The sequence below is a fragment of the Phodopus roborovskii genome, unplaced genomic scaffold (genome assembly GCF_943737965.1).
Source record: "Phodopus roborovskii unplaced genomic scaffold, PHOROB, whole genome shotgun sequence".
NCBI classification, from domain to species: Eukaryota; Metazoa; Chordata; class Mammalia; order Rodentia; family Cricetidae; genus Phodopus; species Phodopus roborovskii.
The window spans coordinates 27,220,715-27,287,393 of NW_026126447.1; the positions used below are offsets into that span (position 1 = coordinate 27,220,715).

Sequence of the window (66,679 nt, forward strand, 5' to 3'; positions counted from 1 at the left end):
AATTTTGTAACCATGTGGTATTTAGTCTTTTGTTTTCTCCAGTGACTACAGCAGCAATCTGATAAACTAGTACACAGCCAAAACCTTTTTTATACAGGCTGCAGAATACGTAAGTATTCAGTTTACATATTTTAATGTTAAAAGCAAAACAGAACTATAAATAAGAAATTTGACAAGACAATGCAGTATTTTCACAGTTTAATTTGGCTGCAAATAAGGAAATAAAATAAATGCTTTTTTCCTCATTGTACACATTACAGACTTGTTGTGGAAATAAAAAAGGTCTATATAATAGTAAGTAAAGGTCCTCATAATCAAGTTGCAATTTGATATCATGTTATTGATATCATTTTCTTCCACATGTACTAATAGCAAAATCTTGCAAAAAAAAATTACACCAATGTTTAACACCAAAACAATCATTTTGAAGTTAAGCTATCTTTTTCACTAAGAGATAAACCTAAAACCTGAGTCATGCTTATGGATGCTTCCAGAATCTCTTTTTGGCAGAGATGTTTTTTGTTTGGATGGTTGTTAGGTTTCCTTCTAACTATATCATAATGGGGCAACTAACATGATAGGCATAAATATAAATTTATATTATTTTGGTGATTCTAGATATTACATAAGAAATGAAGCCTTATTTTAAAATCCTATACCAAATTGTTTACAAAGAGCAAATCTATTCACTTCTTGAACTTTTTTGAACTTTGATAAAAACATATTCTACAAAGATATGTGAAAACAATTAATAAAAAAATATAAAAATATAAAAAACAACTTACCTTTTACAGTGACAATGAATTTTAGTCTCTTACATTTTTTAAAAGAACATTAAAATATTGGTCCTTTTAAATCTATACAGTTGTAGGCTTTAAATCTGAAACACTTTCTACTTTATAATCAAAAGACCTATTTCCTGCCTAGCTAAAAGTCTATCTCAGCTCCTTCCCACATATATGCCACCTTTTCCTTCTCCTTCAGAGTCTCACTTTCCAGATAGGCTCTGCTACTCTGGATCCAAGGCCTTCCACACTATACATCCAGCTTCTGTGATCTCCTGGCTCCAATTGCCAACTGACTTGAAGAGCACACCAGAAGGCATCAGAATAGCAAGGAGTGTGCTGACTCTTGGACAGTGTCTGTTCATGCAGATAATAGTAGACTCTCATAAGAAAATTAGGAGTACAACTTGTAGCCTTCAATGCCAGTTCTATAAGAGAAAACAATAGCTCAGTCCTTTTACAACTTAATCCCTTTCATGAACATTATGTAGCCTGATGAAAGAAAAAGTGTTATTAAAGCAAAATGAAAGATGCATCTAACAAACTACTTCAGATATACAAATCCCAGGGCAGAAATAAAGTAACACAAAGCTGGATGTGGTGATGCACACCTTTAGTCCCAGCACTGGGGAGGCAGAGGCAAGCAGGCCTCTGAGTTCCAGGCCAGTCTGGTCTACAGAGTGAGTTCCAGGACAGCCAGAATTACACAGAGAAACCCTGTTTTGGGAAAAAAAAAAAAAAAAAAAAAAGTACAGAAAAAAAACACAACTATCTCTCCAAAAAGTTACTCATAAGTAATGAACCCTGGTGAAAATTATGTGAAAGACCTTCCAGAAACATACTTCAAAAGAATGATTTAAACTAAATTCAAACAAATCAGAGAGTATGTAAACAAAATTCAAGAGGACAAAAACAATAAGCTGAATGAAAATAGAATTCAGTAGAGGTAATTGGTGAAGAAAAGCCAAACTGAAATCATGCTGGAAATAAAATCATTTAGGTGAAAGCTTGAATGGAAAGCCTCACAACACACTGGGTCATGTGGAAAACAGTGCTCTGAAACAAAGTGATGGGATTGGATCATTCAGTTAAGCCCAATATAAATATTATTTTTAATATGAATGGGGCACAGTAGAGTTTTGGGACACCATGAAAAGACCTGACCTTCAAAGTAGGTGCACAGAAAAGAATAATACCATAATGAAGATGTAGAGAAACTTTCAGTAAAATCAAAAAAGAAAATGGAAAGATGTCTTTTTAGGTACAAGAAGCTAACAGAATGCCAAATAAGATAGGACCAGAAAAGAAATTCCCAACATATTACAGTTAGAGCATTAAAAGCACAGAATAAATAAGGGGTGTTGACAATGACCCCATATGTGCACCTCACATGACTCTATTGGCATACTCCTAGGAGGACCACAGGCTGCTCTAAGATGAGGGGTCAGTCAGAACGGCATGGCCAACCAAAATGCAAGTTCCATTCTGAACCACTACCTTACAGACACCAAAATTTCATGTCAGATTAAAAGGGAAATATATATTCATATACATACTGTTTTTTTTTTTTTTCGAACAGGGTTTCTCTGTATAGCTTTAACTATCCTAGAACTCACTCTGTAGACCAGACTGCTCTTGAACTCAGAAAAATTTGCTTGCTTCTGTGTTCCAAGTTCTGGGAGTAAAGGCATGTGTCACCACTGGCTGGTCTTAAAGGGGTAATTTTTAAAAGCTAACAGCAGCAAAATCTTCTTGTGGTTAAAAATGAGACTTTTTTATTACAGAAAACTGAGAAAGTAGAAGGAAAAAGATGAAAATTAAAAGTAACTAAAAGAATTTAAAATCAGATAACCCAGAAACACAGGTAAGACCAAAACAAAGAAAACACTTACCTGGGAAGTAATACTTTAAAAGCTTCCCAGAAATGAATGGATGAAAACCTCACTCTGACCACTTCATCAGGCAATTGAGAGCAGAGGATAAAAGATTAGGCTCAGAAAGCTTCCAAAGGAAAGAGACAACATACATTAAGGATCAAAAACCATCTGACAAATGGACTCTTGGGAGCTTGAGTAAGCTGATAGGCAGTGGTATGGTGCTTCTGATGAAATCATACCTACATTTCTTTCCTCATACAAAGTTTTGATAAGGTTGTGTAGAACTGAGTCATACTGAGTCACACCAATGAACCAAAACATAATGTTCATGTAGTCTCTGGAAGGAAGCTACCGGAATATCCATGTCATCAAAATGAAGAGCAAAAGCTAAAGAGGAAGACAGATTGTTCAGAAAAATGGAGATCCAATAAGAAGTAAAACCAATCAATCCAGATTATCACAGAACAACAGGTCAGTAGAAATGCAAAAAAAAGTAAAAAAAAGTAAAATCCAATGTGTCTCTGAATCTAGTTGAAACTTATATTTGGGTATAAATATTGAACCCTGAGTAAATGAAGCAATAAGGCAATCAAATTAAATCCAAAATAATTGCAAAACTGGACCAAAGAAGGAAATACCATATACACGCCACATTGTCCTGCTATAGAGTAATTACGCAGTCAAACTAATGTAAGTACCAAATGTTAACCTTAGCAGAAAAAGTGATGTTTGGTATGAGGAGAGTGAAGATGAGTGTTTAGGCAAACAGTATAGGAACTAAAATTTAATCCTCATAGCCCATAGTAGACCAACAGATAAAATCTAGAGGAGAAATATCATAGAACAGTATAAGAATTATAGTATCTGGGTGATACAAATACTACAAGATAGTAAAAGACTTGAAAGTATTTATCTCTGGCCCTCATCCAGTAGCTGATAAAAACAGAAGCAGAGACCCATAGCTAAACACTGAGCCAAACTCCTGGAATCCAGTTGCAGAGAGGGAAGAGTGATGAGCAAAAGGATCAAGACCAGGCTGGAGAAACCCACAGAAACAGTTGACCTGATCAAGGGGGAGTTCATGACCCCAGACTGATATCTGGGAAACCAGCATAGGACCAACCCAGACCCCCTGAAATTGAGTGTTAATTAGAAGGACTGGGCAAGTCTATGGCACCTCTGGTAGAGGATCAGTATTTATCCCTAGTATATGAAGACTTTGGGAGACCATTCCACATAGAGGGATACTCTCTCAGCCTAGACACATAGGGAAGGGCCTAGGCCCTGCTCCAAATGATGTGATAGACTTTGAAGATTCAACATGGAAGGCCTCATCCTTCCTGGGGAGCAGAAAAAGAATGGGATAGGGGTTGGGAGGGGGACAAGAAAGGAGGGTGTTGAGGGTACTGGGATTGATATGTAAAAAAGCTTGTTGCAAATTTAAATAAATAAAGATTATCTTCCAAAAAAGGGAAGGGAGGGAGGGAGGGAGGGAGGGAGGGAGGGAGGGAGGGAGGGAGGGAGGGAGGGAAGAAAGGTTATCTCTGTGTAGTGATGGCTGGGTATAAAAAGGACAAAACAAAATAAAACTGTTCTCTTTCATGGTAAGCTTTAGAAGGAAAAAAGTACATACATTGTAGTTCCAATTTTGTGTTTTTATGAGTTTTGTTTTGTGTGTGTGCATGTTTGTTTGATTTTTGGTTTTTTGGTTTTTTTTGTTTTGTTTTGTTTTGTTTTCTATATTATGGTTTGTTCAGTTTTGTTGTTTGTCTGTTTGTTTTCTTAAGGGAGAAAGAAGGGATTTGGTGTTTGCTGGATAGGAAAATGGGGAGGATCTGGGAGGAGTTGTGGGAGGGAAACCATGACCAAAACATATGAGAAAAAAAAATTCCAATTAAATAAAAACCTCAACTTGGAATTGCTTACATTAAATAACATGTTAAAAATAATCTAAGTTTAAGGTCAAAAGTAATTCTGAACCGTATGCATTCCAAGAGAGTCTGACAATGAATATATTAACTGGGCAAAGGAAAAACAAATCACAACTGGACTACAGTTCATACCAAGGAGTCATAAGGAAAGAAAGATAACAGCTGTTTTGTTTTTAACTGTAGGAGAAAGGGAATGGAGAAGCTAAAAAACACTTGAACTTAAAAGCTCTGTTTCATAAATCATGTGGTCTACTATATTAGAATTACATATTATTGTAGCTGTCAGAAACAGTATACATAGCAAACCATAGATTTCCCATTGTATGGCTATTTGGACAAGATTACACAACTGCTCAGTATAGAATCTGAACCCTCTGTTCTTTAGCCCTCATGTTCATTACATCACAAGGCATCTACTTTTTAAACCACATGTGTAATGTGCCTATATGTGTAGTCAAGTTCACTTAGGAGGCTACAAGTACACATTAGAAATCTCCATCCATTGTTCTCTAACGTGCTGAGGCAGGCCCTCTCAATTTGAACCCAGAGTTCCCTGTGCGTAGTCTAAGTAACTAGTTTATTCTGGTACGTAAGTGTCTCCAACTTAGAAGCTCTGGAATTGCAGATGGGATGTCACAGACACACAGTGTTTTTACATTTTTGAGGGACCCAAACTTAAGTCCTTATGTTTGTGTGATGGGTGCTTCATCCATAGACCTACATCCCAAATTAATAATGCAACTCAATTACCAAATATTAAATATACCCGAGTGCATATTGGTAATAATTAACACTTAATTTTAAAGAGGGATGCCAGTGACTGGAATCCACAGGTGAGCCTGTTATTCCAGTACTTAGGAAAATGAACAGAGGGACTACCATGAGTTTAAGGCCTTCCTAAGTTAATTTTAAGTTCAAAGGCAGCATGGAATACAGAGCAAAACCTTGTTGCTGGACAATAAGATGACTCAGTGGGCAAAATCAAAACCTACCACCCTAAAGGCCTAATTCAATTCCCAGAACCCACAGGGTAGATGGAGATAAGTGACTCCTCTCATACACACACACACACACACACACACACACACACAAAACTACCGTGCGTCCCAGACAAAAAATAATAAATTTTTAATTAAAAATGTTTGTTAAAAAGTTTACTTGGGACTGGAGAGGTGGTTGAGTGGTTAGAGTACACACTGCTCTTGAAATTATCTGAGCTGGACTCTGAGCATTCACATAAAGGTGCTCACAGCTGCCTGTAACTCTAGCTCCAGGGGCTCTGCAGACACCTGCACTTACATACACACAAATATAAAACTGAAAAAAAAAATCAATCTTTAAAAGTCTACTTGGTCATAAGATTAAAAAATGTAAAAATAGGAAGCTAGATGCCCATTTATTGTTCTGGGTGGTATTGCCTGCTACAACATAGTTTGAATAACACGAGACAACTTAGGATCAGTGGTATTGCCTATCTACTGCCTCTTCTTGAATACAGGGCTGGTCCCCGAGGAATTCTTCCAGTTCCTTTATCCTGAAACTGCTGTAACAAGGCCCTCCATACTTGGAAATGACTTATTTTGCATTTTCTATCCAAAGAAATAAATGTAATTAATCTAGAGATCTTCTCTAGCACATCAATTGTAGGGTTAATCGTCTATGTGATTAAAAATTATAGTGCCTCTCTTGGGAGAATTTATTGATAAATTGGGTAAGCAAAAATAATTGTTCAAGTAGAAGTAAAGCAAGTAACCATCAAAGGTATTCAGGATATAACAGGCATGGAGAAAGCACAGCAAACACTAATTCAGAAGCAGGACTGCCTCTGATATTCAGAAGAACATTACCATGGCCTTGGAGCTCACTTACCAGCAATGACTTTATAGAGTATAGGTACACAGCCACACAGTATAGAAGGTAAAGAATCATATTTCTGTACAGGACATGTTGTGGCAAAAGGACTAAGACCACATGATAAACTGGGTGAAAATATGATGCAGAACATCTCTACACATCAGGGAAAGGAGACAACTGTCAAATGCACTGTTCCTGTCTATCTTAATTGAGATAACCAGAAATAGTTCACTAAGTGGGAACTTGCCTATGTAACAAAAATCTTCCTGTATTTCTGGCTATTGAAATTACAGTGACAAATCTTGCCCAATAAGGTTCTTCAGATCCTTGATGTGCACATGAAGTTGTTTGGTCATGGCTTTTGAACAAGCAATTTGCAGCAATTTGTTGGCTGACTAAAATGACCAAGTTATAGTCTACACTTGTAACTTATTATACTATCTTGCAATAAACTGACAAGTAAAATGGAAAAAATATAAAAACAATGAAGGATGAAGTTTTAATTAAAGCACTGATCTTTTAGTTCATAAGACAAACAGGCATGGTCAAGGAAAAAAAGGTTTCTTTTCCAACATTTTATGAATAAATAGAACTGAGAAATTTCAATATCTTGAAGCTGTCTAAATTGCAGATTTATAAATGTGTGTCCAGCTTGCAAATGGAAATAAAAATGTGTACATTACTATAATTTGTATTAGTGTTCAAACAATGGAGAATTCCCTTATAAAGATAGGTGATCATGGCCTGGGATCTAATGTTTGACTCAAAACAAGTTTTGAGAAAAGACTTATAATATACAGCCTAGTAATCTTAAGCTAGCATTCTACAAAAAGGCACTTAGGATAACTACTCACTAATGCTAAGAACCCATCACCATCTGCCACACAGCATTCAAGATTTGAGTTAAAGCCAGACATAGTGGCACATACCATTAGGCCCCATCACTGGAGAACAGGAAGCAGAAGGACAGTAAGAGGGCCAGTCTTTCCTGTCATGTTAAAACTATTTGACATTAAATGGAAAACTTGGCATTTTTTAACTTATTTACAAGATAAATGTCATTTTATATAAGAATTATATATATATATATATATAAAGAGATAGTTCTCACATCTTCATTTATCAGTCTATTTCATGCTCAAAATCTCCTTAGAGATATTCAGTAACTGTCCCTGAGTTGAGGGTTATGTGATAGCAGAATTACATGTTATTTTTCCATTACAGCACATTTCTAATACAAAAGTTCTTATTTTTTACAGCCAATCATTTTCAGAAAGCTCTTAATACTTCAATGAAAACAAGTTTGTTTGGATTTTTTTAAAGTGGGCATCTAATAATCTTAAATATGTCTAGCTCATTCTTTCTTACACATATTCTACTTCAAATATCCTCTACATTGAATACACCAAATAAGACAGACACACAAAGCTTTATGAGCAGTATCAAGAGATTTTTCTGCTCTTGTATATTTAATCACACAGAATGAAAACTGCTGTTTTATAATTAGTTAAGCAATAATACTTTTTGTGTACTGCTTCATTATTTTAACATTTATGTTAGAATGAAATTACTTCACTCTAACCAAAGCGTGTTCATAAGAAGCACTGACATGAGAGCACACTACTGAGATCATACCCACGTTTCCTGACTACGAGAAATATTTCATGTAACAAAGATTTCTGGGATTCATTAAATTCAGAGGGGGGAAAATAAAAGGATTATTTAAAGATGTGTTCAGGAGCAATAAAACCATCAGTAACACTAATGCTTTATAAACTTGTCTTCTGTACACCTAAAACCTCTCAAAAAATCAACATATAATTAAGTCAGCTAATCAAAGACAATCCATGCAAATTGTGTGAAGAGGCTTTCTATATTACATCACTAGAGCATAGCTTACAAATAAAATATATCAAAACATTTGTTGGCAAATATAAAACAGCTCTAAATTTCTATTTTAGGAAAAAAAAAAAAAAAAAAAGAGGTCATTTATTTTAAGGTGCCTACCAAAATTTATTTTGGTATCAAACAAATGTAAGTAGTAATGAATCAAACGGTATCTTTAATTGTGGCAAGATGCTAATTTGTTTATTATAAAGTATACAAAATTAGCTTAATTACAACATCAACTTATCAAAGGTTCTTAAAGTCAATTTTGCTTTTGGAAAAGTATCAAGTCTTCATATCCAGAATAATAGCCTTTTATTATTTTGATTTATGGAGCTATACATCAGATCTTCAAACAATGACATCAAATGAAACCCTGTATTTTAATATAATATCCTTTTTCTGAAAGCTTGGAATGTAAATGAAAATTTGGTTTTTTTAATTGAAGAAAAAAACTGTGAATAAAATACTCCCAAAAGACCAAACATATGTCAGAATGGCTTGCTGCTGGAATTAAACATGAACAAATTAAGTTTACATTGCTAAAAAAATAATCTTCACTTGAGTTTTTTCTTTAATATAAAAAAAAAAAAGCTTTTAAAGCAAATTCAGATCTTTGAGCCTTACAACAAAACAGTTAATTAGTTTTAGCTAGAAACTCACATCCACAAAAGGCATCCTCAAACAGTACATATCTTAAAATTATATACACACAAAAGTAAAGTTCATAAATTGTTACCAAATCTAGGAGCAATAATTTAATATTCTATTGAAAAATACAGGTAGCCTTAAGAGAAACATGCTTGGTCAATCTTTCTTAAAGCTTTTGAGTTTGCTGGCCAAACTTAAAGACAAAGAAAAAAAAATATACTGACTCTTTCTTGTTGGCTTTTAAAATATCAATTTACAGACAAAACTAAAAGAAATATTCAGGGTATCCAGCTATATTTGCCATGAATTTAAACACACTATAATCTATAATATAAAAGTAAAAAATATATATAATTTCAGTCTAAGATGAGTTTACCTAATAAGTTTTACAGGAGAAGTATCACATGAGACCCCCAAATAAATGTCAGATACAAAATTATATGACATGGCTTCATTCAAACACACACAAAATTGAAGTCAGAAAACTAGACTGGCTTTTTTAAATCACCAGCTTTCATGAGAGCCTTAATTGCTCTTGCCCTCATCTCAAGTTCTAGAAGTTCCAGTTGCTGGGCAGAAGGCTGGACATCTTCTGGTGGAGGAACAGTCAGAGTGGCCGCTTTGGGCTCCTTTGGGCTAGATTCTGCCAGTCCCAAAATCTCATTCACACTTTTTTCAATATCTTTCTCCAGGTCATCTATCTGACCAGCTTCACCCCGGACTGTGCTTTCTGGGAGTTCGGGAACAGCAGCAGTAGCGGCAGCGGCAGCGGCAGCGGCAGCAGTGGCAGTGGCTTCTTCATTGCATGGGCCTTCTATATCGCTGTCATAAGCATCTGCATTTATACTGAGTACATCACTATCTTCCCCTTTGCCTGAAACAAACAAAAGAAGGGGGTGGGGGAGAACCATGTAACCCAAAGTTCCGGGTCAACATTCCATTTACTTATGATGAAGGGGTTGCCCTGACCTACCCCACTACAAAGGCCCAAGTTCATCCCTATTGCACTCACTTCTTCCCTGACTCTTCAACTTGAAAAACAAATTATATCTCATGTAAATCCTAGAGTAGTTTTCATCCCAATATGTTGAAACACAGACTATTAGGAAACTTGGTCTATCAGAGAGAGTTCCCTTGATCAATTTTCCTAATTAAAATGTCATAATGTTTTATAACACAATGGAGTTTATAGATTACAAAATGAAGGCTCATGTTGAAAACCTTTTAAATAGAGCATTATTGGGTAAATACAATTTCACCTTAGAGGATACACTTTGCTTTGAAGACTAGAAAAAAGGAAAAAAATGTCACCAGGAAGCTAAATATTGCGTACATCACTTATCCCAAACCCTCTCTTACTCAAGCACTTGGTTCTGAATCAATAAATTAATAAAATTGGTATATAAATATTTTAATGTAATAAAACCCTGATGTCAAGAATTTAATCTAAATGTAGATTATCATGCTCAAGTAATTGGCACTAGCCATTACCTAACTTTAGATACAATTTTGAGTGCTCATTTATTATCCTAGTTTATTTAAATTTTAAGTAACAAGCGTGTTTTTTATTTAAAAAATTAATTCTCAAACTTTTGGTTTGAGAATAAAACTTATTTATAAAATACTGAATAGCAAATGCAAACAACTGTTAACAGAATGACCAGGAAAAAAAAAAATTTTACTTCATGTGTTTCATAACACATACTCTACCAACCTTAACCCATATTACTTTAATTACAAAACCACTTCCAACTCCAAAATTAAAGTAGAAAACCAGTCAACATATATTTTTGTTGCCACAAGTAGAATGTGTAAGAGTTGTAATTTTAATAAATTCTATAGAGCATTTCATGTTATCTCCTCAAAGAAGCAAGAATTCTAAACAGCAAGTAAAGGTTACAACAAAATGAGTAATTCTTCTTACAAAAAAGTTTGATAGAAATATTCTAACTTGAGATTTAAAAAAAAAAAAAAAAAAAAAAAAACCAAGCATAAGAAAGCATGTGCTTTGCTGTACAACGCCTCAAAAAGAAGAAGAAGAAAAAAAAAAAAAAATCAATGTTCAGGTGGAAGATTTGGAGTCATCTGCAATCAAACTGGTTGTGTGCAGAATACATAAGCCACAGTGTCATGAAGGCTTCCACCAAGAGAGGTCCAGGATATCAAGCAATGCATAGCAGGATTAGGATCCCTCTGAGCCGCCCCTCAGAAGGAGGTGGGCTTAGGCTTTTGGACAATGTTGAAACTGTTAAGACTTTGGCAGGTCTAGAAATAGACTGTGTTTTGTATTATACAATGGCTATGAGTCTTTGGGGGCCCTGAACAGAACATTAAGTAATGAATATAAAATGTTACTGACCAGCTTGTGTGACTGTCCAGCCGGGGGAGATTTTATTATGAGGGGCTGTAGACACAATGCCTAGCCATGGGAGTAGTTTGCAAAGGTGGATGCTACAGAGTATCTTGCCCTGACTTCCCTGTTCATTGTTTCATCTGTTCTCTCTGCTTCCTGCCTACCACAACGGGAACAGCTTCTGTTACATGCTCCCACTGCCACTGCTGTGTCACAGCAGGCCTGGAAACATGGAGCTAAGTCAGTCACACTATGACAGAATGCCTGAAACAACTTATGAGAGGAAAGACTGAATTTAACTTATAGTTTCAGAGATATCAGTCCATGGTTACATGATAAACAGGAAGAGAAAACAGCCAGCCGGAAGGCCAAAGATCTCCTGGGATATCACCTGGGATAAACCCTCAGTGGCCTACTTCCAATGATGAGGCACTTAAAAGTTCAACAACTTCCCCAAACAGCATCCATGTGGGACTAAGGGTACACCACATGAGTCTGTGGGGACATTTCACACTCAAATCGTAACATATTCTTTATCCCCGTCAGGAGGAAGACGGTTTTTGAATACCTTTCTGGGGCCAAGAAGCACAAAGCTACACACACATTCACTTAATCTAAATAATTTTTAAAGCAGGCTTATATAAGATGCAACCATAGCTAGAGTCATTACCCTGAGCTTACACTGTAAAATGCTTTATAAAATCAGGACCACCAGAGATTCAGGATCAAAATGTTCATACATCCAGTCTCAATTACAAAGAACAAAAACCTAATGAAGAAAGCCTTTTTTGAGTGCATCTCAAACATTTAAATGGACATGGTTATACTGACTTATACCTTTCTTTTCTATCAACAATAAATCTGTTCTATTAAATCTATTCTATCACTAACATATCACTAACAAAATTTGATGTTCTCTGTTCACATTCAAAATTATGGAGTCTAGGTAATGAGTTCTCTACAACACCACTTTGCTGAAGGCATTCATAGGTGGCATCTGTTCACTGTAAGTATACTGTAAGTATCAAAACTCTGTAACATTACACACCTAAATGATTTGTGCTCTTTTTCACATAATTAAAAATAAATAACTTGTAGAAGTCATTATTTGGAGGTATATCATTTTAGCCTATTATTTAATTTTTCATCATTTCAGTAGAGCCAGTCAGTAACTCACATTTTTAAATCATCACCTGAAAATATATGGACACATTCCCAGAATAATTTGCTTCCATCGTTTCTCAGCAGTGGGAACTTGTAAAGATTTTTCTCATGTTTCACAAAGAAGAAAAGGTAAAGCTTATACATACTTTTCAAAGCAGTGATTATCTTAAATGCCTCATTCAAAGTCCCTAAAATTGTGTGATTATGTGTCATATCCTTCTGTACTCCCACTATGGATGTGTATATACATACAAGTGTGTGTATGTATGTGTGTGTGTGTGTATGCACTCACAAACTCATTTTCAGGGCAAAGTGAGTGTCAATTTGTCATGTAAGAAATCCACAAAGACCCACCTTCAAGTTTACACATAAACTTCCAAGACTCTTATAGTAACAATCTAAAATGTAAACTATTTCTATTCTTTTAAATAAAATCTAGTCTAGAGAAAGAGCTTGAACAGATGATGTGATATCTCCTTTAATAAAGCTTTAGAATTACTATTCAGAATTTATGTTCAAACTTTACTCATAATAGACATATTCATGTACTATGAATTATGGTAAGAATCCTCAAACTCAGTTTGTAAGCTAATTACACACTTGGACTTTACAAAAGCACTAGTAGTTAAGTCCAGTTAATTACTCAAGTTTTATTAAAGATCTTTTTAAAAGGTTTGATGTATGCACGTTATAAACAAAGGTTATTAAAATCAAACAAGAAAAATACAAATAAACCTGAATTAAAATATCACATATGCAATAAAAATAATCAAAAATAGTGCAGGGGGAAAAAAAACTCAAGAAAAATGAGACCCAACTTGCTGATGTTACAGAGCTGCAGAATAATTAACTTTATTCACAGGAAACAGAGTCTGTGATATATCCCTTATATTAACTCTGCTCCTCCAGTAAGATGGGTGACCCCTCATATTACAGACTTTATAGAGCTCTTCAGAGAAAAGCAATATAAATAGTGGGGAGAACTGATTATGAGAAAGGAATAAAGGACTTTAAGAGCTTGGCTAAACTATAGTGCTAGGAAAACAAAGTGGAAATGAAAAAAATAGTAAAAATTAATAAAGAGTATATGGATTCCCTGAGCATTTTTCTCTTACGGTTGATGCTGTAGCCAATTTCGTGCCAATGTACATCCTATTACACTGTCCTCTGGTACATATGCTTTCACAATTTCTTGTTTGTTCATTTCCTTGCTATCTTCTTTCTGTCCTACCTGTTTGATTCATATTCCAAACTCTGAACACGAGTGCTAAAGAGTTTTAAATAATAAACCAATTCATCTAGACTCAGGATCTAGACAGAAATATTAACCAATCATTACTCAAATTAATCACTGACACAGGTGAATACCCTGATTTAACAGAGAAATACTTGTTCATCTTATTTGATGACTACAGATTTGAGAATGGGATAAAAGCATAAAGGCTAAATATTTGACAACTAAACACAACACCTTATACTATTCAAACATTTTATTGCAAAGGAGAAGAAAATTAACCAATTCAGTTTAACGTATACCTCTGGGCCAAAGATAGGTTCAATCTCCAACATTGAAAATGCACTAAAAGACACTCATACAAGTAATAACCATGGGTATAAATAAAAGGGCTATACTATAGAACAGAAAAAGCTAAAATGCAATACTTATATGTTACAATAATCTGCAACAAATGTCACTGCTTGAAAACTGCAAGGTTTTATGAAATTAGGTAAGAGGAAAACATTTCATGTCATAAACTTGATTTTTCATAAGTGTTTAGATAGAACAGTCAATAATGCAAATAAACACAAAAAAACCACTGACAACATCACATGAGTTACATCACAGTGTGACTCATAAAAATTTAAAAGGTTATTTTAAGTTATATTAGCACATTTAACACTCATAAGATCTTATTATATTCTAGTTGTTAATTCAATTCTTATTTGTAACATGAAAGGCTAACCTGCCTATGAAACCTTCTGATAGTGCATTATTACATAAAGCCAAGAGACAAAGCCTAAAAGAGGGAGTATTTATACAGCCATCCAAATTCCTACAAATGGCAACTAGTCACACAGGAAAGAAATACCTAAAAAATAGCACAAAACGTAAATTAACTGAAGAGAAGACAAGTAAATATGAGTCCTTCCTAAGCAAAACAAAAAGAAAAAAATAAAAAGAAAGAAAGAAAGAAAAGAAAACCCCACAATGAAGTTGTTTCAATTAAGTTTCTAGAGTTAGGGGTACATTCCAATGGCAAGTACTGGCCTAGCCTACGAAAGGCTCTGAATAGAAACCCAGTACTATTAAAAAGAGGAGAGAGAAAGAGAGAGGGAGGGAGGGAGAGAGGGAGGGAGGGAGGGAAAATGAAAAAGAAGAAGGAAAGGAAAAAGTTAAAAGACTTCTGAAATAGGTACAGAATTCAAGAAAGCACTGTCAAAATAGTTATACATCATTGTAAAACAATCAGAAACAAGGGCAAAGGATAGCAAGGCAATAGAGCTGGCCCTGATAGTGTGAGCCACACCTGAGGCCTTGAGAATAAGAGAGCTGACCCTACTCCTTGCTGCAGACTGCACTGGGTGGGCTAATCTGGGTAGTACTGGAGAGTTCTCCAGGGTGGTGATGACAAGGGAAAGCTGGCAGGCTGACCAACCCAGCTACCACCCAGAAACAGAGCTATGAATTAGCCCACCTAAACATCTACCTCATCCATGAAATACAGGAGCATTACAGGAGCATGTGAAGGGGCCAAACCTACAGATCTAAAACTGCAGGCCCTCTACAACACAGAACAATAACAGAATATACAAGGAGTCCCAGTGAGGGCCCATATAGATAATGCATCAGAAGCCAGAGGCCTTGAACTAGATGAATGAATCATTGCAATGAACACTCAACAGTAAAGATGTGTGGACTAAAGTATGACTCAGTGGGACACACTACAGCATCTCGTGTGTGTGTGTGTGGGGGGGTGTTGGTTGGTTGGTGATTGGTTGGTTGGTTGGTTGGTTGGTTGGTTGGTTGGTTGGTTGGGTGGGTGGGTGGTTGGTTGGTTGGTTTTCGGTGTTCTTTAAAATTCTGTCTTGTTTTGGGGTGGGGGGTAGGTTGCAAGGGCTGAGGGAGGATGCAAGAGGATGGGGAGATAAGTGAGATCCCAATGCATAAAAATATAAGTCCTTTTTATAAACTCATAAAGCAAACACAATTATTATAAGTATGCTAAAAAGTGACAGAGTATTTCACTGAACATACAACCATTATTTCCATTGAAGAAGTAGGAAAATTAATGACCATTATCAGTTCTTTCCACCCTCAGTCTTTCCTCAAGAGACATAAAGAAGTAGAGGGAACTCATGGAGGGGGGGGGGGTTGGGAATTATCACCTTAAAATGAAGGTGGAAATCACAAAAGTATCCCATGGGTTTTGGATTTGTTTGTTTGTTTTCCTAGACTAGTCAGAGAGAAAGCATACTTCTCATGGGGAAGGACGGCTTAGGGGTGTAAAAGAGGCTCTCTGTTAAACTATAAACATCACCCAAATTATGAAATATCAAAAGAAATGTGACCTACAGAGAAGTGACTATTACGACCACATTTTAGAGAGGCCATAAGGCCATAATCATTCATCAATATAGAAGACTGGTATAAAGCCTTCTTACACATGTAATAAAAACAAAGCCAAAGACTAAGGAGAAAACAAAGGGACCAAAAGAAAAAACAAGCTCAGAAACAACATACTTTTCTCAGGAAGCATTGGAACAGCAGGTAAAAGAAACCAATACTACTACAACGCTAGAACATTTTGTGAGATGGTTCAACTAGAAAAGGCGATTTACACCTAGGATGACTAATGACCTGAGTTTAATCCTCAGTACTCACAGGTGGAAGAAGAAAACAGATACCTACAAGCTGCCTTCTGATCTGCACATCCACACAATGCCACTCATAACCTCGATAACCTTGAACACACATGAGCACATACCACTTTTATCCATCTATCTCCTTTCCTGTTCAAAAAAACTGACTAAGTCCAATTTCTATGAACTAGTACTGAAGACTTAAAGGATCCAAAGACATAAATAAACCTGTCTAATTTAAACTCCATTTAAATAAAATAATCAGATGTAAAGTACTACAAGGTAGGCAGTTACTTAAGAGTAAGGACCATGGCCAGTTAACATGTGGGTACCCCTAAGTTGTAAACCTCAAGTTGTAAACAATAACTGAATTTAATAGGCAATGGTGGTAGGAATCAGGTACTGATCCGTTCTATGCCAAGAAGAGATGAGACAAGCAGCTGACTAGGGCACTTCACAGATTTGGAGCTGTTTGTTTGGTTTTGGTTTTGGTTTTACCTAAACAGTTTGCTACTTAAATAAATGAACTTAAGTCTCAAACGTAGACATCTGATTCACAAGTATTGAAACCCAGTCACAACTGACAGATTTCCATTTATAATAAAGCAGCACAGTGCTAGTTATCAAAAGAAGATGACTTCTTTGAAACTACAGCCCAGTAAACATGACAGTAAATCTTCCTAGAGGAAGATTGGGTCTATGAGCTCAGGAAAGGGGAAAACAAGCTAACTACTTCAGACAGGCCAGATAACATTTGATCAAAACATAACTGGCATATGGAAAACCCATTTGATAAACTAGAGAGCAAACACCAAAAGCACAGACAAGTACTCTTGGAGTGCTGAAAGCAAGCCAGGCTTTCCTGCTGTCTGTCAGTCTTAGGAGTACTTAAGATCACCATTGCTGGAATGTCAGAAAAGTTCAAAGTCCTGAGGCACTTATTCTTCAAACATCAGGAGAAGGGAAGGAAGACAATACTGAGAAAAGGAAACTCGTCAATGTGTCAAATGCAGTTAGGCGTCAGGATGAGCAGAAAGCAGTGACTTAGTTGGTAGCAACAGATCACAAGAAAGGGACAGAATGGCTTAGTAGGAGATAATTATCCAAAATAAATAAATAAATAAATAAATAGGAAAATAGGACCTGAATACAAATAGAGGGCTGGCCTCAAACTCACAAAGGTTCACCTGCTTCTGCCTCCTGAGTGCTGAGATTAAATACATGCAGGCATGCATCACCACCGCCCAGCTGACCAGGAACATTTTATTTATCTCTTTAGCCCTAGTGCCTAGTAGTAAATGTGTTAGGTGAAAAGATGGGTTCTAAAGTTTTAAAATATACAAACCAAAAGATACTTAAAACTCATTTTAAGGGCTCATTAATTAAGAGGATGACTGTTCTTCCAAAGGCCGTGGGTTCAATTCCCAGTACCTAGAAGGCAGCTAACAACTATATCTAACCCCAAGATCTGACACTCTCACACAGACATATATGGAGGTAAAATACCAATGTATATGAAATAAAAGCAAATAAATTATTTTTCTAAAAAACATTTAAAAAATTGTTTTCTTTTTTGAGACTGCAATATAATTATATCATTTTCCCTTTCCTCCCTCCAAACCCTCCTACATATCCCTCTTTGCTCTTTTACAAATTCATGTACTCTTTTTCACTAATTGTTGTTATATGCATTTATATATTAATCATGTATATGTATATACACATATACTCCTAAATACATAAATACACCTTGCTCTGTCTATATGTTACTTGTATGTATGTTTTCAGGGCAGACCATTTGGTACTGGGCCACCTATTAATGTGCTCTTTGATAATTCAAAGGTCTCAGCAGAACTAAAGACTGTAAGTCACTTTCAGAAATAGCCATAGACTTGGGAGATAGCTGCTCCTCTGGTAAAGTATCATGTAAGCATGACCACCTAAGCTCTATCCCTATAATCCAGGTCCCTATAACCCAAGCTTTAAAAAAACAAAACCTAGTCATGATAGCAAATGCACCTGTAATCCCAAAATCAGGGAGGCAGACAAAGGTAGGTGTCTGTGGGCTTCCTGGCCAGTCAGTCTAACCTAACTGGCAAGCTCCATGCCAAATAAGAGACCCTGTCTCATAATAAATGAAGGAGAGTGAAACCTGAAAAACAACACCTGAAGGTTCACCTCTGATGCCCACATACCCACACATGTACAAACATGTACCTGTACACAACAAAGAACATCTAAGACAAGTGCAGTGGTATACATCCATGGTCCTACCTACCAATTAGACTGAAGTGAGAAGTGTTTAACTACTTAAAGTACCCACTTTACCAAACTGGATCCAAATATCTGCTAGAAATTTGTGCTGTGCAGCCTCTGAAATAACAGCCTTAAGAATCTTAGGAAACCATAACACCAGTAGCACAGACACTGAGATTGACAATTAATAAATAGGACCTCCTGAAACTGAGAAGCTTCTGTAAGGCAAAAGACACACTCGACAAGACAAAACAGCAGCCCACAGAATGGGAAAAGATCTTCACCAACCTCACATCTGACAGAGGGCTGGTCTCCAAAATATACAAAGAACTCAAGAAGCTAGTCACCAAACACCAAATAATCCAATTAAAAAGTGAGGAACAGAACTAAATAGAGAATTCTCAATAGAGGAATCTAAAATGGCTGAAATTGTTCAACATCCTTAGCCATCAGGGAAATGCAAATCAAAACAACTCTGAGATACCATCTTCCTCCTGTCAGAATGGCTAAAATCAAAACCACCAAAGACAGTTCATGCTGGAGAGGATGTGAAGAAGGGGCGTATTCCTCCATAGTTAGTGGGAGTGCAAACTCACAGCCACTTTGGAATCAGTATGGTGGTTTATCAGGAAAATGGGAATCAGTCTACCACAAGATAAAGCAATTCCACTCTAAGGCATATACCCAAAAAAAGGATGCACATTCATACAACAAGGATATCTGTTCAACTATATTCATATCAGCATTCTTTCTAATAGCCAGAACTTGGAAGCATCCATTCCAAGAATGGATGGAAAAAATACAGTACATTTACACAATGGAGTACTACTCAGCAGAAAAAACAAAACAAAACAAAAAAACAATGGAATCTTGAAATTCGCAGGCAAACAGATGGAACTGGAAGAAACCATTCTGAGTGAGGTAACCCAGTCATAAAAAGACAAACATGGTATGTACTCACTCATATATGGATATTAGACATAGAGCAAAGGATCATCAGTCTACAATCCACACCTCCAGAGAAGCTAAGAAACAAGGAGGACCCTAAGAGAGACATACATGGTCCCCGGAAAAAGGGAAAGGGATAAGAGTTATTGAACAAATTGGGAGCACGGGGGAGAGAGGGAGGAGAAAGAAGAGGGGAGAAGAGGAGTGGGGAGGAGAACAAGAGGGATCAGGAAGATTGAGTAGGGGGATGAATAGAGGAGAGCAAGAAAAGAGATACCTTAATAGAGGGAGCCATTATAGGTTTAGAGAGAAATCTGGTACTAGGGAAATGTCCAGAGATAATACTAGGATGAGCCCAACTAAGAATCTAAACAATAGGAAAGAGGCTATCTTAAATGCCCTTCCCCTATAATGAGATTGATGGCTACCTTACACGCCATCATAGAGCCTGTATTCAGTAGATGATGAAAACAGAAGCAGATACGCACAGCTAAGCACTGAGCCAAATTCCTGGAATCCAGCCGTAGAGAGGGAGGAGCGATGAGCAAAGGGGTCAAGTCCATGCTGGGAAAACCCACAGAAACAGGTGACCTGAGCAAGCAGAAGCTCATGGACCCCAATTGGATAGCTGGGGAACCAGCATAGAACCAAACCAAGTCCCCTGAATACGGTTGACAGTTAGGAGAGACCTCTTGTGGTGGAACCAGTAGTTATCCCTAGTGCATGAATGGATTTTGGGAGCCCATTTCCCCACAGAGAGATACTCTCTCAGCCTAAATACAAGGGGGAAGGCCTAGGCCCTACCCCAAATGATGGGACAGACTTTGATGATCCCTCATTGAAGGCCTCACTTTGCCCTGGGAGTGGATGGTAGATTGGCGGGAGGGGCGAGGTGGTGGGGGCATGGAAGGATGGGAGAGGGAACTGAGATTGTTTCTAATTTAAATAAAAAAAATTTAAAAAAGAATCTTAGGAAACATATCATAGAATTATGTGCTTAAAATGGACATAATTTAAAGAAACAAGGAAGTAAACATTTCTCAATATAGTGAATCAAACCTTCTGTGATTTCTTTCTCCATGAAACAAGCCAGGCACAGTGGCCCAAGCCTATAATCCCAATATTTAGAGGCTGAGGTAGAATACATACTATAACCCTAGCTCCAATATTAAAAGGGTAAGACATTATGTGTACAAATTTCTTGACAATTTACTTTTTAATGTAGAAAATTCTTACACTTCAAAAGATACAAAAATTAATTAACAATACAAAATATAAATTTCATTATTTTATTCAACTATTGCCCATAGGAAGAGATGCATTAAAAAGTGGGAAAGGAGCTGGGAGGCTTATCAAATAAGCCTGAGGACCAACGTTTGGATCATCAGAATCCATGTTTTCAAAGCCAGGCAGGCATAGCAGCCACGCATGGTGGCTGCACAGGAGGCAAACGGCAATCTCCAGAACAAGCTGGCTCCCAATCTAGCCAATCAGTGAGCTACTGGTTCAACTAAGAGATCCTCGCCTCAATAACTAAAGTGTGCAAAATAATAAAGGAATATATGAGACGTATAAACGCAGGCACACACACGTGACCACTCACATGTGACTATGCATACACAAATGCACATATGCCATACCAAGAAAAAAAAATAACAAACAATTTAAGGGAGGCTGAGCTAGGTGGCACAAGCCTTTAATACTAGTATCTGAGAGGCTGAAGAAATTAGATTTCTAAGTTCTAGGCTAGCCTTGTCTACATAATGAGTTCCAGGTGAGCAGAACTACATAGTGAGATACAATAGTAAGAAAAACAATCACAATTATTTAAAGTAGGAAGAACATTGCTTCCATTTCTGGAAATGATGTGTAAAAAAGTTCAAAGAAATGAAAAAAGAGTACAATTATTTTTTCTCGGGGTGGGAAGGAACAGGGTCTTGCCTATATAGGTCTTACCAGGTTGGCCTATGCCACAATCTCTTCTTACTTGACCAACCTTTAAAGATGTTATTAAGTTCACAGAATCTGCATGACTACTTACTTGTTAAAGTCAGTAAAAACATAAAACAAGAGCTCAGGAGAAAAGAAGTAGATATGGCTTTTAAAAACAAAATAATACACACACCCCTGTGCTCCCAACTCCAGACTTCTTTGTACAACTTTCTTCTCAGTCTCCTACAGCTCTTTAACACTCACACCACAAACGCACGCAGGTCTTCTAAGAAGGAGTGGATTTGCCAATCCAGAGATTTCTGTGGCAACACATACAAGGAAGAGATTTAAAACACACAGGCAACAAAGCTACTGCATTAGCTGATGACCCTTCTCTTTTCATTCCTGTCAAAAATAAACACCTCTGGTGGCATCTGAGTTTCCATAACTTTCCACAACTGTTTCCATTTATGCTTGTAAAGTCCTTTTTACTAAAACTCACCCTTTTGTCTCTTTTTAGAGATAGGGTCCTGCTATTTAGGCCAGGCTGGCCTGGAATTTGTTCTCCTGCAGCCTCAGCCCACAATGTTAGGGTTACAAACATGCACTCCCTCAGTTGGTTCTTGGATGCCTCTGTAACTGCAAATCCACTTCTTTAGGATCTTTGTTCATAATCTCTATCTACCTATTTTAGTATCTCCTAATGTAGGACCCCATTAGACCAACAATTGCAGCAAGATCAAGAATTAGTTGGGTTTTTGTTTTTTTTCCTCTCACTCATCTTAAGAATTCAAACGACCTCACCAAGTTTTATACTTAACTCTTCTGCTAAATGACAGATTATTTTTATATAACTTTAAAAATTTTAGAAATAAAAAATAAGTAAGCCATTATCAATTATTTTCCAAGTTTTAAAATGTGACTGGCAGGCAAAAGAGACATAGCATAGTGTTTGTCATACCTATGTATTGTAGCTACAATATCACTACCCCATACTACATTTGGAATCTATTCTCTCAGCCATTTTCAAGAGTCCACTCAACATGCTATACTATAGACGTCTAGAACTTAATGTGAGATTAAAAAAAACTTCTTCATTGACACTTTCACCCCTTTGTCTATCTGCTAAACAACTTGCTTCTTCTCAACTTGTGGGTCTCAACTCCCTGGGGGAAGGTCATAGCAGATATCCTGCATATCAGACATTTACATTACCAATTCATGACAGTAGCAAAATTATAGTTATGAAGTAACAAAAAAGTAATTTTATGGCTGAGGGTCACCACAACATGAGGAACTATATTAAAGGGTCACAGCATTAGGAAGGTTAAGAACCACTAATAGCATCTCTCCATTCTCTAGCCCCTGCAATTCTTTGATAGTTTACAGTCTGTTAATCTGTCTATAAGGGAAAACTTTTTTTTGTATTATTATTTTTTCTTATTTTACATATCTATTCCAGTTGCCACTCCCTCCCATGCCCCCGGCCCCCCTCCCATCTCATTCCCCACCCACTCCACGGGGAGGGTGAGGCCTTAAGGGAAAACATTTTTACACACTCTAGCATATATATTTTATATTCTTACTTGTTTATACCATTATAATTATATAAAAAATTTTATATGTATACATATACAATTAGAAAGATTAAGGAAAAAGATTTAAAACATCCTTAGCTTATACTATTAATTTACTATATAAATTTTGGTATTTTCTCCTATAACTATGGAAATATGATAAGCATACATTATTGGTGGCCACTGACCTGAATGGCTGAAAGCTAATTTAAAAATAAAAGCTATCACCACATAGCTTAACCACTGACAAACATTTTGTTCCTACTAAAGCCTGACTTTCAAATCCTGAAGTTCTTATTAGCATTTTTTTTTCCAGGATTGGGGATAGGCTAGTGTTATACTACTGATCCACACTCCTAGCACAGTTAAGCAATCCTTAATGCTGCCTAGCACTTATTAACTCATGAATTCAAAGGCTAAGCTGTGGCTGTAAGAGCCAACTACATTTAATGACAAAATTTGAGCCTAACCACAGCACAAATCTTATGTGCATATTTCACTTGAAAAAATTAATGGATATGATTCCAAGTAAAATACAGCAAATACTTTACTGACACTGATAATTTTATGTACTGTATGGTTATGTTATTTACTTTAATACCTATGTTTCAGTGAACATATTTCAAAGAATCATAAATAGACTGAAGAGTAAACTGAGCATCCTTTTTTTCTAATGTAACAACAAAAAAAGTAGAAATAATAGCAAAAAAGTTTGTATAGTTTGCTCTACTATTAAACAAAGAAAGAAAACATATTCAACACTCTGCCCAAGAACAATGTAGTAGTAGGCACTGGTCTTTACAAAATCTAACAATTTAAAAGAAACTTCCAGAAAAAGGCCAAACAGCCAAGCATTGCTCGAGTTTGCTGTACAACAGCGCCCCCAGGTGGTGGTTTTTGCAATCTTCACTCAAGCACCTTCCATTATAGGCAGGAGACAATCCAATGCATCTTCCAATACTTCTGATAATTAGAAATAAACTTCAAATTTGATCTAGTGATATGTTTGTCTACTATATTTCCATCCTTATGAGAAATGCAGAACAAACTAACCGCTTTTCTATTAACTTTCCAAATGTTTTCTAATAACAATAAACCTCCCAACTCTTCTCATTAACCTATTCACTTTTTAAAGTGTGGTTTTAATTTTGTTAACATTACAACTTTAAAGAAGTAATGTAAGCATAGATTTTACTTAATTTTTGAAGTTAAAATATCTGTAAGCTACATATATGCCCAAGAATGAAAGACTTAAACACTGCTGAACATCTTCATAAATATGTCTGTTGGAAAATAACCCATTACCACCACTAAAGATGGGTTTAAATGTTTAAAAGTGTTTTCTACACATTGTCTTCATTAAAAAGAAATTTTCATTTTTCCATCTATAGCACAAATGGTCTTTTTTGTTGTTGTTTTGTTTTGTTTTTCTGATAGGGTTTCTCTGTATTGTTTTGGAGCCTGTCTTGGCTGGCCTGGAACGCACAGAGATTTGCCTGCCTTTGCCTCTTGAGTGCTAGGATTAGAGGCATGCACCACCAAAACCTGGCTTCATTTTTTTAAATTTAAATATTCCATGTCTATTTTAAAAGCTCCACTAAGTCTTTTCAACAATACAATACGTCGTACTCTAGGAAACCTTAAGATCTCAAGCTCACAATAAGCTTACCCAGGTGCATACTCATGTATACACATACATGTGGGTGTGCTAAAACAACAAAAGTATAGCTAGGCGTTGGTGACACACACCTTTAATCTCAGAGCTCAGGAGGCAGAGGGAGTCTGATCTCTATGAGTTCAAGGCCAGCTTGCTCTACAAAGTGAGTTCTAGGACAAGCAGGGCTATATTACACAGAGAAACCCTGTCTTGGAAACAACAACAAAACTGCAATTGATATTCCTTATACAACTACCCTGTGGCTGAAAATGAATGAATTAAGAATTATTTCTAACAGAAAAGTTTTGATTTTGCTACAGTTCGAATCAATCAACCAATATTATACCTGCATTTAAATGTTTTCATGGTAAAAGTAGATCTCTAGTTATTAGCATTAGTACAGTAGACATTATTTTATGAACTCAATATTCATACTTAGCACTGTTAGTCTGAAACATGCTACGTCCTATCAGTACTTAACAAAGAAATAGCAACTTAACTGAAAGTGAATGAATGTCCAAGTCCTACCTGGATAACTACTCAAATAATACTTCAGCCTTTTAGAAACTGAAAAAAAATCAAAAAGGTAATTTAAATTACATGTCTGTTCCATATAGAAATAATAGATCATAATAAGACTTATACTGAAAGAAACAGAAAACTCAATGCTACTTCGTATTTTGGTCTAATGAACTTTAGAACTAAACGAATGATTAATCTTAAATGATCAAGCAAAAATAACAATGCATTTCCAAGGAGTGTTATGTTGTTTCATTTTGTTTTGTTTTCTTTTGTTTTTCTAGACATGGTTTGTTCCTCTGTAGAGCCTTGGCTGTCATGGAACTCACTCTGTAGAACTCACAGAGATCCACCTGCCTCTGCCTCCTGAGTGGTGCGATTAAAGGCATGTGCCGCCATCACCTGCCATTACATTTTATTTTTAATAAGCTTATTGTGAGCATAAAGGCTAACTATGTAGGAAAATTTCCAGATATAGCATTATATTTCAGAGTTTCACAAATTACAAATAGAAAACAGTTTTTTCATTTAGAAAAAAAGGGGAAGGGCTATCTTTTTTGCACCTACAGGATTTCTATTTCCTAATAAAGCAGGGTTTTTTTAGGTAATCCCATGAAGTTACTTACAATCTGGTTCAGACCAGTTTTTCTAGAATGCCTGAAAGATGTTCTACATAAATAAAACTCCCAGATAATTCATTCTTATTCTACTAGGCAGCAAAGCATTTTATATCTGACTTAGGAACATTTTCTTAAAAACAATTTTACTTCTGTTTTCTTTTAAAACGGGATAGAACTGGACTGATTCAATGGTAGACCACTTGCTTAGCATTTGAATTCTTTCTTGGGTTCCATCCTCATCCATGGGAAAAAACAAAAACAACATCAACAACAAAAAATGCTGAAAATATAACCATTTTCTTCATGCTGAAAATGTAACCGTTTTCTTTGGGTTAGTTACGATCTTAGCACACTGTTTTACACAGTCTTACTTTTTTTTATACTCTGACCTCATCTTTTTTATGTCTGCCTATTGCCAATAGTGTGCTTCCCATGCTTTCGTAGGAAACTAAATACAAAATGCATAGATTTTCTGACATATGGCTACTTAGGTCCTTTCTTTTCCTCTAGGCTTTTCTACAGCTGGTTTTCAAATGATTAGAGTTACTTACTGCAGGAAAACACAGCAAAACAGGCTATTGATATTGCAATGGAGTTCTTAAGAACTCTGGGTGTCTAAACAGAGTCAAAATACATCTTTCCTTAGAAAGTAAGCCGTGGTATAAACTGTGCAGTGCAGTTTCTGGCTTCTTTTCTCCTGGAACCAGAATTAACCTGCCTTACTGTAGCCTTTTCTATACTTCATATGATATTATTTCCCCCTAGATAATTTAATAGCATACTCACATACTCTTTACTCAGTCAATACCAAGAACTTTAGGAACAAAGGAAAGTGGTAACAGCAGACTGACTGTATGGTGGTCATATGCCTATTCATAGCACTCCTGAGCCAAAGGCAAGAGGTTCATGAGTTCAAGGCCAGCCTGGCTACAAAATAGAAATCTCTCTCACAAATAAAAAGAAACAAAAAAGACACAATAGCACTGTGGTCTAATTATATGTGAAGTATAAAGAGGGTTAGATGATCATAATTATACTAACTGGAAACATTGTGTTTGTAGCTTGTATTTCTATGACAAAGAAATGCTGATGAACCAAATCTCAATATCTATGTGTGAGGATTTTCAATAGTCAAAGTACCAATACATAATTTTGTTTGGCTATTTATAAGCCTAATACAGGAGAATTTCTAAAAAGCACTGGACAATTTCCAAGAGCATCAGAAATATTAATAAATACCAATACATTTTAAAACTCTAGATTGTGATATATATTAAATATATATAAGAAATTTAGAAAGTATAAAATTTTCACTTTGTTAATCAATTATCAGTAACAAAGACAAGCTTCAGGATTTCTCCCCAAAAAAAATAAAAACCTGCTTCTCTCTACTGAGGAGTTCCTATAGCTCAAGTTTTATAGAATTTTTAAGTCATCATTTTAATGAATAGAAAAATATAAGATGATATTTGAACAATAAATAAATTTTTGTCTAGTAAGGGGAAGAATTTTTAAAGCATTTAAATTACTAGCCCTATTAACCTATATAGCTTTATAGCTACAATCTGGTTGTGTCAAAAGGAATTTCCTCTCTAAAAAAGAAAGTAAATGAGGGAAACTATCTTGGCACGGGGAGGAGGGGTAGTTACCTATAAATTTACCATCTTTGTTCCACATACAACACAAAGATACCCAGCTAACTTACTTCCACCTTGCAACTGAAAATACACAATAGAAATCCCTAAAATAAAAATCATTCAAGATGGTAAAATGTTTCTGGTGGCATCTGTAGCCAACCACAACACTCAGGTCATCCAGTAACTAAGACACCTTGATCATGGACAAGAGTGTATACTCCATTTCCCCTTTCTGTGAATTTTCAGACTGGAAATTTACTATTGGTAAAAGCTACATAAAATTAAGTATTTAATCCATACCTTGCTTTGATTCCAAACCTTCTGGTTGTTTGTTCTCTCTCAGGGATGAAGTAGAATCTACACAGGCATCTTGCCTAAGCAATAAAAATAAAAACTTTAAACACTGTATTCAATCATTTAATGTCCAAGTTCTTAGAATTATGTTAGGTACCAGGGAGACAGGATGAATTCTAAGCCCCAGGGCATAATTTAGTATTAGGGGAACTCAGAACTGTGTATACATGTGTCAGAAGAAGCAATTATAAAGTAGTAATTTATGCAATGTACTTCTTTGTAAAATCAAGGAGAAAACCTAGGGGAACATGGACGCAATTTTTTTTTCTCCCAAAACTCTGTAGGGTAGCTGATGGAAGAAATCACAACTCACAGTAGTATCCAATAATTTTCCAGTTTTCACAGTTAAATGTAATGGACATTTTAGCATTCAAATTACTTTATATTCTTCTAATTTCATACCTCAAATGCTTTGATGTCTACTGTATGTGGGAAATACACTTGATATGTAATATATATTATATACACACGCGTGCACGCACACACACACACACACACACATATATAAAATCAAAGAAATAGATTAAATACAAGAATATGCAAAAAGTTTCCCTGTACAACTTGCAAAGCTGAACAGTGCTGTACCATCTCACTGCTGAAACTACAAACACCTTTTCAACAGAGTTAAGATACTATTTGTGAATATTCAAGTGAGATAAGCAGTGATCTTCTAAAATCAGATAACTATTTCATTCTGAGAATTGTCATTGCTACCCTGAAAGCAGAATTGCAGGAATAATGTGAGAAATATTGCTACTCACAACTATTTTATCTAGTTACCAGGAACACAAGTCTTGCAAGCAGCCTAAGAATAAAACAGAATTGTGAGTATTTCTTTGCCAAGATTATTCTTTACAATCAATGTATTTGGCAAGTGTGTGTTTGTTTTGCATTGCAAAATCACTAATACAAACCTAAACTCAAACAGAGCTATGAAACCATTGTCTTTGGAACCAGGGATGGTGCACATCAATAATTTCACCATGTGGGAAGATGAGGTAGAAACAGCAATATCTATCTTTTTAAAAAAATCTGTTTGACTCTGGTACTAATAAGTTTGTGAGATTTGTAATTGCCATGACTCCATTTTTAATGTTTCTTTGCTATCTAATGTCACCTACTCAGATTTTATTCTTTCAATATAATGACTAGTAAGTACCAAGGAAGGCATCAAAAATTCTCCTTGGTAATCTAAGGTCAAAACACAGAGCTTTGCAAGAAATAAAGTTAAAATGTTTTACCTCAAGCACACCAGTAAACTCAGAAACTATCTACACCAAGCCTTTAAAGAAAACATTTTCATACATCCTCCAATGGCACATAATTCTTTATTAGCTACACATGCATATATGTTTAAAAAAAAATCACAAATATATGCATTTGTATCAAAACATGACAAAGTATTCGATTAAGCTCTATAATTTTTGTGCTTTTAAGTATCAGTTAAATTTAGATTAATATTAATGCACCAAAATTACCATCAACAAAAAATGGTATCACTGGCAAAAAGTATATGAGACATATATAATACTACAAAGAAGACCCAACAAAATCTCTGCAGTCTAACTGAGAATGTGTAGCCTATTTTACAATGAATCATCAGACAAATCCATCATTGAAATGAGTAATGTTTTTTATAGCAAGGGAAGTTAAACATTTTTTATGAAAGACAAAAGGCTATGAAAATATTTCATGTAAAAAGAATCTAAATAGCCATGACATTATATTTTATAAATGACCTGACTAGAGGGGGAATAAAGGCTGAAGTAAACTGAATCAAAAGAGAAATTGAAATATTGATGGTAGACAAGATAAAAGCCTTTTATGAATGTTAAATTTCATGAAACTGATATTCATAGTTGTACAGAAGCTATGACTGTTCTTTTGAAAACACAATGTAGAATTTAGGAATAATGTGTCACATCATACTGTTCACTCAGACACAAAAATTCCATATGTAGGTCCTGAGAGATGGCTCAGCACGTAAAGGTGCTTGCCACCCAAGCCTGACAGCCTGAGTTCAATCCCTGGGGCCCATGTAAACAGAGGAGGAGAGATACTTGTTCTCTGACCTCCACACATGTGTGCAGGCATACATACATCATACACACATACACAAAAATATTATTCTTTAAAGTTCATTTATAAATAAATAAAAGATGTGTAAAAAGGACAAAATTTTAATAAAAAGTAAATCTAGATAAATGCTTTAAAGGTTTCTCCTTTACTAATCTGATTTATACAATGTATTTAGTCTAAAATTACTTCCAAATAAAGTGTTTGGGTAAAACTGCAACAAAAACTGATCAAAGCCCCTAAAATATTCTTCAAATAAGACTCTTTAAAGATTATCTACTGCTATAAACTGTTTATTTGCATGCTCAATGAAAATATACATAAAATTCTATTTAAAGTTAGGTTTGATCAGGCTGTTGAAGTCACAAAACAGAATTCCCATAAATAGCTACAGTACACCACCCTGTGGCAGAAACATGAAAAGACAATATTTTTTTTCTTTTTTTAAATCAGTATTAAGCAGAGCATGGTAATGCACACCTGTAAGCCTAGTTCAGGAACAGCCTGAACAAAAAAAAAATAATAATAGATAATTTTTCTATGATATAGACTTCTCAACAAAAATTATCACAGTGTAAGCTCTTTAACACAACTTAAAATTTTCCACTAAACAGTAGAGAAAATAAGAGATTCATAAAAATGTATTAAAGTCTAAGAAAAATACAACATGCCTATATCGTTCTCTTTATAGGTTTATGAGGAGTCTGAGTTTACTTTCTGATGATAAAATATGCTAGTTGCCCAAACTAGGAAAAAAAAAAAAGAATGGCAATTTATTTTTAAAGGACATTTGAATGTTTGTATTAAACACTTAATAAACAACTGCAAAATTAAGAACTGACCTAAAAATTCTACAATGATCTTTGTGAAATCAACACAGACCCCAGCTTAACAGGACCAGAGACCCAGGCATGGCCCTTGGCAACTCAGGCCTGGACAATACCATGGCCCTGATAGCAACTCAGACCACACAGATCTGCAGGGCCCCAGTAGTGGCAGAGCCCTTTGACACTAACATGGTCGTAAGTGGCATTCCAGACCCCAGGCATCCATGTGGCCTTTAGTGGCAGCAAGAGCTAAAACGCCAATACAGACCCCAGCTGTAGTAGAACCATGGACCAAACATTGTCCTCATCAGCAGCCCAGATATCACCATGACCCCAAGTGGCAACACAAGCCACTCAACAACATGGCCCCAGGTGATGGCCCAGATCCCAAGCATCCACACAGCCTTTGATGGTACCAGGAGCCATGGACATCAACATAGATTCTGGCTATGGCAGGGCCACAGACCCAGACATGGACCCTCAGCAGCAGCTGGGGACCTGGATGTCGGTCACCATGGCCCCAGGTAGTACTTTTTCCTTTCTTACAACTCAATGTTTTTTTAAAGTAACATTAACACACTGGGAAAATGTATGGAACTTAAGAACAACTACGTGTGAATTAACAAAAGCATGAAGCCTATGTGTTTGTGTGTGTGTGTGTGTGCACAAACACACAATTGCTCATATAGGTCAGGAGAGGAGTTACAGAAAATTGGGAGCAGGTAACATGGGTGCTGGGAACTCAACTCTAGTCTTCTGCAAGATCAGCAAGTGTTCTTGATGGCTAAGCCAGCTCTCCAGCCCTTAAATACATTTCTAAACAGGACAAAGACAATCTGATTTTTCTCAAAGGGCTAAAGGTCAACTGGCATAACCAGGAAAACTAGTAAAACAAAGGATATATATAGTACTGGATTCTCTCCATACTGAATTTTAAAGAAGAACAAAGGAAAATTAATGGAAAAAAAACAGTCTTTGAATCAATACTGTTAGTAAGTTCAACAGCTTACAGATGATCTTAATCCATATTTTATGTCATATACAAACCCAAATGTCTAAATCTATAAACGTTTGGAAGACACAGGAAAAATGTTGGCTTATAAGATAAGCAAGCAGCAGACATGACAACCTGAGTTCAACCCCTGGAGCCTGCAGTAAAAAAAAAACAGACTTTCCAGGGTTGTCCTGTAACCCCCATCCATGTGCCATGGCCCACGCACCTGCACTTACACACACACCAAATAAATAACTTTAAAACATGACTTACAAATAAAAATAATTGCTAAGTTGAATTTTGTCAAAATCTAATATATCTTCTTTTCCAAAAAGACTAAAACAATACAAAGACAAGCCACAGACTGGAGGGGGAGGGGGCTGCAAGTCACATATCTGCTAAATAAAGATCCAAGCCAGGTGGTTAGCATGTGCCAACAATCCCAGGTATTTGGAAGGCTGGATCAGGAGGATTACTTAGGCCCAGGAGTTGACCCTGGCCTGATCCTTTTCTACAACAAAACCACTTGAACCTAGAATACAAAACGGTGGTTTAAATGCAAGATTTCTCCTATAGGCTCATGTATTTGAACACATGATTCCCCAATCAGTGACAGTGTTTAGGAAGGTTATGGACCCTTTAAAAGAAAGAACCTTACCAAAGGAAGTATGTCACTGGAGGTGTACTTTGAGATTTTATAGGCTGGCCAGATTTCCTGATCTCTCTCTCTGCTTCTAGCTGCCAAATCAATGTGAGAAGCCAGCCTCCTGCTCCAGTTGTCATGTGCTCTATGTCATGATGAACTGTAACCATCTAGAACTCTCAGTCAAAATAAAACATCCCTCCCTCAAGTTGCTTTTGTTATAGTAACAAAAGAGTAACTAAGATAATTATAATAGGAAATAATAAAATATTAAAATGCCTTCAATTGAGGGAGACATGTAGATGGCAAACTGAAAAAGCAACTGGAATCCAACACCCATTGTTATTAAGGAAATGCACACTAAAACCACAATGTGATACACTACACATGTTAGGAAGGCTAAAAATCAAAGCAGCTAATAAGTGGAACTCTCAGAGTTGGCAAGCAAGGGTGGAGAAATGACATAGCAATCCTGTTCTTAAGTGTTTCCTTTAAACAAAAAAAGCAAGATTCACAAAAGCTTGCATTCAAATATTAGTAGCAGCTTTGTTTAAAATCATTAAAAATGAGAAGTAACCTTATGCCCTTAATAGTTTTATCACTGCCATAATAAATCATAAGACATTTGATGATTTAAAAAGCATAAATTTGCCAATCATATGGCTTTAATCCCAGCCCTTAGGAGGCACAGGCAGGCTTATCTCTGTGAGTTCCAGGACAGCCAGGGCTATTATACAGAGAAATCCTGTATTGAAAATGGAAAGGAAAGGGAAAAAGAGCATAAATTCACTATACTAATATTCTGAAAGTCAGAAGTACAGTATGGATCTTGCTGGACCACACTCAAAAGGATTTAGAGGACTAGGTATAGATCCATCTTCTGTCCTTTCAGGTTCTGGACAGAATTAGGCTGCAGGAACAAAATCCCTGTTTCCCTGTTTGAAAACTGAAGGTGGTTACCAGCCTGGACCTTTGATGCCATTGCTTTCTTACTCCTCCCTCTCTCCCACTTTTAAGAAGGTTCAGATGATTGTAGCAAGCCCAATTGTAGCAAGGACAATCAAGGATAAATGCCCCATCAAAAGGTCCTTAATCTTAAATCTAAAATCTATTTGGGTATTGTAAGTGAGATAGTCCTTCTGTGGCACTGACCATGCCCATTGGGGGGTGGAGCCATGGGCGGAAGTGACCTGCTGATCTATGTATTTCTCTTACCGGGGAGCTGGCCGGCATACTGCTTTCTCCAGACTCTCCATCTTGACCCCTTCCTACTTCCTTTTTTCTCCTTGTCTCCTAGTCCCTCCTATCTCCTTTCCTATTGGCCAATCATTAACCAGTATGAGAAACATATATACATAATGGCATCTCCCATCAGGGTATATAAGTCAATATTTCTCAGGGTCTGGAGACTAAGGCATAAAAACCATTAAGATCCCATTATTCTTAAGAGTATCTCAACTGGGGGATTAAACACTGGTACACTCACAGAATGGAGAACTACTCAGCAATGAGAAGAAACTACTGAAATTCAAAACATGCATGAGCCCCAGATACACTACGCTACTAAAGCCAGCCTCAAAAGACTATATATGGGGCTGAAGAAATGGCTAAGTGATCTGCTCTTTCAGAGAACCAGAGTGCAGATCCCAGCACCTTCTCTACTGACTCACAAATCCTTAAAACTGGCAATCAACTGTAACTTCAAACACTAAAGAATCAAAACCACCCACACTTTTTTTTTTTTTTTTAAACAAGGCCTTCCCAAGTAACAAATAAATCAAGTTTTGACTCTACTTCATCCCTTCCACAAATGTCACCAACATTAAGTTCTAGCCTGGCCAAAGGCAAGCTCATTTCCATCTGCTTTTCCCAAATAATATAATTCAGAGTCAAGATTCACCACACTCCAGTTTTCTCATGTCTCTGATTCTCTGAAATATGCTGCGTAACTTACTGCTTGTAATTCAAAGTTTAAATAAGCAAGCATCTAAATAAAAATTAACTAAGCATGAACCTATGGAGGACATTTCACATACAGAATATTCTACACATGCCTCCAACAGGTTCACGCCCTCTTATCAAGTAAAGTATGTTTGCTAAACTGGACATTAGATGCATGCACTACCACACCCAGTCACAGCATCATAAGTGGGAAAACAACACAAAAGCAATGAACTGTTTTTTACAAAGTAGTTAAAAAAAAAAAAAAACTAAAAATTAAGTCATTTCACAGCTACATTTAGGCTTCATAACAAAAGGAATAGAGGAATTTCCCAATATTCATCAGTGTAAAGTAAAATTTACTGTGATAGATTATTATTATTATATATTCATAGTAAGAAACTCTTTTTTTTCCAAGTCTATCATATGCAATTCTAAAGACTTTCAATTCTTTTCCCATTTGACCATCATAATGTTCTATGAGGAAGAATTTCATTCTTCAGATGAGGAAATTGAGGCCAGAAAGTATAAACAGTTTCCAAATGTCAGATTAGCAGTAAACTGAGGGAGTCACTTAAAAATGGGGCTGCCTCAAGGCCTGCACATCCACTTTATCTTTATGCAGACTCTACGAATTACAAAAACAGTCCTCTAAGTGGAAACACCAAAATATAATAACCCATACTACACAGCTCTGTCTACATCAAAGTAGGAAATCAGCCATCATTCAGAAGTTGGTTTGCTTTCTTTTAAGCACACTGTTGCCACAAGGCCCAACTCACTTACAATTGAGTCCTTCTGCCTCAACCTCCCAACACACACTACCATGCCCAGCTTTGCCTAGAATTTGACCACAAGGCAATAAAATACTTCTCTCTTACTAGAAAAAAACTAGTGTATGCTCTCAAGTCAAATTAGACTTATTATTTTAAAAGTAGAAATTTTCAATAAAGGCAATGCATGAACAAAAATCAAAAAGCCAAATACTTCAAAGAATTGGAGTAAAAAGAAACGCATTTCCAACTACATGCCTGTTGTGGGATCTTTATACTTTATGTATATTTAAACTCACGTCCATGCACTTATCTTCTCTCTTTGAATTAGCAGCCAAACTGGTAACGTGTAAACATCTCCCATGCAGCAGTAGTTCAGGTGACATGAAAGCTTCAGGATTGAAGGAGTGATGGAGAGAAACTGACACTCTGAGTTCAATACCGAGTACCCATATGGTAGAAGGAAAAAACAACTCTCCTAAACTGTCCCCTGTCCTCCACCTGTAAGCCATGGCATGTATGTGCACACACAGACACACTGAACGAATATAAAGGATTGTTTCTTTTGACATTTGCAGCATCTAGAGCTTTTTTATCTTCAAGCTCAAGTCTTCTTCCCCCTCTCCACAATCAACAGCATGACCTCTGTCCAGGGATCTGTTGCTTCCCTATGCTTCTACCATGTAGTGTTCTGTGTCAAATGTTCTTCCTGTCATATAAATATGTATGTGACTGTATTTAGCACCTAGCCAGATAATACTGGGAAACTGTCCAAACTCAACCTGACATTTAAATAAAATTTGCATTGCCCCTTTTTTCTAGTATTAGAATTTGGGTAACTTTATTATCTACCACAGACAATTAAAAATTACATCTGTATTTTCACTAAAATATCACTGAAATTAGGGGTTTGTTTTTTTGTTTTGGTTATTTCGAAACAGTTTCTCTGTGCAGCCCTGGCTGTCCTGGAACTCACTCTGTAGACCAGGCTGGCTCAAACTCAAGAAATCACCTGCCTCTGCCTCCCAAGTGCTTGGATTAAAGGTGGCTAAGTATTTTCTTTATATATTACCAGTATTTGTGATTCTGTCACCAAGGGAAACCACAGATATCCTCACATAGATAGTTTAAACTAACCTATACTTCAAATTATGAGAACTGTTGCAACATCTTACCATATTAGCTAGTGCATATATTACTATAACATAAATCATACAACTTAAGTTTCAACGACTGATGTCTTCTGTGCTTTTATTTTAATGTACAAATTAAAAATAAAGAGCAGGCTGAGCATAGTGGTGAATGCCTTTGATTCCAGGACTTGGGAAATTGAGGCAAGTGGATCTCTATGAATTCAAGGCTACCCTGGTCTACATAGTGAGTTTCAGGTTTTCAGGACAACCAAAGCTACATAGTAAGATCATGTCTAGAAGATGGATAAATGGATGGATGGATGGATGGATGGATGGATGGATGGATGGATGGATGGATGGATGGAGCATTGTTTTGAGAAAGGATATGTAAGTTTCATTAGACTTCCCAAAACGGAGCATTCATACACAACAGGTTTAGTACTATTTTAAAGAAAAGACAAGGATAGATGGACTGGGCAAGTTAAGAAGATAACAACAAAAGTCCTTATTATCACTTTAAACTCCTGGACAGGGCTGGGCACTGGTGGTGCACGCCTTTAGTCCCAGTACTTGGGAGGCAGCGGCAGGTGGATCTCTGTGAGTTTGAGGCCAGCTACTGTCATTTTACATATTAAAATTATTCCATACTTAATACAATTAAATATAACAGTGCCACACATCCCAGAGTGCTGAAACACAGGTGAATTTTTCAAGGATATCATTCCCAACAATTCCAGATTTCAAGTCTATCTTAGGCGCCCCCTTTTAAAAAACCATTGACAAAAATATTAGGTTGTGATGTAAATTTGGGCTGCCTATTAATCAAGCTCCGGGGCATTCACAGTACTCAAATACTTTATTGCATTTAAGTTTAATGAAAGTGAATGATGAAGGACTCATTTCTAACAAGTTCAAGTTTTGTTAAAAAGCTACTGAGAACAGCTGGCATTCATCTTTTCATCTTTTTAATGTTCTTTATACAAACATAGTCAAGGGAAGTTCTGCTAATGAAATAAACTCTTAGCACTCTACTGACAGCTGAGCTGAACCACTAAACAGAGATCACCAACCAGTCTTATATTATTACAAAAAAAAAAAAAAAAAAAAAAAAAAAAGGTAGTGAACAGCTGGATTATGACAGTTCAACAGGAAAATTAACATAGCTAATAATGGATGGCTTCTAACTGAGCTTTGTAACTAAATAGACTATCATTTGAATATATAAAAGTGTATTCAACCAACCAACAACAACAGAGTTCCACAATATTCCACTGTTAGGGTTCAACAACTGATAAGTGGTCACAAACAAATTCTAATTGCTGATCAAGACAAAATAGCCCAATAATTCCTAAACTAAATCCTTTAATGCAAAGCAGTCATTAACCTAACCATTTATGCACTACATCCTCCTAGCTGCTAAAGCATCTACTTGGCTATAAAGAATGTAAACAAAATTGTTTTAAAGGTGGAATAGAGTATAAAGAAACAAAGCTATTACATTAAACTAATGCAGTATAATATCCAGTACCTCCAAACTTAGTAACTAAATAAAGCCAACTGATGCTTTTAACCATGTTAAAGTTTGAGGATCTCCAAAATTAGGGGGGAGGAGGAAAAGTAGCTGGGTATAGTGGCACATGCCTTTAATCCCAGCACTTGGAAGGCAGAGGCAAGCAGATCTCTGTGATTTCAAAGTGAACCTGGTGTACAGAGCAAATTCCAGAGCAGCCAAAGTTACACAGAGAAACCCTGTCTCAAAAAATGAAAAAAATAGAAGTAAAAGAAATAGAGTAATTTAAAAAAAAAAAAAAAAAGCAAGCCACGTAAAAATGGAAAATACACAGAGAACCTGGATACTATATGCTATTGTCTTTGAATTGTTCAATTGCTAGGGAAGGAACAACAATTGCTATACCTGATTATCAATGCTGCTGAATTAATCCAATTTATATATTTTAAAAATGCTTTGACTTCCAAATTTAAGTCTAAGGGCAGGTTACTGTGGAAAAATTTTCTATTTTTGTTTCCAAAGAAAATAAAAAGCTGTGGATTCCTTCCAGACTAACATGTTTTGATCAAGCAAGACCCCCTGAAGCAGTGTCCCAGGTGATCCAACATTCAAAACAGCTGGGACAAGGCAGCCTTGCAGACCACTACAGCCAGGATTTCTGCATCTTCTTAAGATCCCCACCCACTACCAGAAGGAAGCAGATTGGAAAGAACAACCCCAAATTCCCAAATATTGTTTATAAATGTTTTCATTTAAATGGGGTTGGTTATAAATGGTTAATGATCACAACCAATCTCTTTTTAAAGGTAAAAAGGGGATTATGGCATAGAAATGAATACTTTGTTTTGGAATGGATTTTCACTTATTGGTACAAATTTAAGGTCAATTTTGTGATATGTATATTTCTCCTCTTGTTTAGGTATTGTGTTATATAGCCCATTTAAAAATGTAATGTATAATTTAGTTCAGATTATAGTCACCTATAATAGTCAAAACTTATAGTTAAATTAGTTATGTTTTCTAGATATACAGAGATATATTTAAAATGGATAGGCATTCTTCAAACCTTTCAAAGACCTATAGAATATGGCATTTAAAACGGTTTAGGGTTTTTATTGACAGTGAGACATAACTGCTCCTGGCAACACCACCTACATCAGAAAGGAAGATGGACATCGAAGAAACTCGTTATGGAGTTTACTTCCAATATGGCAAGACTAGCCATTTGGGCAAGATACTGCTCTTGTCTGGACAGTTTGACTTACTTTATGCTGTATAAACTGGACATGCAGGACCCACAGAAAAGTGACTGCTGAAACAGGATGGACATTGCTGTAGGATTCCTGCTTCATGAAAGAGACTGCCAGACATTGTACAGGACTAAAGAAAAAAGTGACTGACAAACTGCCAATACAGACGGACAGTTTAAAGTTTCCTGCTTTGCTGAAGAGTCTGCCAGACACACTATGGCCTATAGCCTGAAGATGGGACATTACAGAAAAACTTCGGGTGACTGACCAGGCAATGAGTTGTCTTTGTCATTTCTAGAGTTTATATATTATACTTCTGTGGTCTTTGATGGAGTTGAAGACATAGTTATAGTTATGGTTTTCCCTAGTTAGGATTAAAGATAAGTTACATATAAGACTTTAGACTCACAAAGATAGGACAGATGATAGAACATTTTTTTTATTTCCTAATAATGCTAATGGACTAAATATTGTTAACAATAGTTCTTATTTGAAAACTTTTGTTATATATTTTACTATGTTAAAGTTAAAACCCTTCTTTATATTTTAGACAGAAAAAAGGAGATGCTGGGAGATGTCATTCTGTAAATGTTTCTCTTATTGGTTAATGAATAAAACACTGTTGGCAAATAGGAAAGCAAGACAGGTGAGACTAGAGACAAGGAGAATTCTGGGGGATGTAGTAAGGAGAGTCAAGATATAGGGACTTGAGAGAAGAAGTCCAGACCTTCTCTCCAGTAAAATAAGACCACGTGGAAACTTAGATTAATAGAAATGGGTTAATATTTAAGACAGAGCTAGCCAATAGGAAACACTAGTGACAGGCTAAAAGCTATATATCTAATACAGCATCTCTGTGTGTTATTTGGGGCTGACGCAGCAGGAAAACTGTATGTAACAGGAGTCAGTTGTCTTACTTAGACAATGTGAGTTCCGGGACTTGGCAGCAGAGGCCTTTCCCTGCTGAACCATCTTATGGGCATTTTAGGTCATTCTTACTATGTGAGAGGCCTCATGCATCTGCCGCCGTGCAAATATGGAGATCAGAGCTCAACTTACAGGACTCAGCTCTCTCTCTTGTGGACCCCAGGGACTGAACTCGAGTGACAGAGTTTGACAGCAGAGACCTTTATTCTCTGAGCCATCTCACTGGAAAATGAAGTAAGTCTTAAAAAGACCAATTCTCTTTACAAATTATAAATTTTTAAAATGGCTCAGTTAGGTATATGTATTTCTAAAATTTAAGTATATCTGTATACTTAAAGTTACATTATAAAAGTTACATATAAAATTTAACATTAAAAGTTGAATTTGGTAGCTAATTCAAAGCACACCTTCTGGGAAAAAAGTTAGGAATGGCTAGAATAGTCCCAGAGTCTCATATATAATGGGTAGTGTAACTTATTTTGAGAATTTCAGAATTTCCTATCCTCTAAACTATGATACTATTTTCTCATTGTTCATTACCTATAGGGAATTACAAATTCATTTCCACTGACATATCCTGCAATAAAAACACATCCATTTAAAATTCATAAAAAGGTATTTAGCAATAACAATTCTGAAACACTGCTGATTTCCCTAAAGTGTTTGTATTTTTATCCTTTACATGTAAAAATCCCCATGCTGATTAATTTACTATTCAAGACTTAAATTTCATTACAAACACATTCTTTAGAGCATAATATTGCATTGCAGGCCAAACAACTAGCCTCATCTTTAGTGCCACTCTAGCTGTAATAAAGCTACTCTTACAGCCAATCTCCAAGAGGTACCATGTTAATTCCCAGGCTCTGCATTTTCTTATATCTTATTCTTGCTAAGCAATTTATCTTAATATGTACATTTCATAAGTTTTGACACAATTCCTAATTAGGAAAGCTGAGATGGTAAAGTTTTTAGACTATCTACAATACAGTGTAATTTGTTTGCCTCCTTACAGTGATTTAGAAATTGTAGTTATTAGTTATTCAGAATTCTTAGAGTTCATTCTTTTCTTCCCTTTTTTTTTTCTTTTTTTTTTTTTTTTTTTTTTTTTTTTTTTTTTTTTTTTGAGACAGGGTCTTACATGTTTCCCAGGCTGTCCTTAAATTTACTACCTTCCTGCTTCAACCTCCTAAGTGCCAGGATTATAAACATTTGCTATTATACTTAACTGTCCAAGTTAGTTTTCAATTGCTCTGACAAGACACCATGACCAAAACAAGTTGGAGAGGAAAGGGTTTACTGCAGCTTACAGTTGGATGCACACAGTCCATCATGAAAGGAAGTCAGGCACTGTTTACTGGCTTGCCTGCCCATGGCTTACTCTGCCTGCTTTCTTACATAACCGAGGACCACCTGCCCAGGCTCGAACAGCCCTTGGTGAGAGGGCCTCCCACATGAATAACCACTCAAGAAAATGCTCCTCAGGCTTGTCTATGAGACAATCTGATGGGGGCATTTTCTAAACTGAAATCTCTCTTCCCAGGTAACTTGAGCTTCTGTCCAAGTTGACCAAAAAAAAAAAAAAAAAAAACTAGGACACCAGCTTTAAATTTTATGAATTTCAAAGTAGCCAAAGTGTCAAATTTTTTCATAACTATCTTTTTTGTTGTTCTTTTGGAAATAAAATAAATCCACTTTAAAGTAAGAAAGACTGGAGACATGGAGACAGGGCTAGGAGATTAAGAGCACTTGCTGCTCTTGCAGAGGTCTGGAATTCTATTACCAGCACCCACACTAGGTGGCTCACAACTGCCTACAGTTCCAACTTCAGGGGATCCAATGCTTGTGGCCTCTGCAGGAACCTGCACGTGTATGTACATACCCATAAACACACATAAATATAATGAAAAGTAAAACCTTAAAAAACAATGTGAGAAATAACAAACAAGCTTTAAACAGAACTGTAAATAGTCTAGAAAGAGAAAAGCATTTCAACAATGACCTCAGAGGAGAAATATAATGTGTATGTTTAAAGTTGCCTACACAGTGACTGAACATAAACTGTAAAGTCCTGAAATTATCTTTACAGTTAATGTTCAGTCATTGTGTGGCAGCTTTAAACAGACAAATACATTTTCATGTATTTCCACACGTTATAAGAAAACTAATAGAAATAGTTCATATTAAATACCACACACACAGTTCCATGGACTCTAGCTGAAAGATGTTTGTAGCATTTCAATTCTGTTAATGTTATGTCCCTTCTGATTAAAACTGCAAAAAAGCTGGGCAGAGGCAAAGACAGGATCTCTGTGAGTTCAAGGCAAGCCTGGTCTACAGAGTGAGTTCCAGGACAGACTCCAAATTTACACAGAGAAACCCTGTCTCAAAAAACAAAAAACAAACAAACAAAACAAAAAACAACAACAAAAAGGCCCACGTTGCCCATTTAAAGAGAAAACAACTGTTTTCATGTTAGGTTTTTAATTATTGTTCCCTTTTCTACCCACAATTCTGAGGAACAAACAATGGGTCTCATGAAAACCTAGCAAGAAATTTACGCTAAGATATTTTATTTACATAGTCCTTAAAATGTGTTTATTCTTAATAATACTGATGTTTCATTTAGACAATTGAAAACTGGAATTAAAAAGCTTGTCACTGTGGAACATACCTCAGAATCTGGAAGGTAGAAAAAAAAGACCAGAAAAGCAGCTTGGGGAACCTGAGACTTATCTGTCTCAAAAAACAAAGTAATTAATCAACTAATTAATAAAGCAATGGCTCAGCAGGTGAAACACTTGCCATGCAGGTCTGGTAACCTATGTTTAAGCTCCAGAAGCCACATAAAAGCAAAATTAAAGAAACTACTCCACAGTTTTCTGGGCTTTCACACATACACTATGGTACATGCATACCCATACTCACATATCACACACAACTCAAGTTCAAGACCAGCTTAGGCTACATAGTAATACTTTTAAAAAACACACACACATACAATGTAAAAGTATCAAGATACATTTTTTACCTACAATATCTCAGATATTATACATTCATAATCTTGAAAACTGGGCTGGGAAATAGCTTAGCAGTAGGAGCCCTCAGTATTCTTGCAGAGGACCCCAGTTCAGGCTATCTGTAACTCCAGGTCCAGGAAACCCAATGCCCTCTTCTGTCCTCCAAGAGCACTGCACACATGCACATGGTGCATACATATACACAGGAGGAAAATCGAATCAAATAATTAATTAAAAAATAATATGATAAACTGAACAAAGACACTTTCATTTCCTCTTTTCCTTATTCACTAGGAAGCTGAAAAACTAATATATTTTCTAAACGATCATCTGGCTTTATGCATTTTTTCCCTATAATCACAGTTTCATTCATAGATCCTTTCATACATTAAATATTTAGGTACTACGAAGCTGATTGAAATATGCATGTCATACAAGGATACCAATATATAACTCTAAACAATGTTTGTCTTCCCAGAAAACTCTTTAACCTGATTTTTTTTTAAGAAAGAAAAAAACTGGGCTGAGCTGTAGTGGCACATGCCTTTAATTCCTGCACTTGGGAGGCAGAAATAGATGGATCTCTATGAGTTCAAGGCCAGCCTGGTCTACAGAGTAAGTTCCAGGGCAGCCAGAGTTACACAGAAAAACCCTGTCTCAAAAAGACAAAAATGAAACAAAACAAAAAACTGGAAATCCATATTTTGATATGTTACTGCTTAGAAACCATTTCAAAAAAAGATTTTTTTTTTTTTTACATGTAACTTTTGGCTTACTGCCCAGGTATTAGCAAGTACACTGAACTATTTTCCTGTTACTCCTGTAGCAATGTATTTAATGGATTAAAACAAGATAAAAAATCTACTACTCCCAAACAGTTCTGCAGGTCAGCAAGCCAAACAAAACCTCAGAAGTAGAACCAAGCTAGAAACATAGCTGCATACCTTCAAAAGGCTACAAGAGAAGGGTCATTTTTGCGTATTCTTCAAGTCCTAAAACACCACCTATATTTCTTAACGTATAGCTACTTTTTCCATCTTGAAAGCAAACCAATTTTAACCTCCGTATCTATTGTGGAGTCCACCTTTGCCTAATAAAAGGACTATTGTCCCTTGCTTGTTAAGTAGTGATGCTTACGATCCCACGATGAACTGAAAATACTGGGATGACATGAGGGTGCTACGTAAAATGCCAGCACTCACAAGGTAGAAGCAAAAGGGTCAGGGATCCAGGACCAACCTCAGCTACATAGAGGCTACATGAGACAGTCTCAAAAAGTACAAGGCAAAATAAAAACAATGTTAACTTAAATTGTATTTAATATACCTAACCAACTGAACAACACAGCTTATCCTAGCCTATCTTAACCATGCTCAGAGTACTTACAATAGTCAACAGTAGAGAAAAACAATCTACAACAAAGCCTGTTTTAAATTGTTATTGAAAAACATCATTAATAAGACACTATATAAAATTTCCACCCACTTTTATTGGGTTCTGGGAATCACATTCATATTGGTCAGCTTGTGCAACTAGTGTTTTTGCCTAGTGAAATCAACTCCCCAGTCCTATTCAACCACTTCTAGTATTTTCACACTAATGTATCTTTGTGGTTTTTGACTGAGTGCAATTCCTACAACACACAATTAGGAGAGAAAACACACAAAAACACACACACACGGAGTAAGTAAGTAATGGTATTTTAAAAGTATATTTAAAGAAAACAATGATAAGGATTAGTGAGGATGTGGAGAAGAGAAAACTTTGCAAACTGTTTGTAGGAATGTAAATTGTACAACCACTACAGAAAATAGTATGGAAGTTCTCAAAAAATGTAAAAAAAAAAGAAAAACCAACTCTTTATATACCCAAAGACAATGGAATCAACAGCTCATAGATATATTCACAATTTGTTTACATTGCAGTCTTATTCACAACAGCCAAGATATAATAACAACCTATGAGTCCTATGGTAAATAAATAAATAGTAGTATACAATATTCTATTTATACGTATTACACGCATGCATACACACACATTCCATAGACAGATACACACATGTCATGTATGTATGTTTTTATACATGCATGTATTCAGCTTATTAAAGTGAGATCCTACCATTTGTACCCACAAAAGATGAGCCTGGAAATTATTACACTAAGTGAAATAAGCCAGACATAAAAAAAAAAAAACCCAGACATAGTGGTATGAGACTTTAATTCCAGCACTTAGGAGGCAGACTCAGGCTGTGAGTTCTATGTGATGACAACTCTGCAAATTGAGATCAATCTGGTCTATATAGTGAGTTCCACACAAAAAACAAAGAAAAAGAAAGAAAACAAAAAAGCCCACAAAAAACAAACAAGAAAACCAAGAAACACCATGATTTCAATTACACATGCAATCTTAAAAGATTCAAATAAATACAGGGCTGGAGAGATGGCTCAACAGTTAAGCACACTGCTGGTCTTGAAGAGGACTTGGGTTCAGTTCTGAGTACCTAACAGGACACCTCAAAACTCACTGACTGGAGCTCAGTGGTTTCAGGACTTCTGACACCCTCTTCTGGCCTTTTTAGGTACTGCATGCACCTGGTACAGGGATACATGTAGGCAAAACACTGATAGAATAAAAACAAATAAATCTTTAAAAAAAAATTACTTACATTGAAATAGTGTTTACTAGGGATATAGGTCAAAGTGCACAAAGTTGTAGTTACACAGAATGACTAAGACTAGAGATTTAATGTATGATGTGAGGACTATAATTAAAACAATATACACACGAAGTTTACTGACCTGGATTTTAGGTGCTGTTACAAAACACAAAAACCAGCCATGCAAGGAAATGGACAGGCTTCTTTGCCTAATTGTCATTTCATGATGGATCAAAACATCTTGTACTACACCATACATACATGTAAAATGATAGCTGAACATTCCCCAAAACCTCTTCTATATATATTTATAAGATCATATAAATTCTCTTTCAATTTAGTGATATAAATTATGCTAATAGATTTTCTAATTAGATTTTCTTGTAAAATTCCTGGAGTAAGTTCTACATGATGAACAGTGTATTTACTTGATACACTGCTAGATTCTATATCCTAATATTTCTATTTGTTTATACCTGCAAACCTATATTCACAAGTTGAAGTGACTTAAACTCTCCCATATACTTTCCTGGCTCTATTTGTAAGATGTGGATATTAAGAATATGCAGAAATCATAAAAGTAGCTGGGTGACAGTGCTACATGCCTTTAATTCCAGCACTCAGAAGACAGAGACAGATGGATAGAGTTCGAAAGCCAGTCTGGTATACAAAGCAAGTTCCAAGACAGCTAGGGCTGTTAAACACAAAAACCCTGGCTTTAAATATGTGTGTGTGTGTGTGTGTGTGTGTGTGTGTGTGTGTGTGTGTGTGTGTGTGTGTGTATCATAAACTGAAAATCTTTTCATCTTTTTCTAAGTACTACATACACATACAGAAAGTCTGTCTATGAATAGTAACAGCCGGCATTTACTGAACATTTCATTTGTCTGTAAATACATTAGACACGCTGATTTACCTAAGGAGCTGTTCATGCATGACCGCACCCATCTTGTTTTGGTGCTTCTTCAACAGAACTTCATTCAGCTTTCCAATTTCTCCTATATCAACCTCCATGTTTTCCACTTCTGTGGGGATCTACTTGTATTTTGCATGAAGACCATGTATTTGCTGGTTTCATGGCTGTATATACAATGACACATGTGGATTCTAATTTGTTTTAAGCTCACATATACCTGTGGAGCATCTCCTTGTTTTCCTTCTTGACTGGCCTTCACTCACTTTCTTCAAATCAAAAAGATCTTCTCTATAATATAGCCTTTACAAAGACAGAGTTCAAGAAAGATAAAGGTCTATGCTTTCTATCTTTAGTTTTCCCCTTTTGCCATTGTTATTTCATTTTCTCAATGTTCTTTTAGTTTGTTACATTTTAATTTCTCTGCAAAAAGAAGGAAGTTCTTAGACTAAGCATACGCTTTTTTCTCTATGTCCAAATGTTCTCTTTAAACTGGGCTATGTAGCACTAGGAACAGAAGTCACTCTCTCCCAGCATTCTTCTTGCTAGATTCAGTAAAGAAGAGGTAAGCAGGAAGATTCAGAGTCAAGAGTAAAGCGGACTCTTCCTGTGCTTTGTTAAGTCTGACAGCAAGAGCTGATTGGCTCAACTTCTTGGGGCACCCTCGGGCATTCCAAGTACCTTTAGCCTAATCATGGCCCCTGGAAGAAACAAGTACCAGGAAGAAGTTCCCTACTCAATTCTAACCCGTTTACTTAGAAACACAGCTGTACGGACAGATGAATTAGTTTCTAGTGTTTTCCAATGTATTTACTTGCTTCTTAATATCAAGACACAGATGAGATCAGCACCCGTTTTATCTCTAAGTAAGGTTACATTCACAGCCACTGCTGGGTAAGACCTCAACAAATGAATCTCCAGGACATTACTTATCCCTTAAGATCTTCTCTCATTATTCCTTCCTATAGGGTCTTAAAGCAAATTTTTAATTTGAAACATGTAGCTTTTTGGTTTTCCCAGTAGATCCATGACAAGTCTCCTAAAAACTGTGAGTTACATGTTTTTTTGAGGTTTTTCTGTAGTGTTCTGTATTTATGCCTGTTCTACCTGTTAAGGACAATGATTCAGTTCCCAGTCATAACCAATCTTTTTATCAGCCAGCCTAGTGAGTTAAAAAAACACAGAATAGTGTTAGTTCCCCAAATTACATCTGTGCTGTAACTGTATTTCCTCAAGAAGTCCCATTATCTTGTTAAAGCTTTCTCTCCTGTATTCTATTAACTCAGAGTTCAATAGACATTACTGAGTTCCTTTTAGCCTTTTTTGTCTGCTCATGACAGACTATTCCCTTAGCATGCAACCTGGTCACATGATAAGCATTCACTAAAGTGAAAAACAGCAGGTCATAGGACACAGAAGTTTAAGCACCAAATATGCCAAGCTGACTCTTCTGCTGGAACCTGGAAAAAAGGTTTACATGAATCTACCCACTAGTTCACTTCCCCTCAGATGAATAGAGCTCAATTGACCCTTGAAGTACAAAGCAAAATCCAAAAGGATACTATCAGCAAAGGCCTCTTAAGCTGCCTTTGCAAGCTTTGAGAAAAGGAAGATCGGTCTTTATTCTGAGCCTCCGATTTTGTTCAATAGCAAGGTAAATGAAATGCCCTGTCTGCATTCTGTCTGAAGACCTTAGTTTCCTATCTTATGTCTACAGGTTTGCTTACATAGGTTATTCTGCTCCAAGAAGCAGAAAGAAAGAAAAGTCAGCACCAAGAAACTAAAGCTGGTGTCTCCCACACTCCCTTCCCCAGCACTTTCACTTCACACACTACAAGATGTCTCCTGCATTCACATTGACATTCTTTAAAAACAAAAAATTGTTTTTTTCATGCATTTATGTTTGTGGGCATGTGTGTAAAGTTGTGGTGAGTGCCTGTGGTCAGTGACTGTGGCGAGGCCAAAAATACAATAGTTGTCTCTTTCCAACATATGAGTCTCCAAGATTAAACTCAGGCCATCAGAGTAGATAGCAAGTACCTTGCCCAATGACTCACCTCACCAGACCCACACCATTCTTAGTAATAAAATCTGGGGTCTCAGTTGGGCAATGGTGGAACACGCTTTTAATCCCAGGACACAGAGGCAGGAGGAACTCTATGAGTCTCAAGCCAGCCTGGTCTACAGAGCAAGTTCCAGGACAAGCTTCATTCAAAGCTACAGAGAAACCCTGTCTCAGTTACTTAAGACAGAGGCTAAAGCATGAGGTCAGAACTAAAGTCCTGGAGCTCTTGCATCCTAGAGAAATAGATGGCTGAGTGGGAAAAAAGTGCATACTGCTCTTCCACAGGACTCGGATTTGGATCCCAGCACCCACGGCCTGCAACTTGAGCTCTAGGGCATATGACACCCATACATATATGCCATACACACAGCAGACAGATACATACACACAAGCACAAACACACACAAAAATAAATCTAGAAAAGAAAACAGTCATTAAAAAAACAAATAATAAAAATAAAAGCTAGTATTCACCAGTAATTTCAAAGAACTCAATAATTTGGCACTTACCAGCTCCACTAACTACAATAACAACGCGTGGAAACACAGGTGACATGCCCCTTATCCACACTGCTTAGAACCAGTACAATTCCACTTCAGAGATTTCTATACTTACTAACAGCTGTACACAATTTGCCTGTTGAAGATCCCTAAACTAAAACTCTCTAACTAGAAATTAAAAAACATTTGTTAAGTGCCAACATAAAAATCAGTAAGTCCTAGAGCCTGGACTTAACATCTCTGGTTAAAGATTCTCAGCCTGTGTTTACAATTGCTTTGTCAACCTGACAGAAACGACAAAAGGTCACGTGATCTATCTAATCACACAGTGGGTTCTTTATGACACTGGCTTTGTATATATGTAAAACCTTTTTCATTATAATAATTCAAATGTTTAATATTGAATTTTGTTGTTGTGGTTCTAGGGTCTAGTTCATACTCAACAAGAACTCAACCACTGAGCTAAAATCCACAACTAGCCCTTATTCTAACTTTTTTTGGTTCTGTATGGTTTTTTAATGTATATGGGTGGTTTCCTGCATGTATCTCTGTGCACCACATGCATGACTAGTACCTGTGGAGGCTAGAAGAGGACGTTGAAGCCCCTGGAGCTGGGATTCAAACCCAAGTGTTAAGATAGTGTGAATGTAATTGGCCCCCAAAATTTCATAGGGAATGGCACTATCAGGTGGTGTGGCTTTGTTGGAGTGGGTATGGTCTTACTGGAGGAACTGTGTCACTGTGGGGGTGGGCTTTGAGGTTTCCTATGCTCAGTATACTGCCCATTGTTTCAGTCAACTTCCTATTGCCTGTAAGATAAAGGACTCTAAGCTACTACTCCAGCATCACGTCTGCCTGCATGTCACCATGCTCCCAACCATTACAATGGACTAAAACTTCTGAAACTGTAAGCAAGTCACCTTAATTAAATGTTTTCCTTTATAAGAGTTGCTGTGGTCATGGTGTCTCTTCACAACAATAAAATCCCTAATTAAGACACCACTTCTTAGCCAGGCGTTGGTGGTGAACACTTTTAATCCCAGCACTCGGGAGGGAGAGGCAGGTGGATCTCTGTGAGATCAAGATCAACCTGGTCTACAAGAGCTAGTTCCAGGGCAGCCTCCAAAGCCACAGAGAAACTCTGTCTCAAAAAACTAAAAGCAAAAAAGACACCAAGTCTTCTAGAAGAGCACCCTGTGCTTGTAAGCACTAAGTCATCTCTCTAAACACTTGTTGTAATTTCTAAAAGAACCAAATTTCTGTTCTAAGTAACCATTAAATGGCTTCCACACTAAAAAAATGTAACAGTATTGTTCAGGTATGAGACAGTAAAGCATTAAACCTCAACAATACCTAAAAAAAAAAAAAAATGGAGGGAAATGAATAAAGGGAAAATAAAAATAATCAAGCAAAAAAAAAAAAAACTCATTTCAAGGTTCTAAAAGTGACATCAAGAAACAAATAATTAGTTTAAGAAGTTGGGGGCATGGGATATACCTTGGTGGGACAAAGATTCCTAGCATGTGTGAGGTTCAGGTTCAATTGCTAAAACTAAAATTAAAAGAAGTGAGGAAGGGACAGAAGGGGAGGGAAGAGAGACGGGAAGGAAGAGGTAGTGGAGAAGAAACTTAAAAATACTAAAACGTAACAGGTTTAGTAAATACTTAAACTAAATAAACTTAATGATGTACATTTCTGTATTATATAAAGGATTAGCACTGTTTTAAAGAAAAGATACTAAAATGATTTACTTCAAATGTGAACATTTTGTATGTTGTCAAAGGGCTGAAAGCAAGATGTACATCATGACTAAGTCTGTTTCTGTACAAGCAGCCAAGGAACATAGCAAAATATTTTCAAGGCTTTAGAAAATGTGGATAATGTCATGCATGTCTACATCTTTAAAAAAATATCTTGCCAGACAGTGGTGGCACATGCCTTTAATCCCAACATTCAGGAGACAGAAGCAGGCGGATCTCTGATTTCAAGGCCAGCCTGCTCTATAAAGTAAGTTCCATGCTAGCCAGAACTACAGACAAACCCTGTATTGAAAAAAAAAATTTTTTCTTAGATTCATTTTATTTTGTATTTATGAGTGCTTTGCATACATGCAAATAAACCACGTAATGCCTGATGCCCAAGGAGGTAGAGTAGGCATCAGGTCCCATGGAACTGGAATTGAGGATGGTTGTGAGCAACCATTGGGGGTGCTGGGAATCAAAATGGAGTCCTCCAGAAGAGCAACTAGTGCATTTGACTGCTGAGCCAATTCTCTAGCCCCTCTCTACACTTTTAATGTGGAATTGTCCCTTTGAGTTATACTTAATAATAATCTATTGAACATGAAAAAAACTAGTCATGCATTTATTCATGCTACTGCCCATTGACAAGTGTTCTCAAAATTTCAAGCACTTTTTATCATCACAATACTCCAATTATATATATATTTATAGCAATACACATACAGATGTACATGTAAAAATAAATAAATCAAATGAACTTTTATACACATACATATTTATATAAAGGTTCTCTTACACACACACACACACACATACACCCTTAGAAAAGCAATCATAATCTTTAAAGAGAGGCTGGAGAGGTAGCCCAGCACTTAAGAGCACTTCCTATTCTTCCAGAGGACCCAAGCTTGGCTCCCAGCATCCACTTAAGGCCGCTCACAACCACTTGTAAGTCCCACTCCAGGAGATCTGATGCCCTCCTCTGGCCTCCCCCTACCAACATGTGACAATACACTCATACAAGCACACACACATTGATTTTTTTTTAAATCAGGGATCTTCAAAAGAATAACAAGGAAATTCTGAAATGAAAATGAAAGTGTTTCTTTTAACTTACTGACTGATTAAATCGGATGCCACCTTACAGCCATCATCTGCTTCCTCTTCCATATCAGAGTCCAAGCCATTGTCACCTTATAAAAAAAAAAAAAAAATGAACTACTGAAAACATGTTCATAAAGTGATTCTACCATTATATAAAAAGTACCATCTTTAAAAGAGACGCAAGTTTTAAAAAGTTATAAACTATTCCTCTATTACTTGTATTTTTTAAGATTGATTTTATCTATGTGTGCATATGTGTGTATTTGTGTGTGGGTAGGTACATGTGTGCAAGTGCCCACACAGGACACAAGTGGCATTACAGATGGTTATGAGCCACACAATGCGGCGGGTTCTGGAAACCACACTCAGATACTGCGGAAGAGCAACAAGTGCTCTTAATCCTAAACCGTGTCCCCAGTCTCCATTGTTATATTTAAAATTGATGTGTTTCATCATCTTCCCTTATCACATACATACAAAAATGTATATGTACATAACTAGAGACTATATACACATGTGTATATATTTCCAGAATTACAAAATGCATTGAATCATTTATTTTTGTTCTTGATGTTGTTGCTGGTGGTGCAGTGTGTTGTGTTTGTGTGTGTGTGTATATACACATGCATGCAGAAGATGCCTTCAGAGGCCAGATAATATCAAATTCCTTGGGAACAGAGTTATAGGGGAGTTACATGTAGTTGTGAGCCACTTGATGCTATTGCTGGGAACCAAATTTCAGTCTTAACCACTGATCAATCTCTCCCACGCCATTACTTTACATTAAAAAAAAAAAAAAATCAGTCTCTGAACTGAAAGCATCTGATTTTTTCCCCCCTGTGATACAAATAAGAAAACCCTCTCAAAGGTACAAATCAAACCAAAAAAATTCAATTTGAAAATTCAAAATTCTAAAAGTAATCAAAGAATATCGCAGTTTGGGAGACATTAATGCTGCAAAATTACAAACAATTCTAATATTACATCTAGGTCTTGTTGAAACAGGAGAAATATGCAATAACTCATTATAAGTTATAAAGAAAATAAAGCGGAAAATGTGTTAATTATTTTAAAGAAAATGTAACTTCTTGGTGTTTTACAAGTACTTCTATTATTTTTTAAATTTCATTTTATTATAGTATACAAACATGGACTTATCTATACATTGGTTGGGGAAACCTACATACCAAATTTGGGGGACTTTTTGGAATTCTATTCTGATAAATTAGTTTTCAGTACAAACAGAAATAAAGATATTCTTCAGTGATTCCTCAATAACGAAATTAAAGTCACATTCAAGCAACAGAAAGAAAACCTCAATATTTATGCAGAGAACCACTTAATGAGTTTGCAGAATGTAGAAATATTCATTCTTACCCTCAAGAATCTTCAAGATTTTTTTTTCAGACAGGAGCTCTAATTGTTCCTGGCATAGTTTTTTAATTTCTTCTACTGAACAGTTCTAAAGAAAATGACATTTAAAAAAAAAAAATTGCATTTATGTACTATAGCTCCAATGTAAACTGGAAAACTGCAATTATAAGAAAACTTCCAATTAGCAAAATCTTATAATCAAACAAATTAAAGCCTCAAGAATATTCACATGAGTTTTTTTAAGGGATGAAATTTGAAAAGCTGTCCGTTGACATGAATATTTCAGAGATTTGAACAAATATATAAAGTCATGTTTATTAGAAGGAAAAACTGAAGTACAAGTCAGTCTTCCAGAAACACTTAATTGTAGTCTAATTTACCATATGTAATTCATATAACAACTTAAATCTTCAGGGAGTGACTATATGAGATACTTGCCCTTACGATTTGCTTGAGCTTTCTATAACCATAAAAATCAGAATACCACATATTTCCCTAAAATTTTCAGAAATTCATACATGAAAACACCTATAAACTTGATGAAACATAAACTACTATTATGGATTGTTACACAGCAGCATGTTATTCTTAAGCACTAGAAAGATACCTTATAACTCTTATTGTACCATTAGTGGGAAATAAGAGAATTATTTCCACAGGGTCAATAAATGACTTGCCTAAATATTTTTCTTAAAAAATAAATGTTTAAACATATAAGGTCATTTACGGGTCTCCAAATTCTCTTCCTTGCATTCTTTCAAGTAGCTTGTTTTAGATTAGAACATCCAAGCACACACTACGTTCAGTGAAATGACTGCTACACAAGAATTTTGTTTGCAGGTGTGTGCAGCCTACTAATGCAGCAAAGTACCTTCAAAACATCAGGGAGCATCTTCTGTAACTTCTTTTCTCCTATTATACAGAAGCACTGCTGGAGCATTTCTTTTTTGTCTGATATATAGAAACTAACTGGTTTTAATGAAGCAGTCAGATCCAGTCCACCTTCTTCAACATCACTGTGCTCTGCCAAGAATAATTCTTTTTCCAGAGTTGGCAAAAGATACTTGTTTTCCTACAAGTAAAGAAATAAGGAATTATTAAATAACATTATTTAAAATACTTAAGAGTATATGCATGACACATCTATTGTCATTGACTTATTCTTCATTAAGCACTTGTAAATAACTTTTGTTTCCACAATTATCTATCTAAAGTCAAAAGAGAAAATTTAGTTATTCATCACTCCTTAATTTTACTCTCCACAGTGCAGTTAACACAGGAGTTGTAATAAAAGAAAACCATATCTCAGAAGACACACATGAAAATAAACTCCATGGGGACTATTTCCTAAAATTTTAGACTTGAAGAAATAGGAGAGTCCTTCAGGGAACTTTCATACAAAAGCTATAATGGTTTGTCATTCTACTTAAATTCATATAAAGAAACAAAACAGCAGCAAATGTTGCCACAATTACAAAGCTATATTCCAACCACAAGCTGTCATTTTTAAACTGTTGTATGATTTAAACACATTCAAAAGGTTCAAACAGTTTCAACAATTTAAGATATTTCTGACATACTTCCTATATCCCATAATTAGTCAGTCTTTTCAAATTTACTTACAAAACTCTCTGGTCCATAATCTTTCCCAGATTATAACAACTCAGTGGGAGCTTCAGTTTTTATATGCTGATATACAAGATGAATTTTATAGAATGGGTCCTTACTCATCCTAGTTTAAAACCATTAAATGATTCCATGCTGTTCTTGTGATACTATGTTCCACCCGGCCCTTCAAGCTCATTGTGTGTGTGTGTGTGTGTGTGTGTGTGTGTGTGTGTTCACAGCATCAGGACCTTCTCTGAATTACTCAAGTACAAACCTCATTCCCTCAGCTCACAGGGGTCGGGCTTTTGTGAATCTTTTGTGTAAGATTGACTTTCCTCCCTCTTTCCCCTACAACTATACCATATCACAAAATTAACAAGTACAGATGCTTATCAGATATGAGTCTGAAAGTCCACATGGGGTGGGAAAGCACAAAAGATCTATAATTTTTACTTTTCTTTTTTCAATTTAAAATTCTGTGTATTACTATTATATGAGTGCATGATGTGTGAGCTTTACACACACACACACACACACACACACACACACACACACACACACGGTCAAAAGACACCTTTTGAGAGTAGGTTTGCTCCTTCCACAGTAGTTTCAAAGATGGAAGTCAGGTGTAAGACTCATACGTCCCACTGAGCCATCTCACTGACTCTTAAGATTTCTTTTATAAGAGATTTTTTTAGTATAGGCAAGATGGTACCCAACTTTAATTTCAGCACTAGAGGAGAGGCAGATGGATCTCTGTGAGTTCAATGCCAAACTGGCCTACACAGTGAGTTCCAAGAGAGTCAAGGATACATAGTGAGGCCCTGACTAAAAACAAACAAAAACCAATTAAGCCTGTAAAACCCAACCAATGGTCAAGTTCTGATAAGCATGTCAGAAAACTATTATGAACCACTATGGAATATACATGATCTTCCCAACTCAATGCACAATAAAAACTAAAACTATAGCCTAGTCTAATTAATATTTATCCCAACACTCAAGAGGAAGTGGACCTTCGTGAGTTAGAGGCCAGCCTGGTCTAGGTAGTATCAAGACAGCCAGGGCTACACAGAGAGACTCCATCTCAAAAATATCTACCCCAAAGTAAAAATACTTTACACAACACATAAATCCAACATACCAAACAGGGTTTATCCCAAAAAGTACCAATACTTAAAATTACACTAGATGATACAATCACATAAACAGCATGCCAGGAAGCCACATGATAAAAACATACCCACCAAAAACAGTTGAAGAAATTTCCCTAATCTGACCAAAGTCAACTTTCACAATCTATCACAAATATACTTACTGTTACAACATTAGAACTGCTCCCAGTAGAGCTGGATGTGTAGTTCAGTTTTAGAACACTTGCCTATCAGGCTCAAGGCCCTGGGTTCACTAGAGAAAGCAAGGAAGAAGAGAGGAAGGAGCAAGTCTGACTTAAAAAAATGAGAAAAGAACATCCGTTGTCATTGCTACTATCTAACACTGTGCTAGGTTTTGATAACACAAATTTCTTAAAAAAGTGCTAAAAAAGAAAAAAATCAGTGTGAGCAGAAATATTACAGAAAACCACTAATAACAAATAGGTAGGAAAATATCATATAGTTGCACCCACAAGTCCCAATTTAAAGTTGTAACGTTAAAAAGTATGAGGCTGGAGGGATGGCTCAGCAATTAAGAGAACTTGCTGCTCTTTCAGAGGATGTAAGCTTGGTTCCCAGCACCTACAATGGTCTTAAAATCACCTACATATAGCTCCAACAGATATCATGTCCCCTTCTGTCCTCTCTGGGCATCTGCATACATGTGGCACACGCTCAATGGGACACACGGACACCGACACACAGACTCTCACACACACACACACACACACACACACACACACACACACACACTTCTTATTAATCTTTAAAAAACTGAGAAAGGTGGCAAAATGGCTCAGCATGTAAGGATGCTTGCTGCAACCCTGACAACCTGAGCTCAATTCTTGGATCCATGAGTTGTAGAGAACACCTGTAAATTGTCCTCCGATGCCACATTTGCTGTGGCATACACAAATAAATAAATGTGAAATGTGTTAAAGATTTTTAAAAATGCAGAATAATGTTTTAAATTTTAAGATCTTCCAAAACACAAAATCTAGAAGGCAAAAGAGACCACAAGCTCTAGCTAAAAAGAAATCAACAGTAACTGGGTGCCTTAAACAAAGTTGTAACATTTGCCGCATGCATTACACAAAAGTTTAAAACTAAAGCTTGATCTAAATATGTGTGGAAAGTCTAAGTGAAACACCGATTAAAAGGAAAATAAAAATAAAAAATAGGCAAAGGATCTATACAAGGGATCAAATGCTAAATAAAAATGTAAAAATGTTCAGTATCAATATTCATCAGGAATATACATTTTAAAACAATGCAGTGGCACATGTCTAAATATAATCCCAGTATTCGGAACACAAGTAGGTAAATCTTTTGTGAGTTTGAGGCCAGCCTGCTACAGAGAGAGTTCCAGGACAGGCTCCAAAGCAATACAGAGGAAACCTGTCTCAAAAAACCAAAGGGGTAAAAAAAAATGCATTTGGTTCTATTTCCCAACCCATTTGCTTTGCTCTAAAAATGTTTGCGTTCACAGACCTAGGGTTTAGTCCACCTTGGCTGTGAAGCCCTTAGGCATCGTGAGCATGAAGCATTTGGTCAACATACCATACAAAGAAAAGGAATTCATAACTTTCTAAAATGCATATACTTTTGACATTATAATTCACTCCTATAGCTCTATGCCTATGTAACTCTTGCACAAGATCCATGAACAACGGGTTCTATTTGGCATTACTTTATGTAAAAATCAAAAACACTAAAAATCTAAATATTAATTCAATGAAGCTGATTCAATCATTAATTCAATGATACTGATAAGTCAATAAAAAAACACAGCGTGTATGGAACGAACCCCATTCAATGCCGGTATATTACCCAATTACGTACGTAAAAGGAAACCATATCAAGTGCCAATAAAAGAGGTTTCAACTTCTTTCTTTTCTTCTATGTTCGATGAATTTTAAGAGCATAGTTGTTGTATAGTAAGTTACAAACTACTATATTAAAAGGTGGTATCACAGCAGGTTGATGGCTCATAAAAACGTTTTTTTTTTTTTTTTTTTTTTTTTTTTTTTTGGTCTCAGGTGTTTAATTCAAATGTAAGAACTATGAAATTCTCGCAGTTGTGACTGTGGGTAAAACTTCTAAACTTGGGTCACAGTTGTTTTGTTGTTGTTGTTTGGTTTTTGGTTTTTGTTTTGTTTTTTTTTTTTTTTAAATCTCCTGTGTGCTGTGAAAAATCCGAATCCACTAAAACGCTAAGCTATAATCAGTGCTTACTGATTTGTAACTACAGAGCCGACCCACTGAGCCTCAACGCAGGACGGGAAAACCACGAGTAAAAAGAGCCACCAAAGTTTAATAGGGAAGGGATACTGAGCAGTCAATCCAGAAACTTGACAAGTTCAAAACGCGGGGACGGGTTTACCAGGACTCGGACTAGAACCGGCGGCCCCGGGGACCCGGGCACTAACAATGAGGTCCCGTGCGCGCCCGCGCGGCTCCGCAGCCCGGCTCTTCCGAGGGGGCCGCAGCTCCGGGGTGTGGGGGCGCGGCGCGGCGCGAGGCGAGGCACGCACCTGCTGCAGGGAGCCCGAGACGCTGGAGGACGAGTCGGTGCTCCTCCGCTTTCGGCGCTCGCTCCGTTCCGCGCCGCCCGCCACACTCGCCCCGCCGCCGGCGCCCCCGCAGCAGCCGCCGCTCCCGCAGCCGTCCGCGGTGCCGCCCAGCACGGGCACCAGGTCCGGGGCCGCGAGCGCGGCGGCCGCCTCCTGCCCGCTCCGCTTGCGCCGCTTCTCCCGGGAAGACTTCTTCCCCGTCATGGTCCCCGCGCCACCACCATCGGCGACAGCCGGCCGTCTCTGCAGCAACAGAACACCGCTTCCGTAGCGGCCGGCGGGGCTGTCGCAGGCTTGGCGTCACTTCCGGTCCCGGCGCGCTTCGCACTGGGTCGTTCCTGGAGGAGGGACCGGGACGTGCTGTGCCTGCTGCTGAGGTCTGGAGTTTGAAAGGTGACGATTGGGCCAATCGGGTTCAGTTTTGTTTTGTTTTGTTTTGTTTCAGCCTCTGCGGAGATGGGGTAGATGGAGTTTTCCATCTGCGGAAGATGAACTTTTCCAAGAGCGCTTTGCCTTCCCGATAGCTCTTTTTAAATGGTTCTCAGTTTACAGATAACTTTCCTGAGTAATTTTCCTTTGCCTCCAAATTCCACGCTTGATACCAAGAACGATGTAACAATAAAAAGAATTCCAGGGGGAGAAAAAGTCTGTGATGTATTTATTTTTATTATTTTATGTGCTTCGATGTTTTGCCTGCATTACATGTATGTCTGTGTGAGGCTGTCAGATCTTGAAAGTTACCGATAAGTTGTGAGCGGCCATGTGAGTGCTGGGATTTGAGCCTGGGTTCTCTGGGAGAGCACTCAGTACTCTTAAGCCTCTGAGCCATTTCACCAGCCACATTGAGCATTTTTTTTTTTAAGTGTACTTGTAAAGACTTGTTTAAGAATAGCGATCTTGTTCTTCCGTATCTTTTCCCATTAATACTAATTTCAAGGCTTGATTCCGTGTAACATTTAAAGAAATGTGGGCGTGGGGGAGTAAAACGTTTAAAAAGAAAGGCTCCGGCTGTAGGATTTCACAGTGTTTAGCAGTGTGAGCTCAGAGTTTATTAGAGTCAAGAAAATGGCCAGCTGTAGAGATGAGTTCTAGCTGCCTTAATAAAAGCTCCTCATATGGCCTAGGGAGAGGAACTCCTTAGTTGTTTTGTTTCTGAGGTGACCCAGCACTGTTGTCTAGTCAAAGGCAACTCTTGCCCTTAAGCTGTCTCTCTCTAGAATAGGTGGAACTATAAACCCACTGCACTGAATTTGAACAGGTTTACGACTTCGTCTGGTTTTGTTGTTGCTGTATGACATTAAAAAAATACATCTCTCATGGTAAGAGTTTATCTGGAGCTATTTTGAGTGACCATAGCCCAAGGGCCCAAGGAATGAAGATTTAGATTTTTCCATATTCCATGTTCCAACCTGGAAGCGGTTTCATGAATATACATACATACATACATCTCAAAGATAAATCAAGACAAATTTAAAATACAATAATGGGTACACCCACCCAAGAGACAGATACATTCACATGAGGGAAGGCACTATCCTATAGGCCCAAAATTTTACCTGATTACATTCTTAGCTCTTGGATTGATAATAGCTAGTGTTCTATTAAATTAATAGCTCCTAGGAGGCCTTTATTTCCACAACTTGTTAATTCAGATTGTCACATCCAAAGGAAACTCCAATTCCCCAAAATCCAAAAGGCATTCCAAATATTCAGAAATGAATTCAACCTGGACTGTCTGAAGACTTCTGGAAGTTAGATTGAAAACAGCATTCCTTGGGAATTCCTTAGTAAAGCTGTTCCCCATCTGCCAAAAGGAATCATTCCCCTGACCTCTGGCAGAAGGGACATGTGACTACCTGGGGTGCCTATCAGCATATCAAAGCCCATGCTGGTCTCCAGGATCCTTGGGTATCACAGGTACCTGTCACACATTTCAAAGTTCATGCTAGGCTTCTAACCCTTCTCACCCTCTACCCTGCCCTAAACTCCTACTCCTCATGGGTTTCCCTCCCCCCAGCTACTCGATCTACACAGAACCCTGGCACTCTCCCTGTGTTTTCTCTATTGTCTATCCCCTGCTCTTCTCCCCTCTCTCACAGATAGCCCTGGCCATCAGTCTACTTCTTTCTTTAGTGTGGATTCTCCCGCATGCCTCTGGCTGTTCTCTCATATCTACAATTAAAAAAAAAAAAAAAAAACCTACCCCTTAACCATACCACACAGCAGCCATGTCAGCTTACTTACACACAGATAACAGAGTGGGGAAAGAAATGGCTGCTCCTGCATGCTAAAACTAACTCAAGATAAAGGAATTAGTCTCTGAAAAGACAAAATTCCATCCCTCAGCACTGAAATTCCAATCCACTCTCTGACCACACAGGCTCCTTCCATTTGAGGGGAGGAGGTCATTGTTCACAGTCAGACACAGCTTCATTTCAGGAATTTTTTATCACAGTTGTTTTGGGAAGGATTGCTCATAGCCCTGGTTGGCCTACAACTCTGTACAGCTAAGGATGGCCTTGAACTATTTCTTGAGTTTTTGTTGTTGTTTATTTGTTTAGTTTTGGCTTTTAGATTGATGCATGTTTTAATGTATATAAATGTGTTACCTGAATGTGTCTATGTGCACCACACTAGTGTCTGGTGCCCTCAGAGGTCAGAGGAGGGCATTGAGTCCCTGGAAATGAAGTTACTGATAGTTGTAAGTCACCATATGGATGCTGGAGGGGGATCCAGGAACTCTAGAGAAGCAATAATTGCTCTAAACTGCTGCACCATTTCTGCAGCTTTAGCCTTGAACACTTGATCTTCCTGCTTCCCCTTCCCTGGTGCCGGGCTCATTGACATGTAACACCTAGCAGTTTGTATATGCTAAGCAAGCACTGTCGAGCCACATTCTTGACCCCATATTGAAGTCTTCTTAAACAACAAAATTTTGTTAAAACAATTTTCTTATTTTCACTTATTGACAAGGATAACAGGATGGGGGTGCCACACAAACTCTGGTGCAGTCTGTGTGACATGGTGAAAACCGTGTTCTCAGGCCAGAGGCATATGTTCCTCAGAACTTAGTCTCCCTGAGGTCCCTGGCAGCCTGCCTCTACCTGATGTTCCAGTGCGCTAACCAAATTCTTTGGATTTGGGTTCTGTACCTTATCATTCTTGATTTTTATGGCTATAGTTAGTACAACAGGTCCTGGCCAAGTCTTGGTGGGTCGTGGCCCATTCGATGTTCCAGGAAGTGTTCCTGATGGTATGGCCACTTCACAGCCAACAAGAAAAGACACCAACAAGCCTGATGACCTTCAAACGGGAATGCCAGACCTGAGTCAACGAAGGTTCATGAACTCTTCTGATCAGGATCTCCCATTTTTTCAGGCTCTGTTAAAAGTCAAATGGAAGGAAAAATGAAACTTTTGGAGATGTTCTGAATCCATTACAACAGTAAGAGTTATTTGTTAAGAATCCAGACATAGTGGTGAAAGGGTAAAAGTTCAGAGACTAGTAGGGAAAAGACCCAGAGAGTTCACCAGGAGCAAGGAAGAACAGTCTAGAAATTCCTACTACTACTACTATGATTTATGGTAGAAAGCATTACTTACTCAGAGGAAGATGGTGGGCTCCTCCAGCAAATAGGGAAACTCCTCAAACACTCAGAACCACAGCCCCCCTCCTATGCCATATACAGAGGTCTATGATGAACAAGGAAATCGATGGGTAAATATAGAAGGAGACAAGGTATTATACTATACGCTCAGTTTTATGGAAAGATTGGCTAGAGCTAGACCTCCTTGGTGTTTGTTTAAAAAAAAAATCAAGACAGCTTGGTTCTCAGAGGGTACTTCCTGCTCCCTTCTTTTAGTTTCAAAATAAGTTGTCAACATGTAACCACTCATCAGATGTGACTATGTATAACCTGTCATGGGGTCAAATATTAGTTCCTAAATCATGTGTATATATCTGATGCTCTCACTGAGTAAACTTGCAGCAGATCCAAAGGGCATCTCTGTGTGTTGTGTCTGTCTGTCACTCGCTGAATCCTTACCTACCTGAGTACCAGAGTCCTCATTCTCCCACAGGAGGAGCCCCCTGACTGAGTCCATCCATGGTGGAGTGGGGGGTGGGGGTGGATGGAGGGGTGAGTATAGAATGGCTCAGTGTTAATAGCTTACATTGCTGCTCCAGCATCCAATACCCTCCTCTGATCTCTATAGGCACCTGCATTGTACACATACTCCCACACAAACACATATAAGTACAAATAACTTAAAAAATGCATTTCAAAAATATCAACATTTTAACCATTCCATAAAAGAAATGTGATAAGAAAGTGGCCTTTACACCTTGCAGACACATCCCCCCATGGAGGGATACTCCCTTAACCTAGAGACAGGAGAGAAGTCCTAGTCCCTACTTCAAATGACTTGACAGATTTACATGACCCCACCTGGATGGCATTGCCCTACATGTGGAATTGGGGTGGGGGGATGGGAAGGAAGGGTGGTCAGAGTGATGTGAGGGGGGAGAGAGGATAAAAGGGAAAGGGGGGAGAGAGGGAGGGAGGAAGGGGGAACTGGGATCGACATGTAAAATAAAAAATAATAATAAAAATAAAAATAAAGAAAAAAAAGAAAGTGGCCTTTACAGGGATTATTTATTATTTATGGCACCACTCAGAAGAAACCTGCAATGCTAATATTCTACATAACTATAGCTGTACTCCTTGAGTTTTCCCTGAACGAAAGGATTCCGACCTCATTTTTTGTGATGTTTCTAGCCTCTCTTAGTTCCCTATTTTGATCAAAATTTTTCCCTAATAAGTGTGAATAAAAAAACTAATAGTTCTCAAGAGTTCTGAATGTACCTTGACTGGGCAGTAATGATACTGACCTTTAATCCCAACACTCAGGGGGCAGAGGCAGGTAGATCTTTGTGAGTTCAAGGTCAACCTGGTCTACAGAGTGAGTTTCAGGACAGCCAGGGCTACACAGAGAACCCCTGTTTCATAATAATAATAATAATAATAATAATAATAATAATAATAATAATGATAACCCTAAAGATCTCATGTTTCTAGAAAAAGTTATTCCTAAGTAGTTGTCACACAAAGCTGTAGTTATGAGGTTTGAACTAAATTTTAAATAACAACACAGAGTGAAGGCTTTGGTCATGTAATGCAAAATAAAATAAATAGAATCAGTAAGGCATATCCAACTGTTGGACAGCCATACTTCTAGTAGGTTTATATGTAGTTCCAAGACACCAAGAGAGACAATAATAATTTTTGAAGGACAACAAGCATTAGTAAATGCTGAGATCTAGATCTGAAAAGGGATCCAGTTCCTACAGTAACCAGCTACCAGGTTCAGAAAGCTTAAATGCAAGCCAGCTGGAAAGTTGGTATGGCATTTTGTCCATATGGTAAGCTCAAATATCTTAGTACTTTCACACAACCTAAGAATCATTTAATCACATACAGCATGAAAAATAAAAAGACTCTTTGTGACTATAGCACAATCTGCTTTAGGGCAATCAAGCATAAGAATCTAAGTTCATATCCCCCAAACACAATGTCAACAACCAAGTCCAGTGGTATGTGCCTATAAACCTATTCCCAAGAAGAAAGATGGGAGGATCCCTGGTACTTGCTGTCCTTCTAGTATGGCCGATTCAGTGAGTTCCAGGTTCAATAACATTGTCTGGAAAAAGAAAAAAAAATACACTGAATGAAAAGTCACAGGATTTCCTAGGGCCCAAGTAGCACTGGCAAAAGAAATGATTCTATTAAAAATTGAAGATATAACCGGGTATTAGTGGTGCATGCCTTTAGTCCCAGCACTCATGAGGCAGAGGCAGGCGGATCAGAGAAACCTGTCTCGAAAAACCAAAAAAAAAAAAAAAAAGCTATTTCTAAGCATGTGTGTTCCATTTCCACTGGGGCTGTTCTTATGATTCCAGCATTTTGCCAGTACTTGCCCAATGTCTGAATATGTACTAGTGTGTCACACCATCACATCCCTGGCAGTGTCCAGGCCTGTTACCCTGTCGATGCAAAGCACAGCTCTTACCTAAAAGGAAATAATAGGTTGCTTATTATGGGCCAAATATGAATGACCACTGCACAGGGACGAGGATACAGGCTGTTCCGAATAACATGTTCCAACATGGAAGCAGTTAAATGAACACTTATTGTCACAGAACAAAACTAATTCCTAAGTCCACATTTTTCAAATGTTTAGATAGAAAGTTATCATGTTATAGTGAAGTGTGGGAAACCCTGTTACAGGTTTTAGATAGCAACATAATACATTCCAAACTTATATTTGAAAGTTTGTTAGGTCAGACCCAGAAGTGGGCAATGAAATAGTACTATTAAAGGAACTAATGATAACTCAAGATAAGTTGACCCTGGAACTGCAATAGTCCAACTCTCCATAATCATAGAGTTGTAATCATCCATGTTTATCTACCTTTAACATAATTGTGTCATTTTTCTGGAAACCTTTTTCCTCATATTCAGAAGGATCTTCCTCTGTATTTATCTTGTATACTCCTAATTCTCTTCTTTAGAGACTGATTATGAAGACAACTTTGAACAGTAAGTTTAAAAATAGTAAAAGGTTTAGTTAGGTATTCTAAAAGGAACTGTCTACATCTACAATGAGCCCATACATTCATAAACCGAGGGGTGATGTTTGTACCCTCCAATACCCAAAGGCCAAAAAATTTCCTAGCCTGTTGCTAAGGTGTGTTTCAGTTTTGCTTACGGGTGTGTCAGAGCCTGCTGACCTGTGGAAACAGGCCTGAAAAGGGGAGTGAGGATTGAGAAAGAAAGAGACAAACAGAAGGTAGAATCTGGAGGGCTCTCTGTAAATACTGCAGCAGCATCGAATTCATTTCTCACACCCCATTTATACCCAAAGCAAAAGGGGAGGGCAAAAGACTTCCTTTTCATGGTTCAAGGAACAAACAAGAGTAATCACTTCCTTAATTCTCAAAGCATCTAGTAACTACAAATTTGGCCAAATACCCTGTTATTTGACCTTGAGGAGCAAACACAAGCTCAAACTCTCTGACCTTAAGTCAAGATGGAACAGAGAAATTGTGGGGCTCCCATTAGGGGGTTAGTTTGGTAGTCTAGGCTGACCTCAAAGTTATTACATAGCTGAGAGTGACCATGATTTCATGACTTGATCTTCCAGCTTCCCACCTCCAAAGTATTGTATTGCCAAGATGCAACGGATTATGATTGGGGGAAGCCACAGAAACAAATACTGGTACTGTTTTGAAATCAGGGACCAATGTTTCAGACAACCAATGAAATACTGTCAGTTGAGCAGATGGGCAAAAATGTAGCCTTGGTTGCTTAGTTAAAGCCAGAAATCTGTAACAAGCAAGCAAATGAAAATACAGAGAGTTTGGATATTGGGTATTGTCTTAGTTGGGGTTTCTATTGTTGTGAATAGGCACCATAACCATGGCACCTCTTTTAAAGGAAAACATTTATTTTGGATGGCTTACAGTTTCAGAGGATTAGTCCATTATCATCATGGTGGATGGCACGTGGTACTAGAGAAGGAGCTGAGAGTTCCATATCTTGATTCACTGGAAACAGGAAGTGAACAGTGTACCACACTGAGTGTAGACTGAACAAAGGATACCTCAAAGTCCACCCCCCCACAGTGACACACTTCCTCCAACAAGGAAGGCCACAACTACTCCAACAAAGCAACCCTCCTAATAGTGTCACTCCATTTGGGGCCACTTTCATTCAGACTACCACATCCACTGTCTGGCCCCCAAAAGTCTTGTAGTCATATCATAATGTAAAAATGCATTCAGTCCAAGTGCAAAAGTTCCCATAGTCTATAACAGTCTCAAACTTATTTAAATGTCTAAAGTTCAAGTCTCTTCTGAGATCCAAGCAATCTCTATATGTCATCCTCTATAAAAAGAAAAATCAAAAAGCAATCACATATTTCCAAAATATCATGGTATAGAATACCCATTACCATTTCAAAATATAGGAAAGG

The 66,679-nt window shown here is 37.0% G+C and overlaps 1 protein-coding gene across 2 annotated transcripts; it reads right to left on the reverse strand.

Moving 5' to 3' along the window:
• Positions 1 to 8,920: 8,920 nt before the first annotated feature.
• Positions 8,921 to 58,940, reverse strand: Caap1 (caspase activity and apoptosis inhibitor 1). Of its 2 annotated transcripts, XM_051188176.1 has the most exons (7): positions 58,608 to 58,940; positions 54,183 to 54,383; positions 53,315 to 53,399; positions 51,951 to 52,026; positions 27,810 to 27,883; positions 25,262 to 25,300; positions 8,921 to 9,859 (listed from the first exon to the last, which is right to left on the reverse strand). In XM_051188176.1, the coding sequence occupies exons 1-7, from the start codon at positions 58,848 to 58,850 to the stop codon at positions 9,471 to 9,473; spliced, it is 1,107 nt and encodes a 368-aa protein (XP_051044133.1). In that variant the 5' UTR covers positions 58,851 to 58,940; the 3' UTR covers positions 8,921 to 9,470. The 2 variants fall into 2 exon arrangements, with proteins under 2 accessions (XP_051044133.1, XP_051044135.1); XM_051188178.1 differs by lacking the exon at positions 25,262 to 25,300.
• Positions 58,941 to 66,679: the final 7,739 nt, after the last annotated feature.

What these genes read in the sequence shown, in the direction of transcription:
- Caap1 (XM_051188176.1), bottom strand. Translation starts at nt 58,850, where the DNA reads ATGACGGGGAAGAAGTCTTCCCGGGAGAAGCGGCGCAAGCGGAGCGGG. An exon ending in TGCTCCCTGATGTTTTGAAG is followed by an intron (nt 53,400 to 54,182) that starts GTACTTTGCTGC and finishes CATTTTCTTTAG; the next exon opens with AACTGTTCAGTAGAAGAAAT. An exon ending in GCATCCGATTTAATCAGTCA is followed by an intron (nt 27,884 to 51,950) that starts GTAAGTTAAAAG and finishes TTTATTGCTTAG; the next exon opens with GCAAGATGCCTGTGTAGATT.